At 35.3% G+C, this 72,089-nt stretch overlaps 3 protein-coding genes across 3 annotated transcripts in view; all 3 read right to left on the reverse strand.

The window, feature by feature from the left end:
* Positions 1 to 1,817, reverse strand: part of LOC129280703 (probable 3',5'-cyclic phosphodiesterase pde-5) — a 13,508-nt gene extending 11,691 nt beyond the window's left edge. Inside the window, exon 1 of the mRNA XM_054916713.2 lies at positions 1,652 to 1,817. Within this exon, the coding sequence (XP_054772688.2) occupies positions 1,652 to 1,741 (90 nt within the window). The 5' untranslated portion in view covers positions 1,742 to 1,817. The remainder of the gene's footprint in view (positions 1 to 1,651) is intronic.
* A 13,573-nt stretch (positions 1,818 to 15,390) lies between these two features.
* On the reverse strand, positions 15,391 to 52,461 carry LOC129280890 (probable 3',5'-cyclic phosphodiesterase pde-5). The gene is made up of 20 exons (XM_064112621.1): positions 52,304 to 52,461; positions 51,125 to 51,156; positions 46,399 to 46,501; positions 43,861 to 43,954; positions 41,008 to 41,040; positions 36,474 to 36,529; positions 35,164 to 35,214; positions 33,355 to 33,384; positions 31,951 to 32,009; positions 29,815 to 29,866; positions 29,091 to 29,233; positions 28,177 to 28,269; positions 26,669 to 26,737; positions 25,991 to 26,105; positions 22,690 to 22,829; positions 21,777 to 21,863; positions 19,903 to 19,935; positions 17,168 to 17,321; positions 16,769 to 16,924; positions 15,391 to 15,630 (listed from the first exon to the last, which is right to left on the reverse strand). Exons 1-20 carry the CDS (start codon positions 52,433 to 52,435, stop codon positions 15,391 to 15,393), a joined length of 1,872 nt encoding a protein of 623 aa, XP_063968691.1. The 5' UTR covers positions 52,436 to 52,461.
* A 1,813-nt stretch (positions 52,462 to 54,274) lies between these two features.
* Positions 54,275 to 54,913, reverse strand: LOC135157369 (coiled-coil domain-containing protein 1-like). Its single transcript, XM_064112622.1, has one exon. The coding sequence runs from the start codon at positions 54,911 to 54,913 to the stop codon at positions 54,275 to 54,277; it is 639 nt and encodes a 212-aa protein (XP_063968692.1).
* Between the last annotated feature and the right edge of the window lie 17,176 nt (positions 54,914 to 72,089).

Consider the following 72,089-nt stretch of genomic DNA (forward strand, 5'->3'; position numbering starts at 1 on the left):
AACTTCCCATCTGGCACACACGAGGAAAGATAACATGCACAATCCACAGCAAATGTTGATTAGATACAAAGGGGCATATGTTACATTTCATTAAATCACAGAAAGTCCTAGGCTTGTCATTTCAATTCAATGGCACAAGCAGTACACTTTCAATTAGGAATAGGCCTATTTCAAATTAACATTTTTTTTTCAAAAATACTTGGCAGTATACATGACATGATCACTATTAAATTGTTGGAATTTTCTGAAATAAACATGTTACACCTGCTGCTGAAAACCCCTTTAATTTGGGCAAGCGAAATATACCCAAAATATGTGCAAAAAAGAAAAGCAATTTAAGCGAATCCTTTTCGTTTGTGAAAAAAATAAAAATGTGGACATCTTCCCATATTTGGAATCCATGTTACCCTGACAAGAAGATACATTAACAAACATTTTCCTTTGCCATAGATATCACAACAGCCTTCCAAATCCAACTCTCCATTGTTTCTATTTTAATCAGAAACTGTAAGATAAGAGGGGGAAAAGAGACATCGAGTCTGTGCAAACACAAAACATTTTCAAAAAGTCCAGATAGTGTTTTCAAAATGTCTACAGGGAGTTCAAATGTTCCAAAACATCCTTTTTTTAGACCTGTAATGAAACCGGCAAATGCTGTCCTGTCAAATTCCTACGGGAGTTACCATAAACAGGAATAGCTCTGACATTTGTTCAAGTGTTTGAATAGGGAGTTTTTGATCTGCAATATACAGTGCGTTCAAGACCACGGTAAATTTACCAAAAATGCCCCTTAACCCTAAAAGGACTGGGTGGGGGGGCCATGATTGTCATGCCGAAAACGGCTCATTTTTATAATTTGTGTACAAAGTCTATGGGAGATGAGATTCAGAAAAGGATGATTATTTTTTGTTCTGATTGGTCTGTTTAATTTAGTTGTTAAATGGTCTGTAATAATTTCCATTGAAAAAAACAATGAAAAACAAAAGATGAAAAAACATAGAAATACATAAGAAATTCTGAAAACAAAGAAATACATAAGGAAAAAATTTGCTTCTTTGTGGAAACCTTCAAATTAGATTACAAAGATGACATTTGCAAAAAAAAAGAGAATTTGAAGTGAAATTGGTTGTTAAATATGCAAATAATGTTTTTCATGAATAAATTTGCATATTTCATTTATAATAAATAAAAAATAATTATTTTTAGAATTTTTTTAAAAACGAACTTGTACTGTAGTTTATGTGGTAAAGAATGTGCATGCCAAATGTTGGCGCGATCGCGCGAACGGCGGCCGAGAATAGGAAGAGCATTTACTTCCTAAGTATCGGAGCTTTCAAAAAATGCATATTGTTTATCCAGAGTCAAGGACAACACTGCTGTTTAGGAGTTACCAACTTGCGACAAAGACTTATTGGATGTTCTTTGTCATGTAGGGCATTTGACAATACATTTGTTTTCTGCTTTTGAACCATCCATACTTTGCAGAGCAAAAACTCCTTAATATATAAATTCTGTGACCCTGATATTTCTGGGATTAAGAAAATGTAACACACACACACAAAAACAACAAAGGAACAAACAACCAAAGAAATAAATATTAAGAAGGGGCGTGATAAGTGCAGACAGGAATGAGAGATCTACATGTAGGCACCTGCTGGTAAAATTCCTCGAAGATTTCAAGCGCAACCTTCTGCTGAAGATCAAATGGCTTGACTACCGCCACCAGGTCACATGCTGTCATGGCTATAGCACGGCACAGACGTCTACAGATATATTTAGGATAAATACTTGTTTTGTTTGCTTACTCCCCTATGGAGTATCATGCCCTAATGTATCCTTCGGCAAAGTCAGCTATAGAGGGCAGCAAACACACATTTTGCAGCCTCCTCTCTCTCTATCATGAACTCATTCTTGAGAATTTTACCCAAGGGATCGGGTGGCGGGGGGGACTCATAAATTCATGTTTCCATTGACAATGCCTAGAGGGTATATGATTTGATTTTTACATAAAAACCCTTGTTTTTTTATTCTATTTTCCTCAATTATGAGAAAGGGTGATAATGATGTTGAATAATATATTTTACTTATTAATAATGGAAAAGTGCTTAGAGAACAGTCCACTTATTATGTGCTTGTTTTTTATTCTTTTTTTGGGAAAAAAAAAATAATTTTTGCTGAATTTTGAGAAAGGATGAACATGATGCTAAATAATATATTTTATTCATTGATAATTGAAAAGTGCTTCAAGAACCATCCACTTATTATATGCTTGTTTTTCTTATTCAATATTTTGAAGAATTTTTTTTTCAATTTTTCACAGTTACGAGGAAGTATGATAATGATGCTAAATAATATATTCTATTTATTGATAATTGAAAATTGCTTCAAGAAAAGTCCACTTATTGTGCGCTTAATAAGTATTCTCTGTTATTATCAATATGATGATGTGAACAATTCTAAGAATGATGAATGAAAAAAATGGAAGATCAGCCAAAGTTTAAAAAAAAAAATGTGAGTGTGCAGTTATTTTTAAGTGTACAAATTAGACACTGCATGAAAACATGAATAAAATTGAAAATTTGCATGTCATGTGAGGTGTTAACATCTTATTGTCTGTGCATATTCATGTACATGTACACGTGGAAGTGTGGAGTTTGGTGAATGGTTAAGGCTGTACAGTATTTCACACTTGTTAACAATGTGAAACAGAATAGAAAGAATGTGGAAGGAAGAAAGAATATAGTGAATAAGAGTGGAGAAAAGGGTGAAGAGAGACAAGAGGAGAAGAAGGATGATGAGAAGGAAGACAAATAAGAATAACTATACTACTAGAAAGTTAGAAGGAGAAGAGGGAGAAGAAGAAGGAGGAGGAAGAGGAGAAGAAGGATGAGAAGGAAGCAATAGGAAGACAAATAAGAATAACTACTACTAGAAAAGTTAGGAGAAGAAGAAGAAGAAGAAAAAGGAGGAGGAAGAGGAGGAGAAGAAGAGGAAGAAGGAGGAAAACAGAAGAAGAAGAGAAGAAGAAAACAAAGAAGATGGAGAAGGAGGAGGAGAAGAATTAGGAGAAGGAGAAGAAGATGAAGAGGAAGGAGGAAGAAGAAAAGGAGAAAAGGAAGAACAAGAAGAAAAAGAAGAAGGGAAAGAAGGAGGAGGAGGAAGAGGAAAAGAATTAGGAGAAGAAGATGAAGAAGGGGAAGGAGGAAGAAGAAAGGGAAGAGGAAGAAGAACTGAAGAAGAAGTAGAAGAAGAAGGAGAAAAAGAAGGAGAGAAAGAGGAAAAAGAAGAAGAAGAAGAAAAAGAAGAAGAAGGATAAGGAGAAGAAAGAGAAGAAGGAGAAGAAGAAGAAGAAGAGGAAGAAGAAAGAGGAGAAGTAGTAATAGGAGAGAATTAGAACGAAGAAGAAGTAGAGCAGGAGGAAGAAAATAAGACAAAGAAAATGAAATACAAACAAAACAATTAAGTGATGAACCAAGATAGATAGAAAGAAATGAGACAGAAACATAATGAAAGAGATACAAAGGTAAAACGAAATGATAGTAAAAAAAAGACAAGACATAAAGAAATGAAGGGGTTAAAAATGATGAATTTGTGTATGGATGTGACGACATGGAACATGGAATTATGGGAAGGAGGGAGTGGGATATAATTTTGTGAACAATTAAACCAAACATGCAGAGAGAGAGAGTGAGCAGAATGATCAGTGTTTTAGCTCTCTTTTTTTGCTGAAGTTACAGAAGGAATAAACTAATAAAAGAGACAAAAAGACCCCAATACTATTTAAGAATAAAAGAGAAAATGCAATAGATTGAGAATACAATAATCATTAATATACACAATTACTCAAAATCATTTACTGATAAAGGAAAACAGATAAATGGTTCTAGAAAAAAAATCAATTTTTTAGATCCTATAAAGAAAATAATATAAAACGGAAAATCCCTTTCTAGATAATAGTAACTGACATTGTTAACATATTTTATGTGAATTTTAAGTTTAAGACAATTCATACAATTAAAAAAGATTGGCCTAAGTTTGAATAACTTTTTGTGAAGATCTATAACTAAAAATCATTAATGTCCTTTATGGTTACAAAACACAGGACATGAATATACTATTTTATTTTCTTCAAACGAGTTAGGTAAAAAAAAAGACATATGAGGAAAAAATTATGATTTTGTTGAAAGAAAGCATCTTTATAATAAAAGGAGAAAAGTAGAAAAGATAACATAGAATATAATTAGAAAGCACAGTTATGCACATTAATTAAACTTTTTCATTTTTATTACAAACACATTATCATGAACAAACAATAACATGTACGTGTTAATACTGAAGGAGAAAGAAAGACACTTGAATTGAATTCGTGAACATATTTAAAAGAGAGGAAATTGCATGGACAATGAATACGTATGATCCCTCATAAATATTCATATTCATGCACACAACTCAAAATCCCGGTGCACGATTATCACACCATACAACCGCATACACACACAACCTTGCCATAAATCACACACCACCAATAGTTAGAGAGTTAACAAGGATTAGTACATGTACTATGCATGATATGAATAAATGAATATTCACAATAAAGGCTGCATGATTCATAGAATTACTAAGGCTCCGCCTACCTGTTGGTAGAACTCATCGAAGATCACCTTTACTGTCTGTTGTTGAATATGCCATGGTTTCGTGTTGGCGGCTAAATCACATGCCGTCATTGACAATGCCTTGACGCATTGTCTGCATAAATTAGCAAATACATCACAATTTAAATTTGAATAAAAGAATGGGAGAGAGAGAGAGAGAGAGAGAGAATAAGGACGCTCATATGTGCAAAGCAGACAAAGCACAATACAAACACAGCGATTATATAAATCATAGATTATATTTAAAAATGCAGCCATATATTCAAAATTTGGCAAAAGAAATGCATCCCATGAAAACACAAAAATATCAAAAATAATTGTGAAATACATGCCACCAATTTACATTGCATAAACAAAATAAACATAAAAAAAATATCTCAAGGTCATCAAAAGACAATGGTATGAGGTTGTACTTAGTGAATACATAATAAAATGCATGCACATGCATTTATTTATATCAAATAGCACCAAGTTCACAACAGACGGGGGAAAAAGAATAAAAAACAAAGCGAAAGGGGAGAAAACCAAGCAATAACTGTTAGTATGCTAAATATAATCACATCAAATGCAAATCTCACTGCAAACAAGCAAAAATATCTTTCAAGATATCAAAATATATTAATATGTCAAATATGATTAAATTGTGAATGAAATAATGTTAAACATTTTAATCATGAGCGGAATATAGTATCACACCCCTTATACAAAGTTTATTTCAGGTTTTGTAGTCCTCAATTTCAGCCAATCAAAAAATCGTTAACTGAGAATATTTAAACTCGTTTGGAAATGAAAATAGTCTAAATTTGAAATATTATATATTAATAGATTTGTCTATAGCAGGGGCCGCGGAACGGTTTTCAAAGTGGGGGGGGGGGGCTGACCAAGCTAAAAATCACATGGTCATTTTTACGTTTTTGTACACGGTTTTGGAAAAAAGTGGGGGGCTGAAGCCCCCCCCCCGGTTCCGCGGCCCCTGTATAGATGTAAAGAGTTATGTCAATATGGGGTTGATAATGAATTTCTCCAGAATAATGTTTCTTGACAAAGAATTTGTTTCATACAGTATCTGAATGCATGTTATGTTATATGAAACCAATCGTTTTTTGTGAATTTTCTGAATGAAAAGAGGCAAATAATAAATGTTTATCGCATAATACAAATATCATTGTATTTGATCAATTTTAAATGAGCATTGAATGGAAGGATTTGTATATGTGCAATATTATTCTCTCCATAAATATACACCCTCTTAACAGGTGAAAATATTGTTAAAAATGAATCAATTGTATTGAAATGATTTCCATTGTACCGCATAACAAATCGAACTACAAAAATGGTATAATAAAAGCACCATCACAAAAGTAAGAGCAGCATCTTTCATACAGGAATCCTTGCAAGCATATTTTCATCACTAATCCCTATACATCCATCATACACAAATTAATAGGAGCTGCTGGAAAGTTTCTGCAAAACATGCTTACTGCCTAGTCTGCAGGCACAGACCCGTGGTTTTTGCAACTCTCATAGGCTGCGTTTATGCGACCTCAAGCCAGAATCATGATTTGAATCATGATTTGAATCATGATTCAAAACACAAACATGAATCACAATATCACAGAATCAGCGTTTAGACAACCTTCATTCCAATGCTGTTTCTCCTCAGATTCGGGCCAATCCAGTGCGCATCACTAGTGCGCAGTTTGACAGAGGAAGTTTTTCGCACGTGTTTCGGCTCTCGAAAATTCTTTTGCTTCCATCAGAATTCAGTCTATACCTCATTTTGTTTACTTCTATCATAAAGGGTCCATATGCTTCTATTCATCTTGTTAGTTTATCCAAAATGGTGTTCGGAAGTGAATTTCAGCGTAGATCCAATTTGATATTGATACTGTATACTCAACAACAACTGAGATCATTGTCTGTCCAGTTAATTCATTTACTAGAACTTGAAGTTGAAGACATGACCAAAAAATGAAAAGTAGTGGACGATGCGATGACCAACACAGAACTTGAACATGACAAGAAATGAATTCAGAGTACATAGTCATGTACATACAATGAGCATATAGAGCGCCTTGAGCTTCGCAAGAGTCAAACCGAAAGTAGCCCGACACAACAGTGAGGTCATATAATCATGATTGTAATCACGATATCGTTTATTCGAACATTTTCGTACGTGATTCTGCAGAAACGTCTTTCCAAACGCCCCTTTTTCCGTGTTTCATGTTTGTGATTCTAATCATGATTATATTCAATTTCGACTAAACGCAATCGTGATTCTGCAGAATCATGATTTGAATCATGATTCAAATCATGATTCTAGGGTAAAAAAGTGGCGGATAAACGCACCCATAGTGCACACCACAGAGTGTGAAGTAGTGAGACACTCATGTAATGTGGTCTATTCTTATATGACACAGACAGAGAGAGTTTGGAGTCTAGTCTTCACTCCAGATATGGAATAATAGGTTAAAGTGTCAACTTGAGTCTGATCTTGCAGACTACCTACTTTCCTTATAGAATTTCTGCTAAATGATGCGGCACAGACTTTTGGTCAGGTCTCTAAATTAAGATTATGGTTGCAAAATAAATGTAAATATTGTAATGTATAGAACACCAAGTAAAATATAAATTTCTGTTATTGCAAATTGGAAAAAAAAACGACCATATGGAGGAACACAAGGAGTATATGCTGCTTAAAAAAGTAAGATCATTTGAATTCAAACAACATTATTAAAGAACATTGTCAAGGATTTCCTCTGTGCAAGTTGTAAAACACTGTTGGAAGAAACTTTGTGTGTGTGTGTGTGTGGGGGGGGGGGGTTAAAGATTGGTGAAATGTTGTGGGGGAAAATAGATTAAAGTGAGAATTGATGATGAAAATCTAGGTGTTTGGATGAAAGAAAATTGGATATGGCTGTGAAATAACAATAAAACACAAAAAAGAAGTATACTTAGTTTGGTTTAGATAGTAATGTAGTTTGGCTTGTGCTTTGTTTGAATAAAAAAAACTATGAGGGAATAAGTGAGAGGGAGATTCTTTATAAAATGGTCAGCAAAGGTACATATTTTTTAGGGAGAAAAAAAAATAAAATAAAGATGATGTGAATTCAAAGGAGTTTAGAGAAATGAGAGACAGGGTGAAACAAGTGATTGGAAATATATAAAAAAATCATTGAAGGAATTGTACTGAACAATGCTTTGTAAACATCTTGCAATTTGAGAATCAGTTTATTAGTGCATGTAATAGATAGGAATGAAGAACATTTGTAGGGAAAAGCAAAACACATTATACTAGGAGTCCACCGGGCCATCGCCAGCTTGGGTCAGTTCGCGCCTAGCGGCTGTGGCGCCTAGTGTCGGCAAAAAGGTGTCTAGTGATGTGAAGTGGCTCAAAGATTTTTTGAAAGGTTCGTTGCGCCAAATTCAACTTTTGGCGCCACCACGCGCCAGTTGGGAGGCAGTTTGACCCACTGCGCGCCACTAGGCCGCTTTTTTTGCAACACTAGGCACCACCGAATGCAAGCTACCCTTGGATGGCAAAGATAATATAAAGGTAACTTTTATGCATGGATCCATGTCTAAGTGAGCCTTTAGGATTGGATAACGTTAAGAAGTGTGTATTTGATGAAAAATTGACCTTTTTTGTGACATTGAATATTTCATCAGGAAATTGTTCAATGTATGAGTGATGGACAATATATTCTAAATTTCAGGGATTTAAAAACAAATCCAAATCGGCTGTGAATAGTGAACAGAAAAAAATTATATTACTGGTAATCTTAAGGATTAAATTCTTAAACATCGAAAGATTTAAATTCAAATCTTTTAGCTTTATATCTAAATCCAGAATGTTTAAATCTAAACTTTATGTTATGTCACTATTCACAGCCAATCTGGATTTAAAATCCTTGAAATGTAGAGTGTATAAAGATTCAAGAATTCAATGAGTAGTGGAGAATGAGGATGAATTTGAGATAAAATTAATGGAAAATATGAAGAAAAGGAAAATGTCATATTTATCTGTATAGGTTCATGGTATATAAAAAATGATTGTGAAAAAAACAAAAACTCATCATAGGAATTATACATAATAGAGCACTGGTACAATGATAAAGGATTTTTGTCTTAAATTTCTAATATTTTGTTAATTTTCTAAAGCCCAACTTATAGAGTTTACTATCTATTGAATTGGCAACTAAATCTTTTATATTGGCAAGACACCCAATATTGGGTTCTTATTTTATCTTTCCTATTGTGAGCTATCAAATATGAAATATACCCCCCCCCAAAAAAAAAATTGTCACAATGATGAGCACGTATACATGTATCTAACTTAAAAAAGTGACTTTATCCTTTTCAATGCTATTACAGGAGATAAAATTTATATCCCTCATTTAAATGGCATTAAAGATTCTGAAATTCCTGATCATTTATATCCTCTGCATAAAAACAGGAAAAGCTCACTGCAAACTGATTATAATAAATAAGTAATAAATCAAACAAATCAAAAATAAAAAAGCATGCAAAAGTGTTATACAAATAAAATCACAATCAAACAAGGGCCTAAATAAAGCTTCCTTTAATGGTAATAACCAAGGAAAAAATGAATTTCCACAATGACAGGAATTTTGATTTGATAAGTATATATGATACCTAGTCACCATCAATGTTAAGTTTCAGGTTAAGTTCTATCAAATTTGTATGAAGAAATATCTCTGACCTCATGTTTTCTTTTCTTGTTAGGGGAAGGCTATTGAACCAGAATATTTTTCGAAAGCATTCAAACAAATTCTTAATATGAGATTTTATCTAGGGGCCAATGAAACAGATAAAGAGAGAAAGGCAGAGAAAGAGATAGATAAAGAGAGAAAGAGAAGGAGAGAGATTGGGGGGAGGGAAGAGAGGCAGAGAGATTTAAAAGAGAAAGAGATAGATAAAGAGAGAAATAGAGGGAGAGAGATCTAGGGGCCGATGAAACAGATAGAAAGAGAACGGCAGAGAAAGAGATAGAAACAGAGAGAGAGAGAGGGAGAGAGATGGGGGGGGGGGGGCAAGAGAGGCAGAGAGATTTAAAAGAGAAAGAAATTTACAGATCTATGGAAGGTATGATTACTAAAGTATAAAAACTACAGGAGAAATATTAGGTTGGTTATGATATGAACCTAATCCCGAAATTTATAACGAAATTGCATGCATGCGGACTTTTAAATAGTAGTTGTTAGGGTCTATTAATCAATCTAATGGGTGGGTTGCAAATCATAGAAGTGTAAAAGGTAGAGAAATCTATAAAATGTGCACACTCGTAACAGCAAACACTCATGCTTAGTCCAGAATTTCTGACTCAACTTTTTTACTGCTCCAAGAATACTTTTGTATTAACAACAAGTTTCTTGTCCTTGGGAAGATTCAATACTTGTACTATTTTGAAACATATTTTTAAAAAATGACTTAGCCAAGAACCTACATTTTAACAGAATGCATAAATTGATATTTTGAGCAAAATAATTTCCATATTGATTTTGCCCTGGAGAAATAGTTCAGTATATTGGCCAAAATAATTTCAACTGACAAGGCACAAGAGAAATCCATCAATAATAAATAATGTAAATTATTTTCACTGTTATTAGAAACTATAAATGTATCATAGCCATAGATATTTACATATGGTACCAATTTCATATCTTGAGCTTATTCAAATCTTCCCTATCCCACACATCAAAATAATGACACATGCAATTGTATCAGTATGCATTAATAAATTTGTCCCAAATCCTATGAATATATTTTCTAAAGAAAACTTGTGGAGGTAGTTTTATTATATTTTAATTACAGCAGTTGGATATGACTGGGTTAATTGCTTTTGACGATTGCATCCAGTAACTATAATTACAGGATAATACTAGGTATTTCTGAAATGGAATTTAATTCATAAAGTTGAAGATAGAAATCAGGACCCAGTGACTATTATATTAAAGCAAAGAAAAAAAATTATATGAAAAGCAAAACCACACAAAACCAAATGCAACTAAAGAGCACAATGCTATGAAAATATGATTGGTTAAAAGGTAGTGGCATTTGATGAAAATTTACAACATTGCTTTCTACTTTCCTCCGCAATGTTCCTTATAACAGTAGGCAGATAACGGATGAAAATATAGCTTCGCAAATTAAAATTTGAAATTTCTTAGATTTAAGTAACCCCAAAACACATACCATCATAAATTGAATAAGCTACTGAAATGTTGGGGGAGTGACAACTCTTCCCAAATGTTACATCCAACCTTGCAACAAAAATCAAACAATTTAAGTGTTGGATAGAACAATTTAAAGTGGCAAATGCAACATTGAAAAAGGTTGTCCTTCTTTGAGCCTTTCGACTGCTTATCCAACATTTCAGCTTTTAGTATGTTCTACAAAACGGACCCAGGAACACAAAGACTAGCAATCGCACAAACAGTTGATTTTTGACACCGGTGTGTTGGCTCAGTTGGTAGAGCGTCCGTCTCACAACCAGGAGGTCGGAGGTTCAAACCCGGGCCGCGTCAGACCAAAAGACATTAAAAGATGGGAGTTGCTGCTACCCTGTTTGGCGTTCAACGATCAAAGGGATAGAGCCTCGTTGATCTGGCGCTGCACAGCGGCTGCTGGGCCCACGATCAATTGGGCAAAGCAAATTTTCGGAGTATTTCATTTCATGTCTATTTCGAACAATAAAATATGGATTTTCATCATTTTTTTTTTATTTTTCATTTTTTTTATGACTGATTCATTGTACAAAGATGATTGAATTTTATATACCGGTAATCAAAATTAGTTCTAGGTCTCCTATGATCAATTGCTATAGTTTATGCTACGAGGGCCTAGTTATATTGTACCTCTTTGCTCAATATTTAAACTAACAGTAGATTAGATAGATTTGCAACATGAACATTTTTAAATATTTTTTTTTAGAATGAATACACTTCGGGTGAAGAGGGAAATGGACATTTTCATTCATTCTTGTTTCTTGATATTTCTCATGAAGTAAAGCTACTTTTAAACAATTCTGGAATAAAGAGTAAAGAAAAAAAGTAGAACCTAAATTCCAATTGTTATAAATGCATATGAAACATATAAATTCAGCAATTATCTTCTTTAATTGTCCCAGTAATCCAATTAAGGATATTTTCTGTTCTGTTTCCATTGAATATTTGGAAATATTGGCAACAATTTAAATTGTATGTAAGGAATTATAAATATTTTGGTTCACTGCTTACAACTGCCACTACCTTTACTTGTGGAGTCCCACGCTGGCATAAGTAAAACAGATACAAAATTAAAACAATTCAAGCAGAAATAGTGAAAACTTTGTTTAAAATTATAAAGATGATAATTTCTCCATATGCCACAGTACTCTTAAAAATGATAAAAACTACATTCCAATTCGGAGGATATTTCTGATGTTTTATTGCTGAAATGCAGTACCGGTAATCAAAATAATATAACAACATCATTTGGTTCGCTTATCTTTGACCGACTTTTGATTATATCTTTTTTTATTAAACCTTATGCCAGGGTGGGATTTCCATTTTAAAATGTGTTAAAAAGTGATAAATGTACAAGGTGGGATGGCACACAAAAAGGTGAAAAAAAATGTGACAAACCAAGCGAGTAAGAGCTTAACAGAACAATAAAAGCAATGATGGTAAATTAGTGGATAGGAAAGAGTCATGTAAGAGAGAGAGAGGGGGGGGGGGGGGAGGGAGGGGGAGAGAGAGGAGGAAAGAAAGAGTGAGTGAAGGGGAAAACAGAGAGAGTAATAAAGTAAGGGGTAGAAAGGAGAACCATGCACACAAAACAGGGAGGCAGAGAGAGAGAGAGAGAGAGAGAGATAAAAAGAAAGAGATAGGGCAGGAAAGGCTCGAGGTGTAAGATGTTCAAAGGGTGGGTCATTAACAGAAGTGCAAGATGAGTAAGCAAAGAAAATGAGGAGATATTAAAGGGTTGTGTGCAGGAAATCCAAGAAATACAACATGATTGCCATCCTTCGCAGCAAACACTTTGAATCACATCTGTAGGCATTCAACACAAACCAGTCACTGGACAATTGTCTCCACCTTCGCTTCATTTATCACTTTAATACACCATCGGTTGTCTATCACTTAATACTTCATTATCCTCAATACACCCGTCTCTACCACCTGTCATCATGACATCACCCCCTTAACATTATAGCACCCCATCAATACCCCCAGTCACCATGATATCACCCCTCCTTACCATCATAGCAATCCATCCATACCATCATTCACCATGGTATCACCCCTCCTTACCCTCATAGCACCCCATCCATACCATCAGTCACCATGGTATCACCCCTTCTTACCCTCATAGCACCCGATCCATACCACCAGTCACCATGATATCACCCCTCCTTACCCTCATAGCACCCCATCCATACCACCAGTCACCATGATATCACCCCTCCTTACCCTCATAGCACCCCATCCATACCACCAGTCACCATGATATCACCCCTCCTTACCCTCATAGCATCCCATCCATACCACAGTCACCATGATATCACCCCTCCTTATCCTCATAGCACCCGATCCATACCACCAGTCACCATGATATCACCCCTCCTTATCCTCATAGCACCCGATCCATACCACCAGTCACCATGATATCACCCCTCCTTACCCTCATAGCACCCCATCCATACCACCAGTCACCACGGTATCTCCCCACCTAGCATCCCACCCATACCACCAGTCACCATGGTATCACCCCTCCTTACCATCATCGCACCCCATCCATACCACCAGTCACCATGACATCACCCCTCCTTACCCTCATAGCACCCTATCCATACCACCAGTCACCATGACATCACCCCTCCTTACCCTCATAGCACCCTATCCATACCACCAGTCACCATGACATCACCCCTCTATAGCACCCCATCCATACCACCAGTCACCATGACATCACCCCTCCTTACCCTCATAGCACCCCATCCATTCCACCAGTCACCATGATATCACCCCTCCTTACCCTCATAGCACCCCATCCATTCCACCAGTCACCATGATATCACCCCTCCTTACCCTCATAGCACCCCATCCATACCACCAGTCACCATGGCATCTCCCCACCTAGCATCCCATCCATACCACCAGTCACCATGGTATCATCCGTCCTTACCATCATCGCACCCCATCCATACAACCAGTCACTGGATAATTGTCCCCACCTTCGCTTCATTTATCACTTTAATACACCATCGGTTGTCTTTCACTTGATACTTCATTATCCTCAATACACCCGTCTCTACCACCTGTCATCATGACATCACCCCCTTAACATTATAGCACCCCATCAATACCCCCAGTCACCATGATATCACCCCTCCTTACCATCATAGCAATCCATCCATACCATCATTCACCATGGTATCACCCCTCCTTACCCTCATAGCACCCCATCCATACCATCAGTCACCATGGTATCACCCCTTCTTACCCTCATAGCACCCGATCCATACCACCAGTCACCATGATATCACCCCTCCTTACCCTCATAGCACCCCATCCATACCACCAGTCACCATGATATCACCCCTCCTTACCCTCATAGCACCCCATCCATACCACCAGTCACCATGACATCACCCCTCCTTACCCTCATAGCATCCCATCCATACCACCAGTCACCATGACATCACCCCTCCTTACCCTCATAGCACCCCATCCATTCCACCAGTCACCATGATATCACCCCTCCTTATCCTCATAGCACCCGATCCATACCACCAGTCACCATGATATCACCCCTCCTTACCCTCATAGCACCCCATCCATACCACCAGTCACCACGGTATCTCCCCACCTAGCAACCCATCCATACCACCAGTCACCATGGTATCACCCCTCCTTACCATCATCGCACCCCATCCATACCACCAGTCACCATGACATCACCCCTCCTTACCCTCATAGCACCCTATCCATACCACCAGTCACCATGACATCACCCCTCCTTAGCCTCATAGCACCCTATCCATACCACCAGTCACCATGACATCACCCCTCCTTACCCTCATATCACCCTATCCATACCACCAGTCACCATGGCATCACCCCTCCTTACCCTCATAGCACCCCATCCATACCACCAGTCACCATGACATCACCCCTCCTTACCCTCATAGCACCCCATCCATACCAATTCATCATGATATCACCCCTCATTAACATCATAGCACCCCTAGTCATCATAACATTTTCTTTAAAAATATTTCCAAAATTTATAGTTAAACTAAAGTATACATGTTCAACACAACAGTTGGTTAAAAATGTTTGGTACATGCCCTGAGAATCCTGTACGGCATGTTTGACAGTGAATGCATTGCTGAAGGAGAAGTCCATATGATTTTTATTTACACAAATAAAAAGGAAAATAAAAATCATCTCATAGCAGAAGTGACTACCCTTTTTGTAGTGACAATTAATTACAAAATCCTCGAGGATCTAGATAAAAAAGAGCATACACATGCACTGCAGAGGCACTTCTCAGTATCAATGCAATCAGTTATTTCAATGATAATCTTTTGATATAAAGTCTGTCAAAAATAAAATATATAATTGATATCTGGGTCTTCTACAACAAGGACACCCAGAAGGATAATCGATTTAAGGCTTTAAAAAAAAATAATTATGTGTATATTTTCACTAAAATCATCTGGACTTTCCCTTTATCTGAGAATCCACGGGTTTGATTTTCCTTTAACAGATGATTTGACACCATTTCCTCTTACGTACCTGTGTTCTTGGTTGTCCCAGGAGAACTTCTTCTCTTCAACGATCTTCTTGAGTTTGGCTTTGTTTGGGAAGAAGAGAGCCAGGTCCGTAGCTAGGATGGCTTGTCTGATGTCACCCAAGACTTGCTTGTATTCTTCCGAAGACAAGTGCTTGAAGATATTGTGGCCATCATTCTGGAAACAATGGTAGGTAAAATTAAAAAAAATCATCATCATTATCATTACTGTCATCATCACCATCATCATCATTATCAATGCCATTATCATCCCCATAATCATTATCATCCCCATAATCATGATCATCATCATAATCATCATGCTCATCATCATCATCACCATCATTATCATCATGATCACTATCATCATCACCATGATCATCATCATCACCATCATCATCATCATCATTATCATCACCATGATCATTATCATGATCACTATCATCATCACCATGATCATCATTATCATCACCATCATCACCATCATCATCATCATCATCATCACCATCATGATGATGATGATCATCATCATCACTATCATGATCATCATCACAATAATCATCATCATCATCATTGTCATGAGCACTATCATGATCACCAAGATCATATCCACCATCATCACCACCATGATGATGATGATCATCATCATCACTATCATGATCATCATCACCATCATCATCATTATCAATGCCATTATCATCCCCATAATCATTATCATCCCCATAATCATGATCATCATCATAATCATCATGCTCATCATCATCATCACCATCATTATCATCATGATCACTATCATCATCACCATGATCATCATCATCACCATCATCATCATCATCATTATCATCACCATGATCATTATCATGATCACTATCATCATCACCATGATCATCATTATCATCACCATCATCACCATCATCATCATCATCATTATCAATGCCATTATCATCCCCATAATCATGATCATCCCCATAATCATGATCATCATCATAATCATCATGCTCATCATTATCATCCCCATAATCATGATCACCAAGATCATCTCCACCATCATCACTATCATTACCTCCATCACCACAATCATCAACTTGTTTGATTTTTCCATCGAAGCAATTTCCAGGATAGAGCATTTGTGGAAAACTATATGGAATCCAACAAAAGTGATTAAGCGCAAAAGAACACCAGAATACTGCATCTCCAGACTCTGACACCTGTCTGAAGTGGTCCATCAGATGGGTCTCAGTGCATCTTTTGGTTATTCATGTGAGTTAGAGAGAACCACATCTAAACTCATCAAGAATAAACCTGGAAGTTCTTACCTGGAGTATCGTGATGGTCATGTTGAAGTGATGGTGTTCCATTGTTGAGGTGGAGTAGACCGAAGCTAAAGGTGATGCAGTGTTCACCATAAAGGCATTGTTCTTGCCTCGATGATCAAGGTCATGACATAGACATGCGACAAACAGAGCCAAGGCCTGCATAAAAGGTCAAAGGCCATGTACAAAGGTCATATACGAGACATAATCATGAACAAACTTTGTTTATTATTTATTCTACTTTCTACTAAAATACATAAAGCAACAATTACATGGTTCATTACATAATGTAAATAGTAAAAGTTAAATAGTAACTATGGATAATGTGATAATCTAAGGACAAGCCCGCATAAACATACAAATACTTGACACGACTAATAAATAATAGGATCCCATTGTTACCTCTAGTGGATTGAAGACTTGGCCGTTGCCAGTCTTTATCATAGTATAGACACTGTGAGCAACTGAGAAGGCATGGGTCCAGTTATGGTAGGGCACTCTACGGTAGTTCTTCCGAACGGTTAAGATGAATCGACAGAGCTCATCGTAGTCAAACCTAAAGGATACAAACACAGAAAGCTAATGTTACTTGAGCAATTCTTCTTAAAAATTTTAGAACCTTTCTATAATCGTCCCAGATTTGGAACATTTTATGGCTCTTCAGAGAAGCAGAAAAGGATTCTGACAGTTCTAGGGTTCTTGACACCACCAGGAACCCCTAGGTTGTAACGGTTTCTTGATAAAAACCAGGGCCCTGTTGCATAAAAGTTACTATTATTGCCATCAAATCAGGGGTGGATCCAGGATTTTTTCGAAAGGGGGAGCACATTTTCCCCGAGGAAAAATTTGACAAGCAAAAAAAAAAAAAGGAGGGGGGGGGGGACACTTCTGTTTTAACGGCATTTTTACGTTAAAAATTTGAATTGTGCCTCTCAAAGGGGGGGGGGGGGCCACGGGCCGGCTGTGCAACCCCCCCCCCCCCCGTGGATCCGCCAATGCATCCAATTTAAACTACCATGGTTATAATGCTAAGCAACCAATCAGAATTGAGGATTTCAGGGAAGTTACCATTGGACGGCAAAGTTACCATAATAGTAACTTTTATGCAATGGGGCCAAGAAACGGTTCTAAAGAACTGTTCAGAAGCCTTGTCTGTTTCTTTGAAGATCTTACAAGGTGGGAAGTCTAAGAAAGATTTAAGAGTGAGGTTGCACTTAAATTTCAGTTGCATGCTGAATAAAATTCATCAGCACATTTGTCAAATCATGCTCAGAGGATGGGCGCTGCTGCATATTAATTGAGAAGCTTAAGAACTTGGCTTGATTATGATTTTATGCAAGAATTATTTATAATGATTAACCAATTGAAAATAAATTTGAATAATTTGGAAAAATTTAATACAACATTTTGTAGATAATATTGCAGGTGAGTTTCATAATGATTGCAAAATCAAAAGTTGAGGGCTATGCAGGCTCAAAATTGCCTGGGCTAGATAGGGTTTACTTACCTTAATTGGCACATGTTTGATACAAGGCCATTAGAAATCTTGAACTTTATAATTGACAAAAGTCAATCCCCTTTATAGCAAAATGATTTCGTTATGAATCAGAGGAACATAAAATAGTTGAAAACCAAATAAAAATCTAGAGAAGACAGATGTTAAAAAGTTAAGGCATTCCAAGGTGCACGGCATAAATCAAGTGAACTGCACAACATGTCCATGTGCTGATATGACGTGCAGAGAACAAGATGGAAGTAATGACAAAAAGTATATGTAAGTATGGGAGTAGTTGGGATCAGGGATGTCCATCTATCTAACTGCAGGTACATGTAATCCTAGAAAATAATAATTTCAATTGATTCTGATCGTCAATAATCAATGTTAGTTACAGCAAGGCCATCCTTTTCAAGCACTATACTAAGGTATGGTTTGTGTTAGTTGTAACTAAACCTATGAAAATAATAGCTCAGTAAAATATTCTTGATAAGGATTAAATGGATAAAATCATCAAAGATGTTAGTCACAGCACAAAATCATTTTAGCACTATTCTAGCTATGATGTATACTGTGTTAGTTTGGCTAATTATTAATGAACAATTTCAGAGACCTGATATTCTAAAGCAAAACAATTGCACAAATCCTATAAGTGAAATTACCCAAAGCTACCCAGAAGAAGTTTATGTAAAGAGAAGCCATTATAGAAACAGAATCCAAATTAATCAAATTCTAGCAATCAAATGTATGCTTTTTTTTTTTTTACCTTCCCCCAAATTAAAATAAATCTATCTATATTTACATGTATGTTAAGTTTGAGAAAAAAAATGAAAGCAGGAAACATGCATTTCCTAAGTTCTGCATAATATAAAATCCAGGTTTTATAAGTGAAATGTTAGTCTATCTTCTCACATCAAATTTGTGTCCGATACCATGTTCATACCAAAGTTCATCTTAATAGGCTTTAGATTATACATGCACTGGATGTCTTAACTGTACAAGAGTGGGAAGCTAGCCCTCTTCATAATGTGGGACACCTGACACAAACTGGTTCAGACACTGTGTGCTTCACCGGTATCCCTCAGACCAGGGCAACCAAAGTATACAGAGTAATAATGCTGTTCAAAATTTTATGCAATGTTGTTTACTATATGGACCTGTAGTTGTTTAAACAGTTTAAACATGTGTTTATAATATTAAACAACAAAGTTTACCTTTTGAGATATAATTCTCAATGAATAAGCATGGTTGTTTAAACTGTTTAAAAACTACTGTAAGATTCATTTAGTAAAAAGCATTGTATAAAATGATAAACAGTGTTTTTACAAGTATTATTACTTTGGATTGCCATCGCAGTGTGTGGGAAAGATGTGCATAGAAGCATCACAGAGCACCGGCCACTACTGAACTAGTTTGAGTCCGGCAGCCAGTTTTTAACAAAGGCCCTCAGTTTCCTTGTGGTTATTGTATTGGAAATATGCTAAAGTTAAGTAAATCCCCAAAGTTTTGTTAAATGCAAGGCTTTCAGGTCTCTGCTAAATGAATTGAAAATGATAAATTTTATCTAAAAACCACACAAACTGCAACAATGATGGATTTTCGAATCAAATAACGAAGTTCGTCTACTTCTCTGGAGGAATACCTTTGTTGATGTTCAGGATGACCTGGTGGTGGACTGTGTTCAATATGAGAACAAGAGTGACGGTGAATGAACATGATGCAAGTCAAAGTTAAGTGGAACATAAGTAGAGAGATTGAATTATGTTGGAACAAGAGTGATAATGAATGAACATGATGTAAGTCAAAAGTAAGTGAAAGGTAAGTAGAGAGATTGTATTAAGTTGGAACAAGAGTGATGGTGAATGAACATGATGCATGTCAAAGTTAAGTGGAAGATAAGTAGAGAGATTGAATTAAATGAAAATAAGAGTGACAGTAAACAAACATGATGCAAGTTAAAGTTAAGTGAAAGATAAGTAGAGAGATTGCTTGAAGTGGAAAGAAGAGTGACAGTGAATGAACATGATATAGGTCAAAGTTAAGTGGAAGCTAAGTAGAGAGATTGCTTGAAGTGGAAAGAAGAGTGACAGTGAATGAACATGATATAGGTCAAAGTTAAGTGGAAGACAAGTAGAGAGACTGTATCAAGTGGGAACAAGAGTGATGGTGAATTAACATGATGTAAGTCAAAGTTAAGTTAAAGATAAGTAGAGAAATTGTATTACGTGGGAACAAGAATGATGGTGAACGAACATACATGTAATGCAAATTTAAATTTTAGTGGAAGATAAGAAGGAAAAAGAGTAATATAGAATGATTATGAAGCAAGTTAAGATTAAGTGGAACATGTTGAAAAAGTCTTTGATAGATCAGGAGATGCATGAGGTCAAAAAAATTATGTACATCCAGAACAAAAGTGATGTTTGATGATGTGTCTGTATATATGCTTATAAGTTACAGTGTGATGAGAATTTGTTGAAATAAAGAAAGTGATGATGCAGAGGAATACACAAACATTTGAAAGTTTCATAACAACGGAAAACAGATAGAGGAATAGAAAAATGTGTAGTAGATACAGGTAGACAACTTGTGATAATGACTCTATCACTTATGAGAGAGCAACTAATACCTAAACACAAAGAAGACAAAAGAAAAGCATACCTCTAAAGAAAAAATAGAGAATGAAATAATGGAATTTACAAATTTTTCATTCACTAATAAACAGGTAACTCTCAGCTCATAAGCTTTGGAGTATAGTATTATGACAGATGTAACTCACACACTCTACTTTCTCAAGTGAAATTAAGTGAAGTAACTTCTTTTGATTTTTGTTAATTCTTAGACAATATTTCCAACGATCAGAGTCAATCTTTTTTTTGCATTTGTTAATATCCATGTTTCATAATTATGTTAAATGGTAAAACAAAGTTGACAAAATAATACAGCAAGAAAAAGGAACACTTTGAATTAAATTCCATACCATCATCTATCAGAACAAAGCCAAAGTATATAATATATCATAACTTTGAACTTATTTGGAATTATTCTTTAATCTTATGGAGTATGGAATGAAACAAACATAAATCTAACTTTTGAAAAAAAAGGGTAATGCCCAAGACCTTAGGCGTTATATGGTAGATCAAAGCCATAAGAGATAATAAGATTTCTACCAAAAGATGTGATAAAAGAATTTGTTCAGAAGCCCAAAATCGTGGTCATACATGTAGAAACATTATATACATGTACAAGAAAAAAAAAGTGGTTTAAGAGAGCAATAACACATATTGCCAAATAGGTATTGTGTGAATTCAAATTTGCAGATTTGAAATTTAAGTTCTTGAAAGGAAATATTAGAGCAGCATATTCTTTATCAACGAATCACATACTTAATGAAACAAATACATGTAAGTGACAGTGTTCTTCCGGCCATAACAACAACTTATGGCTGGTGACATGTTGAGATGACCGTAAGGGTTTCAACAACAGCAACAACAAATTGAGAGACAAGAAACTTACTTGTTGAGATCAAACATATCCTTGAACATACATAGCACATAAAGCGGCTTGGCTTCTTCTTCTAATCCCCATGGAGAGAAGTCGTATCTATGGAAAAGGAGAGAGTCAGAGAGAAAAAAGAGGTATCAAATTATGTATTTATTTGACTGAAATCTCCTTGGATGGGCTAAGTTGAATACACAAGTTTGCAAACAACCATATTTTCATTAAACTTTATTTCATGTATTTCCATTTCCAACAATAAAAAAAGTCAATTTCTGTTGTACATCTTGACATACATAAGTAAATAAGAAGCATATTTGAAACAATTACGTACAACATATGCAAGATGATTATGCAAACGTTGGTAAAGGAGGAGGCTGCTAAAAAGCCGAGCTTGTAGATTGCAGCCTTCCTTAAAAATATTCCTCTTAATTAACTAAATGAAAATACCCTAGAAGTAAATGAAAATTAGAGCATAATACCAGTTAAATAGATAGTGTAAACATGAAAAGAAAGATAAGATGAGCAAGAGAGAGATTAAAGACCTTTAGATTCTTGTCTTGGCACGCACTGACAACAAAACCAACTGATTTACAGGACAATGGAAGTCAATTTTTAGAAGCATCATAAGAAAAATACAAATGTCTACTCAAATATTAAAATCCACACTAGAACCGATTTCCAAATTTCAATATGCAACTACGTTTCTTGGCTGAAAGAAACCAGTCCTTTGAGCCCCTTTTTCACATTTTTTCAAGTGTTATATATTACGCATTTTATGAGATGGGGAACATACATGTAACTATTCTCCTACTCTTGCTATGTCAAGCATGTGCTCTGGAATAGGCATGTTCCTTAAACTTATTTTCATGTTGATAAAATTGCTTCTTACACATTTCATAAAATTGGTTTCAGAAGTAATCTGACTTACCTTGCTATGTCGGGCATAGGGTCAGGGAGAGGCATGTTCCTGAGACCTTTGAACTCGTTATCCACGCACATCGCATGGTAGCTGAGTACTTCTAGAGCGACCTTATGCTTCTGTTCTGACCGTCGGATCTTGTCATACAGCTGCAATGCCAAGTAAATTAAAATGTGGCGTTATTCTTATGCTAGTAAAAACATACAACGGTGCTGTCACCAGCTTTTTTCAAGGTAGGTGGGGGTTACTGGATGTACTGAAAGACTCCCAAGTATGTACTATAAATCTATAGTAGATGAATATAGCAACACTGACAGTAAGAACATGTCGCCCGTCTCGACCCCCCACCCCAAACCCACGGCACCACCTGCCGACGGCCGTTATCTTTTCCCTTTTGTGTTTTGGTCTGAAGGGGGTTGCCTTCACACCCTCCATCCCCCCCCCCCCCCCCCCGATGCCCCAAAACAATATTTTTCATGTACACATACATGAATGAAGCACTGTATCTTCTTCTACTTTCGTGTCAAACAGTTTCAATTACAAATAAAATGAATGTCAAATATTTGGCCAGAACTTGGCACATTGCCGAGCCTTCCTATTGGTAGCCTCTTGTCGAGGCCCTGTCGGCTGCTTTCCGAGCGAACATGGCAAAGCACGGGAGAGAGCGAAGCAGAGCGCCGCGAGACAGGGCCTCTGGACATCTGACCCGAATTTCACCGACTTTCTTTTGTTTTTTATTGTTTTTACCAATTCACCGACCAAAAACTGGTCGGTGAAAATCATCCAATGAGAGCGCGAGCTGCTATGACGTCATATTAAATATTCATGAGCTCCTCTTGAATGGCGACCCTTGAATTCTTGGCGAAGAGTGACGACGAAATATCAAAGATCACTGAATATGCCTCTAAAACGCTGAATATTGACCGATTTAAGGATTTGCAAGTCGATGAAATTAACTCTGCACTGAACGGACGAGATGTCTTTGTAAATCTACCCACAGGATATGGAAAAAATGTAATATTTCATGCGATTCTACCGGTCGATCCGGGGCGTCGATTATCGATCTCCGCTGTGCAGTGCAGTGAGGGAAGCTGGGGTGGAGTTGCTGGGAGTTGACTCGAGTCTGACCAGCGGCTGAGCAGTATCTCCCGGGAAGTTTCGGGGCGGTGATGGGTCTGTAACGGCCAGTAGTAATAGTAGTAGTAGTAGTAGTACCACTACTTGTAGCATTTTGCTGGTTATTTCCCCTTTAGTGTCCCGCAATTAGATTAATCCCCTACAGAATAGTGGACTACTATATATTATTCCCGGGGGGGCCACTTCCATTCACGAGTGGATACCATGCGCGACCATGGGGTCTCGAAAAGCACCCTAAACACGTAATTTCCATATTCTGAAAATGCACCCCTTAACAAGTATTGGCGTGTGAAACCCCACCCTTAACAAGTATTGGAAACAAAACGATACTGTTGGCAAATATTCCCTGAAATGAACCCCTAAACAAGTACAGGAATGTTTTATTGTTACGGGTCCTTCGGTCGTCGGCTTTACCTTGTTTGGTTTAGTACGACCCCACCTTCTACACCTCGCGCAAATTGGACTCTAAACACGAAGTGTTGGGGCAAAAAGGACATCCTTTATAAAACATTTTAATTTTGTTTTATCATCCCCGCAAATTCGACCCTAAACACGTAATTGTCCTAGCGAAATAGATACCCTTTTTTCATTATTTTTGTGTTTTTGACACCCTTATCACGTTACGTACGTAACGTGCCCTATCGTGAAAAAGACATCCTTTTTACGTGTTTTTTTGGTCGCGCATGGTATCCACTCGTCAATGTAAGTGGCCCCCCCCCCCCCCCCGGGATATTATTCCGAACCTTAACCCAAGATCTTAGACGAAACAGCTCTGACATTTCATTGGTTTACTCGGTGACCGGTAATATCATGACTCATGTATATTCATTAGGAAGACGTTAGCTCATGAATATATAATTCAGTTCAGATGTCAAGAGGCCCTGGCTCGCGCCAGGCCTAATTCGCTTCGCGAATTAGGAAAGCCCTCGCTTCGCTCGGGAAGCAGCCGCCAGGGCCTCGACAAGAGGCTATCCTATTGGCAGCCAGAAGATATTTTTGGTTCCATTGCTCATTGGGAGAGATGAGGCATGGTTTGTGAAAAGCCCAATCACAAAACACGCTGTCATCATCCATGTAGCCCCACTTTTTCATGTTGGATTTGCATATGCTGTTATCTATGGGCCTCTTTGGATTTACAAACACACTCATCTGCATGTACATTGTAAATCTCCTTCAACCAAAACTCTACTAGCAAGCATCTGTACTTGGGCGACCGACTGACTTAAAAATCTCAGGGGATTGCTTTCTGACCTAAAGGTTTGCAAAATCAGGGTTCCCAGCTTTTCAAGAAAACAAATTTCCCTGATGAAGTTTAAAAATTCCCTGAATTAGTTAAACCCATTCCCAGTTTCGCATGTTCTCTAAGTTGTTGTAGTTAATTACATGTACATGTCTTTTCAGTACAAAAACAATAATGTAAAAACTAATTAGTACCACCATAACCAGTCATTCAATGGATATTGTATTGTTATGCAACAAATTATAACAGTCTGACTGACTACCGCGCTTTCGACTTTTGGGCTGATCAAAATTCTCTGATTTTTCCCTCATTTGAGGCATTTTTCCCTGATTTGAGGTATCTTTTATCAAATTCCCTGACTGGAAAAAGTAAAAGAATTTTCCTTGATTTCCCTGATGTGCTGGGTACCCTGAAAATTATCACAGCATTAGCTGCAAGAGGAAAAATAATCCTTAATGACATAACACCATTCTTTTAATCCCCTAAATTTCAAATTTGCAACTAGGTTACTTCTTTGTGGTTGAGGGTCACACATAATGTTTTCATGGCAGTATATTCACATCTACCTCAGATCATGCAAGGGAGAGTTTCATGAAACACATAGTGATGTCTCTGAGCCAATCAGATGCAAGGATTTCAGTAGCTTATATCAATAGTCACTTAATATCACTGACTATATTTGTTTCATGAAACGCTCCCCCTGACTGCCAGAATTAAACATATATCCCAGTTGCGGTATCCATCACAATGTGATCATTGATTCAATTTGAATACAATTAAACGCATAAAGTTAATGGCTGAAAATAAGTGCTTTGTTTTAATAACGAAAAAAATGTGTACCTACACAGGTCTTTTCCCAAGCAATGGTACATGTGTCCATGTATGGCAATATGTGAAAAAAAAATATATAAGACAGGCTTGATTGAGACTAACCTTAGCATGATGTAACGCCAGACCACAGTAGACAGCAAACGTCTCAAACGCTTGCTCATCTGCCCGAGTGAACAGCCCGTTCTTCTTATTCACCATCTGAACAACGCCTATTACACTGTGAGTGAAAATGATCGGTTGGCACATGTTTTATGGGGTGCATTCACAATGACACAACATTTGCTCCTGCGACAATTGCTCCTGGCTTAATTTCGTCTAAGATGTAGGGTTAGAGTTAGGTTTGCAATAGGGTTTCATGTGAAGTTTAGGGTAGGGTATAATCTTAAACCCGGGGTAAGAGTTTCTCATTCGATTAGTGTGTGGAATTTAGAGCGAAGCAATTGTTGCCGTAGCAAATATCATAGAACCACATTCACACGTCTCTACTAATACCCCCTTGATTCAACACTAAACATCACTCATGGAGAAGAGCTCCCTCCAAAGACAAATCCTGTTGGAGGCAACCATGAGGAACTAGGGGAGCATTTCATGAAAAGATTTGTCACTGATTTTCATTTTCTAATTTGCTATATGCCAATCAAATGCAAGGATTCACCGCAGCTTATGAAAAATCCCTGAAAATCATTAACTTATTGTTCCATGAAATGAAAATAAAAAAGTGCCCCCATGCAGGCAAGGGGTGACGTTTAAAAATCAAAAGCATTCCTGAGATCCACTCACTTTCCTCTGATGTAGATAGGCATACACAGGATGGTCTTGGTGACGTAACCAGTTTGAAGATCGACCTCTCTATTACAGATCAAGAAGAAAACAGAAATAAGGTTTAGGGTTCTATCTTTTAAATTTACAAGTATTTGGTTTAAAAAGATAGACACATGATTTTAAGGTCCAAAGACCAAGATTGAATTTATTTTTACAATAATTAAAACATAATCGTACATGAGAATTAATAACAACCAAACGCATTCATTAGTCAAACCTCCGTTTGGAGAAAGACCGCAGTTCAGATTGCAAACTGCAGTTCTATACCCCAATTTTCGTTTGAAAATCTCAATATCATTTCCAAGCCCAGGGGGCCGTTTCATAAAGGTATTCGTAAGTTAAGAGCGACTTTAAGAACGACTGGTGATGTACCATTTGCCAATGGTGTGTACCATTTACCGCAAGACAGGATCACCAGTCACTCTTAACTTACGAACAGCTTTATGAAACACCCGCCTGATCAACCCCGCTAGGCCAGGTAATCCCTGTTGTCTCAATTTCACCTCCACAGGCCAGTAAATGAGCGTCGAGCCAAGGACGAAACGATAAACAACAGCTGTGCTATTACGTAAGACTTCTCTGCCTGTAGTAGGACCTTCGGAATTAAATTATTGTATTCGATATTTAATCACGTTTTCAAAGGCATATTGTATTCAGAAATCCAATGTTAGTCCATTTTCAATTTTGAACGAAGAAAATCGACCTCGAAATAAGGAAAGTAAGTAAATAAAATGACGGCATGCTTCGCAGGGACCGCGCTCGGGCTGTTGAGTTATCTTCGAACCGAGGTCAAGAAACAGGTGTTTTGATACTTGAATTGCTTGCTTGGGGCAGTGGGTTTATCGTTCTTGGAGAAGAGAATTGATTGAGGGAAATTGGGGTATAGTGTTCTCAAATGGAGGTTTTCATCATGATTGAACTTTGAACATGGTAAATTCCATTACATACAATAAGACAACCGTACCTGGTAATTAACGGAAAGCAGAGTAATGTTAATCAATAAGTTAAATTTTGATCACAAAAGTTATCTTATCATTGTAGAATTTGTTTATATTTCTTTAGGAAACCAAAAATATTTGGAAACTTTTCTTAAGGAAACCAAAAATATCTTAAAGATAATGTAATAGGATAGAGAAAAAATACACAGAAATTTCATATATTTCAAATTTTTAGGAAATAATAGTGATTTTTTTAGCTGAAACAATTACACCGACTTTTTGACACAAAAATTTGAAAAAATACGTAACAACCAAGCTGTCCACAATATTTTTTGTGAAAATATTCTTGTATCTTGTTATATATTAAATTGTAGAACTGACTCTTTCAATTGTAGAATTCCTCTTTCAGCTTTTTGAAGACTAAATTACTATTTTGGCTATTTACATAGACCTTTCTTGGGCAACTTCTTGTTGGTTTTGGGCTGGCTGTTTACATAAAGAACGGATATTGGACTTTGTCAATCATACCTGTTAAATCTTTCATCTTGATATGCATCAGGAATATTGAGGATGTCCCCCGTAGAAGCCACATGACCAGCAACTCCTTTTGCCATTGAGAACCTGGAAAGAAGACAATATTGAATTAAAACTGCCTAACAGACATCTATCAATAGCTACCAGGTTCAATCTATACACTTGGTTATGTATTTGGTCATTTAAATCATTCTTGGTAATCAGTTTATTCCCCCGCTTGATGGCTATTGATTTAGGTTTTAAAGTGAAGTTGACCTGAGAAATTGTTTTCTAGTTATCGTAAGAACAAACCGCCGGCTTCCGCAGAGAGGCCGTTAATGACCTTTCCTTAATTTTCTAGCCATTTTCTTTTCAGAAATGGGAAAAAACATGTCAAATGCTTTCTTCTGGTATCATTCTCGAATCTCAATATGGATCATTATGACATTATAACCCCCCCCCCCAAAAAAAAAATCAACAAAAGAATGATCTCTGACTAAGCTCGTGTTTTAATTTACTTGATCTTTTTATGATCTTCTCATCGATGGGGTTACCAAGACCATTACAGGTGTCAAAGATCCTAGCATACAGTTCATTCTTCTTGCTGTCCACTAGGAACAGTTCATTCTTCTTGCCAGCTGACTAATCTTGTGTAATTAACTTGATCTTCTTCCGGTCTTTATCTTCCATAGGGTTACAAAGACCATTACAGGTGTCAAAGATCCTAGCTTACAGTTCATTTTCCTTGCAATCAAGAAGGGTGACAGCTAATCTTGTGTAATTTACTTCATCTTCTGGTTTTCACCATCCATATGGTTACCAAGGCCATTACAGATGTCAAAGATCCTAGCTTACAGTTCATTCTTCTTATCATCAACAAGCAATGAATCTATGGTTGCTCATTAGATCAAGGATGATAAAGAACTCACCTGATCTCTTTTTGGTCTTTGTCATCCATGGGGTTACCAAGACCATTACCGATGTCAAAAATCCTCGCATACAGTTCATTCTTCTTGCTGTCCACTAGGAACAGTGACGCCCTGTCTGCATTTACTAATTTCTGAGCAAAGTTCTGTTGAGAAAATGAAAATATAAAAGTGATATGACACATAACTGTAACAGGACATCATTAGTCCACCTACATGTACATGTATTGCCTATTCATGATGGTACATGTATGCATATAACTGATTTCACAAAATATCGCTATCAATTATTTTGTCAGTTGTTATCAAATTTTGATGAAAATTTCAGCATTTTACTTGGCTTACATATATATTTAGATATCATCATTTTCAGCTTGGAGTAGCCCTTTAATGAGTTGAAACATTAGTCATAGGGATTGGATATTAAGAGCTAAAGTTGGGAGTAGAGAATCAAACAATTGTAATGGTATGATAATAAATCTTTAGAATTCAAATGGTCAAATAATGGGCTCTTCCTCATTTGAGCAAACCTTACCAGGCAAAAGGTTATTTCCAAGGGCTACATTTCACAACTTAACACCTAAATCTACAACATTGGATAAACATTAACATTGCAATGAATAGGGATTTTTCACGGCTAATTTTTTTTTTGCTTTTCAGGGCTCTTTTCAGCATTCCGGGATGAAATTTCCTCGAGCCCCAATGCAATTTTTCCCCAGAAACTTACCATGATTTTCATGATTACACTGTCCATACTGACAATATCTGTGAAGATTGATCTGTAAAATAAAACAAAAGAAAACAGTAAATCATTACAATACTGCATAGATCCCATTTCGTACATCATAAAGAAAAATGCGCCCCATCGTTTCAAGGAATGGAACACATTGAAACTCAGTCAGATCTTTCTGTGCCAACTTCTTTAAAATTTGGGAAACTTGTTGAAAGAATTGATAGGTGGGTAAATTTTGGCTGCTTATCCCCCCTGAAAAAGGCACTTGGCGCTTGCCAAGACTGCAACGCATTTTGATGCCTCATAATGATAAAATTATGCAATATTAATCTAGTGCTTAATACACAGCGCTCAATATGCACTGCATATCATAACCAAGCTTCAGCACTGCTACCCTGATCGGGAATTAAAGCATACAAGGAATTCCTTCATACATGTACCAGGTATCCCTAGATCTACACCTGGTTGAAGAGTGGAAAATGTAGACAAATGCCTTGCCAAAGGAAGGGGGTGCTTTGGTAGGATATGAACCTCAGACCTTGTGAATCAAAGTCTGGAGACCTATCCACTGAGCCACAATACCTCTACACCTCATATATAATTGACTATATATATATGAACACAAAAATGTTGTTGAGCCTTTTCAAACCATGAGCCCATTTCACAAAGAGTTACAACTGTTGTAACTTTGTCATTATGGCAATTACCAAGGTAACAGGGCTCAACAGCCAATTCCAATCAAGGATTCCATGGGAGTTACCATAATAGCAAAGTTACAACAGCTGTACATCTTTTTGTAACAGGCCCCATGTCTGAACGAGGCCTAATGTTCAGATCCAATGGCTATTTCAGCAGAATGGCACAAAGCAAGATGATTTCTAGAGGGCGCTTGTAATGGATGCGGCAAGTCTCCCCATCGGCAACGGACAAAGGTGATGCAATAGAGACGCTGATAATGGAGGGGTGTTGGATGGGTTTCTGAACGAGGTGAGGCGGAAATCGGAGCTAGAGTTTCTGGGACATCTAATGAGACAGGGTATACCGTGTGGTAAGTTGAGGTAAGATGAGGAGGGAAATTAATGTGAAAGAAACCTAGAGGGGTCAGGGGATATCCCCTTGATGGTGGTGAGGGGGGTGTGTGTGTGTGTGTGTGGTGGGTAATATTACAAAGCTCTTTCTATGGTGTCTACGTGTGGAAATGAAGAGATACTGTGTATTCTTATTATAATGGCTCGGTCAGGGTTCCTAGCTTTTCAGGAATACAAATTCCCTGATTTTTCCCTGATGAAGTTTAAAAATTCGCCTGATTATCATTTATACCCATTCCCAGTTTCGCATGTTCTCTAAGTTGTTGCAGTGAATTATATGCATTTTCAGTATAAAAATAGTAATGTAAAACTAATTAGTCCTATTACACAGGCATGCAATGGCCCCCTTCTCCCTATAAAGCTATCCACCATACCCCATAACCACCATAACCAGTCATTCAATGGATGCTATTTTGATATGCAACAAAATATAACAGAGTCTGACTGACTGCCGTGCTTTCAACTTATGGGCCGATCAAAATTCCCTGATTTTTCCCCCTGATTTGAGGTATTTTTTAATCAAATTCCCTGATTTTTCCCTGACTGGAAAAAGTAAAATAATTTTCCTGATGGGCTGGGAATCCTGCTCAGTATATCACTTTTTCCAGAGAAGACAAAGCATATCTATCATTACCCAGGCTTTTAGTTTAAGCTACCTTCCCGCACTCGGTACATTCAAGGAATTAATCATGCCAGGATCCCACTCCCCCACCTGGGTTGAGTGCAGCACCACGTATATAAATTTCCTGGTTAAGGCAAGCACGCCGTGGCTGGGATTTGAACCCACAACCTCCGTTTGAAAGATGATAGTCTGAACCATGAGACTAGATTAGGAAAACACAGCATACATGTACCAACCTCATTAGTCCTACTTTATGTTCCATTTAAATAGCGCCATCTATCTAGAAATATTCTATTCTGAATCTTAAAAATAAAAACAACAAACTTGAAAATAGAGGTAAATGTATTAACTCTTAAAACCAGAACGGAAAAACTTATTTTCTTGAAAGAGCTGGAATATCAATTTTATTTGCAGACTTACTTTGTAACAGCAAGCAGGAAATCATTCTGTTTCCGTTGTCTAATCATGTCGACATACAGCTAAACGGAAGAAAATAAAGTAACATGTATTACTATTAATTATGTTTTATCTTTTACTAATGTTTTATTTTCAAATTGATTATTCACATTTGTTATTTATCTGAATCACACTCCCTATTTGCACATTACATTCATTACAATGGAAATTTAAGCTAGTGATGCAATTTACACAAAACAAAACTAAATATTTACAACCATATTGTATAAATTGCCCCACATAATTCCTTTTTACCTCACTACTTCCAAAGAAGATATTTATTAATGCATAAAGCTAGATACATAGGACAATAAGAATTGGTAAAAACATAACTAGAGTAGAATTTTCATATTTCTACTAAACGTAGACACCCCCGCTTTAAGCAAATAGTGCAAATTTATGAATATATAATTAGCTGTGACCTTTGGATTCCAAGTTTGAACTTAACTTACATGTAAAATTATTCAATATATTTTTTTTATTATCACATTAGGGACAAACAAAAATTTCAGAAACTGCACAATCAAATTGATTTTTGGCACCCTGTTTTCAAACAATTTTTTTCATTTCATATATTGAGTATGTATATAAAAATTGCACCGAGTAAAAGAAGATGATATAAACCTCACAAAGATGCATCATTGATGAAATGTTATGGTTATATAGTTATTATACATGTACGAGATATCTAAAATTCTTCATTTAATTTTTTTTCTGAGACACACTGTATCTGGATGACAATGTATTGGGATACTCAAATTTATAATAATTATAAGATTATGAACTTGAATGCTTTAAACTAACCTCCCTATAAAATTAATAAGTTTCAGTTATACTGAAACTTTAGATAGGGAAGGTCCAACGAATAGATTGACCAAATTTGCATTATGAGATGAATTGCAATTGCAAAATAAGAAGCAAGATAACTAAGTCAACATGACAGACTGGACGTTTGGTTCTCAATCCTTCAATTTGAAGGGCATTCATTTATATCTATTCATTATTATAATTATTATTGTTGTTGTCATTGTTGTTTTTGTTATTATTACCATTATTATTATTATTATCATTATAATTATCCTTATTATTATTATTATGCTCTTATCATTGTACTATTTTTATTAATTTTACTACTACTGTTGTTATTAGCGTTGTTATCATCATCAATACCATTCTCACCAGTAGTCGTCCAATAATGCTAATGCTAATTGCTATCAAAATACAGCATATTAACACTGTATGGTACAGTGCTTATACTTTTTCAGATATATTTTTGAAGCTCTCTCCACAGAATTTAATTTATGCAACTCCAGACGGAATGAAGACATTTTTGTTAAGTACAGTAATTGCAATCATACTCTCACAAACCTTTTTGTCAAAGTCCTTGTCATTTCCAAACTGAGGTCGTTGAAGCGCATGAAGTCAGCAAGCCATACACAAACAAGTCAAATATTGCAAACACGAAGCAGTGCAGACAAAAAAAAAATAAACAAACAAAAACATGCATTGATGGGACTATTACAAATCATATCAGAAATGGTGCAATGTCTACTGTTGCAAAAACTATGTAATTAGGCAGTACATTTATGGAATATGGATAATATATAAACATCAACATAAACTACTATTTTTTGTGCTGTACATTATTTTTTCTCTTTTGGAGATGAAATTTTCTTTACAAATGAACAATTTTTGATGAATTTACTTGCAAATATGTGCATATGTCTATAATCTACTGACTAACTGATACATGTATATCAATATGCAGCACAAAGACAATGTATTTATATACGTGCATGGAATTTGATTTATCAATAAAAAATATTAACAAAAACATTATGAATAAAATAAGAACCTCTCAAACAAAATTGTTTTATATACTGCAAAGAGCATTTGCAAGTACATATATATATACAGACTAAATTCCTTAGTTTCTTGCACTAGAATTTCATGAGAAATGCAATTTTCAGGCCACTTCCTAAATAGAATGCCAAAAGAATACACTGAAAATCATAATAAAGCAAAGTCATATAAAGCAAAACACTGCGCATCAGTGGAAAATTTGACGATCAAACCTATGGTGGCTCTAAAGTAAGGTCAATCACACACATGACTTTATAATCATGAAGTTCGCAATTTTCGTTGCAAAGTTTGCAATTTCAGTTGTGAAGTTGGCAATTTCCATTGCAAAGTTTGCAATTTCTGTATTGAAGGTTTCAATTTTCTTTGCAAACTGAAATTTTATCTTCGTGAATTCACGATTAAAATTTCTGAGTTTGCATAAAAAATTGCTAACTTTGCAACTAACAATTGCTCATTTTGCAACAAAAACCACAAACTTAATGACTGAAGTTGTGTGTAATCAACCGGACTTCAGAACCATACAAATCGATTCAGTGTGTAGTATGAATACTGCAGTTTGCGTCATTAAAGACTAATGTTTCTATAATTTTCACTATTTACATGTACAATTGTATTATCCTGTTTCCCAAATTTCACAGAATACAGAACATGATGTAATGAACAAATAATTTTTATTTGCAATTCAGGAAAAATGGGGACTCTATAGTAGCTACACTTAGAGTTCTCAAATTCATGATCTGATAGCAGATATAACATTTGAGAAAAAAAATGGCTTTTAATAAACTTCAGTTTAACTTACATATGGGCAAGTGCCTAATTCAGTTAAGGTAAAGCCTACAAAAATATAGCATCTTGGCTCTTTGGAAAGTGATTTGAAAGAAAAAGGATTACAAATTTGTTGATTTTTTAAAAATGTTTAAATGAATGTTTATAAAAATATGGTAAACCTTCCGTAAGTCTCATAAATAATTGGGATTTAAATCATGGTGTTAGTAAAATAACGGCCAACATGATCCATTTTAATATTGATTTTCTAAGGACAGTAATGATTCAAAAGACAGTACAATATAAAGCTCACAATACCCCACTTGCTTCATCATTCTATATACATTGTGCACACAAAATACAAAAGCTAATTAATTTGAGAATACATGTATGCATCTACATGGAACAAAATACTCTTGTTTTGTGTGTATTTTCTGCCTTTAACACAACTCTCAACACGATAAACAATAGTGCGCTTGCTTTGAGAATGGAAGGCAAATCTACAAAAAAAAATGTTGTGGTTTGTGTTTTGATCGAATGTGTACTCACCTGAGCATAATGCACTGTTAGCGTCCCCCATAATAAATACGAGTCCGCGTGCTGAAAACCAAAATGGATGGTAAGAGGATAAAGGGAGGATGCGACTCAATGAAGTGTGAATTAAGCTGGAAAAAACGGTTACTATTAATAGTTATATGCACTATTTATGAGCCTTTACTTAAAAGGGAAAGTTCCCCTTGATGAAATACCCGTTTGTTGTTAATATATTGGTGGAGGTCATGTACGAGCAGCTGCCCCGTATGGTACGTAAAACAAAATGCAGGAATTTTATTTTTCAATGGTTCATAATGACTAAATATTTTCTTCTTTTTCAGGAGCAATAGTACAATAAAAACATCAGAAATGTCATTTCATTGATTTCTTTTTTTAAATTCAATGGATGGGAAGCTGCTTGCGTATGGTGTCTCGAATAAAATAATAATTTTTGGAAATTTTTGATGGATTTTCCTCAAGGCTTCACCAATAATTTTCAATATTTTGTTCTCCTATTTAAACAATAAACTTTTTGTCAGGGTGAACTTCCCCTTTAATGCTTCATTCACACTGACAAAACTTATTCACGACCAACCAACGATACACCATTCAAACTAATATAATATCTTTGATCAGTTTGTCATCAGTATCATTATTGTAACTGCCATAAACATGACACAAAAGCCAATTACAATTCGGTAAGACCTGAAAAATGAATAAACACTGTTTCAATATATTTAAGCTTTATGTCGTGAACAGTAGAGGAAAGGGCATTACTGAAACATTTATATATTCTCTTTGAGATGAACAATATATGTAAATTTAAATGAATATTTTTATTTGCCTGAGATAGAATTCAGTTGTGAAAATGGTTACCAAGAGTACCCTGCATAACATGATATATTGTTAATTCATTGCCCAATTTAAAAAAAAGGTGTGCACTTCGAGCAAGAAGGCGGACGGTTCCACATCTATAAGTTTTGGTCTCACCCAACAATTTTTTTTCGAGTGAGCCTTCTCTCTGTCTCTAAATTCCGTAGATTAAAAGTCAATCTAATACTAGTAGATTTTGGTCAGGTACCAATCCCAAATAGGATCAAAAGTTTCAATCCAATAAGATTGAATTCTAAATCTATTACACTGAAAACTTCAATCCAACTTTGGATTGGTCCCTGATCGCTATCTATTTCAATCTAAGGAATTTAGAGAATTTCCTCACTCCAAGGAGTGACAAATCTTCAGTCCATATTCACTCATAACTCATTCTTTTCAGAATGGAAAAAATTCACTCTTTTCAGAAGCGATTGCAAGAAATAATCACATACCATCTCATCCTCTGTTGAGAATGCTTTGGCATCAGAACGGTAAAACTCCAACACGCCTAAGAATGGATAGAAACAAGAATAGAGATTCATTATTCTCCGAGGGGAAAAAATGAGTATTAGAATGGAAGTGAGAACAAACATAGGTACATCTTGCAAACAGGACAGACAAGGTAGAGGAGATAAAATATGAAGAACTAAAATAAATAGCAGCAGTAGTAGTAGTAGTAGTAGTAGTAGTAGCAGTAGTAGTAGGAGTAATGGTACAGTGTAGTAGTACAAGTAGGAGTAGGAGTAGTAGTAGTAGTAGTAGTAGTACTAGTAGTAGTACATGTAGTAGTAATAGTAGTAGTAGTAGTAGAAAAGTATTAGTATTATTATTAATATAGTAGTAGTAGTAGTATTAGTAGTAGTAGAAGTAGTAGTAGTAGTAGTAGTAATAGTAGTAGTAGTAGTAGTAGTAGTAGTAGTAGTAGTAGTAGCAGCAGCATCAGCAGCAGTAGTAGAAATAGTAGTAGGATAGTAGTATCTGTAGCAGTAGTACGAGTAAAAGTAGTAGTATGTACAATAGTAGAAGTAGGAGTAGGATCTTTTGTCTATACCACCATCTCAGAAGCAGTATACTAGCAATAATTATTTAACAAGTGGAACGCCTCTGGCAGTCTCGCCTACATTACGCAATTTAATATAGCAGCAGTGCTAACTTTGAAAACTACTATAAAATAATCATTCACAAAAACATCATTCATATAATGACATAATACCACGTTCATTGACCATAAATGATATTTGAATGGAGACTTAAGACTGTCAACTACTATACACCCATGTCCACATTTCATTCACTCTATCCATAAACTTTCAAAGTTATGATGGCACTTCAACAATTACCCCAACATGGCCTAAGTTTATTGACCTTAACTGACCTTTGACTTGGTTTTGTGACCTGAAACTCACAGGGGATGTTCAGTGATGCTTGATTACTCTTATATCCCAAGTTTTATGAACTAGATCCATAAACTTTCAGAGTTAGGATGGTAATTCAACAAATACCTCCAACACGGCCAAAGTTCATTGACCTTTAATGACCTTTGACCATGGTCATGTGACCTGAAACTCGTACAGGATGTTCAGTGATACTTGATTACTCTTATGTCCAAGTTTTATGAACTAGATCCATAAACTTTCAGAGTTAGGATGGTAATTTAACATATACCCCCAACACGGCCAAAGTTCATCCAAGTTTCATGAACTAAATCCATAAAATTTTAAAGTTATGATGGTAATTCAACAAATACCCCCAACTTGGCCAAATTTCATTGACCCTAAATGACCTTTGACCTTGGTCATGTGACCTGAAACTCAGGCAGGATGTTCTCTAATACTTGATTAACCTTATGTCCAAGTTTCATGGACTAGATCCATAAATTTTCAAAGTTATGATAGTAATTCAACAAATACCCCCAACTTGACCAAAGTTCATTGACCCTAAATGACCTTTGACCTTGGTCACGTGACCTGAAACTCAAGCAGGATGTTCACTAATACTTGATTAACCTTATGCCCAAGTTTCATGAACAAGGTCCATATACTTTCTAAGTTATGATGTCATTTCAAAAACTTAACCTTCGGTTAAGATTTTGAAAATAATTTTCCCAACATGGTCTAAGTTCATTGACCCTAAATGACCTTTGACTTTGGTCATGTGACCTGAAACTCAGGCAGGATGTTCAGTAATACTTGATTAACCTTATGTCCAAGTTTCATGAACTAGGTCCATATACTTTCTAAGTTATGATGTCATTTCAAAAACTTAACCTTAGGTTAAGATTTGATGTTGACGCTGCCGCTGCCGTCGGAAAAGCGGCGCCTATAGTCTCGCTCTGCTATGCAGGCGAGACAAAAAGAAGTAATAGTGTGGTGGTTTTGGTAGTGACAGTTGAGGAGGAATGAAGGAACCAAGATGAAAAAGAAAAGTAAGTGGAGAAAAGAAAGCAGAAATGGGCAGTAGATATAAAGTCATGCAAAAAAAAATCCAAAACACATTAGACCCATGCAGCATTCAGACTCCTGCTGTGATAGAGGTATAAAATTATCAAGGTACTAAATAAGAAATGTATCATGGGCAACCGCTAAAAGAGATAAATAGAATGCAAAAAAACACTGCAAATGGCTATTAGTGCACAGCAATGCCAACCAACAAAAAAATCTACTTGAAAATTGATTTTTTGAACAGGAAAAACCAATATTATCAATCGTTAATTGTTCTTTTCCTGCAAGAATACAATTATTCTATTTTTCTTTATACATTCTTGATTTCTACACTGTCATCTTCAGAAATCACATGTTTCAAAAATAAATGATTGAATTTTGAAATAAATCACACTATCATAGATTTCCACTGAACCAATATTGAAATAATATAGATCTAAATCACCTCCACCCTACAAAAAAAAAGAAAAGAAAAAGATTGAAAAAGAGTTATCTGACAAATTCTTCAAGATTTATTACTCACACTCACAACAGGCATTATGCAAACGATTATCTAATTCACAATTGACACTGTAAAATCCTATGTGTTAAAACAATACCGATCTGTGCTATGCAAACACCACACCCTAAGGTGTCTGGTATACACCATGAATTTCAAATATAACACTTATATAATAATAGTTAAAAGAACCCAAGTAGAAATCATGATAACACCAATAAACATTGGTTTTCAACACCACGATGTAACATGAGCGTAAAATACTTCAATGTGATCCTCTAAAGAAAAACAACAGGAGTTTTAATATTGTTTTTGAGCAGTGTACAATGTGCTATCATACTTCTACAACTAAAAAGATGAACAAACAAATATAAGAACAGCAGAAGACTCGGCCGACCCTGTTCATACAAATAACATAGTCTGGGTTAATCCCAACTGAAAAGAACGCAGTGTTCCACAGTGTGGAACACAATGTCAAATCACCTTCACACAGTTGAATTTGAGCATTTCAACGGTGTGAATCACATAATTCACATAGTCGACCATGTGAACACGCTGTGAACAGTCACACTGTTGAGGTGTCCACAGTGTGAAAATATCTTCACACTGTTTAATTTGAGCATTTTAACAGTGTGAATCACATTATTCACATAGTCGACCATGTGAACACGCTGTGAACAGTCACACTGTTGAGGTGTCCACAGTGTGAAAATATCTTCACACGGTTGAATTTGAGCATTTCAGCAGTGTGAATCACATAATTCACATAGTCGACCATGTGAACACGCTGTGAACAGTCACACTGTTGAGGTGTCCACAGTGTGAAAATATCTTCACACAGTTGAATTCGAGCATTTCAACAGTGTGAATCACATATTCACACAGTCGACCATGTGAACACACAGTGACACTGTTAAGGTGTCCACAGTGTGAAAATATCTTCATACTGTTGAATGTTTTCACAGTACACTATGTGAACACACTGCAATCACACTGTATGACACTGTGTTCTTTCCAGCATGGTTAAGTGATCCCTCCCTCAAAGTGCATATTAAATTTGGTTTAAATCGCCAATAAGCTAACCCTTACTGTACCAACGTCACGCATGTGTATACGACACAGACTTTGCATTGTCAGTTAACCTTCACATTTAATCCACATTAACAGGTAAATGCCGTGAAAGGAATATGTCAAAACTTTAAAAAAGGGCTCTTTAAAGAGCTGTTTTTGTGTGGTTTATAATTACAAGTAGTTGGGGGCAGATGTTGGGGGGGGGGGGGGGCAACTCCCACTGAGCAGTTGACAACATCTGCGAAAATAAAGCTTTTAGAAAAAGGGGTGTTTTTAGGGGGTAGGTGTATGTAATGTGAATAGAGTCCCCAAAATGCCAAAATTGAAAAAAAGTTCCTTAAATTTAAATCAGGATAATCTAAAACGCGATAAAATTAAGATTTGAACTCCCAGCATGGGGCATTCCAAGTTAAATCTGACATCTCAGAAATACGAGAGTATAACAGGATGAAAAGAGATACGTGCTTTGAGCGAAGTTCATGTACATCACATTCAACATTATTGGACTTGGACAGCCTCGTATGGCATTCTAAAGTACTCTCATGATTCAATTTGATTTACTGTGAAGGAAAAGTCTGACATTTTACAGGTAAAATCAATGTGACTATCAATATATCACGAACACTACTTGTCATTTAATTTATAGACTTGTATGATTTCCACTATTTGCCAGAATTCAAATTATGGAGAATCATACAAACAAAAAAACATCATTAACAAACAGCATGTTTTATGGCAAGAGAACAAGTCCTGATGATATAGTTTCCCTCAGGCCCTATCAATTCAATTTACTGCGATTTGATTCAATTCATTTTGCAATATGTCTCTTAAACTCTAGCTGCTCTAGCACAATAAGGACAGCCATTCAAGAAGTAAAGACACTTTCACATTGAGGGTTAATCCGGATCTAAATCAGGCCAGGGTGTTAATATGAACAGGGTCTGTGTGAAAACAAAGGAGAGAAAAAGTGCATACCCGCCACTTGATTATGGTGCTCACATTCGGATCCTTAGGGTGCAAAAAAATAGTTTGCAAAAAGAGAATAAACCATGAAAAAAAAACATGAGAAATGATAAAGTGACCGACGAAACGACCTAGACAGTCTAAATTTCAAGGATTTCAAATAAATCCAGATGGATTTAAAGGGAATCCAGCCTTGGCCATAAAATGTTGTGTTGGGAAGGAGAAAAATCAATTAAACAGAATGGTGAAAGTTTAAAAGAAATCGGACAAGCAATAAGAAAGTTATAGCTGCTTTAAAATTGAGATCATTAATAGTATGTAGATTTCAAATTGGTAACTGGGTAAGTAAATTATGACAAGAGGCAAGGACAACTTTCCCATAGGCCATGTACTTTATTATCAGGGATTTGTGGTTTTCTCCTAAGTACCCATTACCCTGGGGCAGTAATCTAAATATAACCCAGGTAGTATATTGTTTTATGTCCTCATGAAAGAAAAATGTAATTTGAAATAAAACTTTTGGGATAAATGACATTTTAGCCATAATATGTATTGGAGTACATGGAAGAGTAGTCCTTGCCTTACATCACTATGACATCCCATATGCGGCCAACTTGAAGTCTCCATGGGTATAGTGATTACCAATATTTACAACTTTTAAAAATTTATAACTTCCTTGTTGTTTGTCCAATATTGTTCAAACTTTCACCTATCAAATTGTCAGATTTTTCTTTTTCTTATAAAAACAAGTTTTTATTTGGGTAGGATTCCCCTTTAACATGAATCCAGATCGCCTATGAATAGTAACCAGCCAAAATTTAGATTTAAATTCAAATCTTTTGAAACTCAGAAGTTAACACTTAATATTAAAAATATACCAAATTTTCAGCTGGTCACTATTTGAAGCCAATCTGGATTAATTTGAAAATCCTTGAAATTTAGAGTGTATAACGTGTGAGTACTCTTTGGGACTTTTTCAATAGCAATTTTCAAAGTGCAAATGGAAATAAACAAATACTTATATGACAAAAATGAGACATAATACCATTTTCATGAACTAATTTTTGCACAATGTTTGGAAGGTACATGTATGGGTCTACACTCTATCACAAGGAAACAAAAGAAATTGTGTATTACTAAATTGTTTACCATCAAAGTATGAACACACTCTACAAAGATTTATTTTCAAATCACTCATCTTTTTTAAAAGTGTATTTTTGTTTTTACTAACAGACGTATTGCTCACATCCAGGCCCTATAGCTCATCAATTCAACATTTATATATCTTTATTAGTGAATGGTATAGTGAATGATATAGAGGATTTCCACATAATTATCTGTCTAATCATCTTGAAGATAATCTGATTACGTGTACCCAATTACTACTGAGGATTTGATTAAAATTCATAATATGTGTATGTAACTGGATAAGTTGATTACAAAATAAGTATTAACAAGATAAGAGCACAAAATTGCAATCTAATTGTGCCACATACAGCATATTCTTATATTAATTTCTAAATCCTCTCTAACCAATGGATCGTAAAGATTATGTACAAGAATGTTGCTATTGTACAGTGTATGTACAATGTATTAATATTACTCATACTATATTGCCTATATTATGTATTTCCTGTCAGGTGTGCCGGAATTCTTAAATTTGTAAATGCTACCGAATGTCTAATCTTATCAGGACCCCCATCCAATGTAATGCTTACTTTTCATGTCTCAATGTTCTCTTTTATTTTCTTCTATTCTATGCATCTCACTTCGCTCTCTCTCTCTCTCTCTTTCATCTCATCTCATTTCTCTCTTGCACTTACTCCCTGATCCCTGTCTATTTCTCTCTCTCTTTCATTCCCCATCTTTGTTTATCACAATCTCTCTCTCTTCCTTTCCCCTCTTCTCTAATATTGTATGACAGGTATCACTTCCCTCCATCTCTTTTTCTTTTTCCATTTCCCCCTTTTCTCTATCTCCATCTCTCTTCTTACCCCCTCCCCCCTTTCTCACTTTCTCTTTCGCTCCTCTCATATTTTTTGTCTTCCCAGTTTGTCTTTTCTCTCTCTATCCTTCCAATCCCCTCTCTCTTTCCAGCTTTCTTTGCTCTATCTATAGTTCTCCCTGCCAATCTCTCTCTCTCTCCATCCTCTCTATTATCACTTTATTTTTCCTCTTCTTTCCTTGTAAAATTTACATCACATGTCCATCCTTGCTATTTTTTTTATTATCAATATCAATACACTTCTTCTACCCTAAAGTTTAAATACTTCATATCTTCTGTACTTTTCAAAATGAAAAGAAAGAAATCATGGTCAACATACAACTACACATTAATTGTTCTCAGTTACAGTGCACAATAGATGAGAGGTACATGTACATGTATGGGGAACAAAAAAAAAGAATATGATCGCACATAAAGATAATAAAATCAAATAATGGGCGGTATTCTTATAATCAAACCTAGGTTTAACCCTAGTCTAACCTCAGAATTTTAAACCACACCTTTTATGGAATGCTAGGCTTCAAAATATTCCATCCATATTTGTGGCAATAATTATGTATCAATTAATTAATTAAAATCCATATGTTTGTATTTCCTATTGTTCCCATTTCACAGCTCAAATTAATATTTTGACAAGTTTTAGCAGCAGAATACCACCCACTTGAAGTTTTGAAGCTTTGCTTTTGAATTTATTTGTATGAATTAAAGCATTGGTATATTTTTTGCATGAATGGGAAAAGGGTTCACTGTTTCTTTTTCCCTTCTAAAAAGGGCACAATGAAAGCAGCCTTACATTCTATGAATTTAACATCGATATGATACGGCACAACGTAAAGACAAAGCAATGTGATAACAAATACCTGAAAGTTCGTCTGTAAGCTCGATAACTGGAAGAGCCAATACAGCATGGGCTGTTACACTTTGTGCTGCTACACCGTGGGGATGAAGTTCATTCTAGCAAAAGCAAACACACAAACACATAAATAAAAAAAATCTTATTAGAGACAGATATCATTTCAAAAATAACTCTGAAATTCACTCAGATTAGAAACTTGTGTTGGAATGCTCCCAAAAGTATGGAGAAAGCGCATACGGTATGTTGTGTGCAGGCAAATCAAGATCTTTTATATATGTCGAGAGTTTTTTTGACGTCATTTTTTATATACAAGGGTGATGAAAAAAACATATTCCTATTACAAGTCTAATTGCTCACTAAAATGGAATGAAAATCTAACAAAGTATATAGCGTAGAAGAGCAAAAGAAACTTCACCCTCGTATTTCATCTGTGAATAAAATGCTTTTCTAGAATATTCTTTATGCCAAAGAAAGAAGTTGAGAGATCTGAATGATCCCCAGCAACCTCAACAAGATGCTACCATCATACCAATGATCAAATAAGAGCAAGGAGAAACCTTTCTTGCAAAGAGCTTTCACACAAATTTCAAGTTGTATTCAAGCAACATATACATCGGCAGGGTTCTGTATGAACACACAAGTAATTGGAATTTGACTTGCCCTAGTACATGTATATAATGCACAGTCTCCACTCACTGGGATGGCTTCCCAGCCTGGTGCTATGTCAGGCTCTCACAATGCAGATCAAAGAACATTGAGAGCGCTTATTTACGTTAGTCTGCAGGCACAGGCTCAAATTTGACACTTTAACAAACAAACCGTGTCTCGCACAGAGACTAGACTCCAAACCCTTTGTGTGTCTCTGGTAGAAGCACCCACAAAACATGAGTGAATCTAGTCTTACTACTTCAGACTTTGCATTATGCACTAAAGTAAAAACAAAAGGTCTGTGCTTGAAGACTAACTTTACACCAGGGGCCTGTTGCATAAAATTTTTTACCTGAGAAAACTCTGGTAAAAACTGAAAACTAAGGTTAGTCTGATTTCTGCCATTGACTTTAACACAGGGCGAAAACTCCGGTAAAAACAACCTGAGATTTATCAGGTAAAAAGTTTTATGCAACGGGCCCCAGGTTGGAAAATGAGACAGTGTGATTGGAAAATGAAACAGTGGGGGCGTCGTGGTCTAGTGGTTAAGACTTTTGTCTTTCAATCTGAAGGACGTTCCATTCCATTCCGTTCCATTCCAAGCCATGGCATGTTTTCCTTCAGCAAGAAATTCACCCACATTATGCTGCACTCAACCCAGGGGAGGTAAATGGGTAACGGCAGGAAATAATTCCTCAATAGGATGTGTGCACCAGAATCGGAAAAACTAGCTTAGCCATGGTAGTATAGGAGCGCCTTGAGCACCTAGCAAGGTGGATACGTGCGTTATACAAATCCTGTATTATTATTATCATTTCAAAGTCTAGCTGAAGGATGTAAGCACAGAAGCGGGTATGTTCACACCATATGAATCATGCAAAGAAGTGCACTCGTCTGAAATGACATGTCAGCTTCCACGCTAACACCGGCAAACACCATCACACGAAAGTTGATGGACTTAAAGCAGACATAAATCAAATTACATGTCACATAAATAAATATTCCCACTTCTGTATTACTCCCACGGATCCATGGGAAATGTAACCATTGTCAGTAACACTTAGATCACCCTGCATTTACCTGGGCCCTGTCTTACAATGAGTTACGATTGATTCGATCAATCGCAACTATGGACGGCCAGCAACGTCAACATCTATTATGCATGTTTTTTCAAAATATTTTCTAGCTATGATGTATATTCATGCATTCATTGTTTTCTTAAAAATTCACTGCGCTCTTCTTTGCATACAAAGGACATTGTGCAAATTTTTCGTAGAAAAAAATTATGACACTGATGGATTTCCATAGAGTTACGATTGATCGGATCAATTGTAACTCTTTGTAAGACGGGGCCCAGGACAAGCTGTAGTGAGTTCTCATACACAGCAACAATAACCGTCAACGTCAGTCCGATTGAACACATTCAGAAAAAACATAAGTCTCAAAAACATTTTGTTTTTACAACCTGATTGGGTGATGCAGACTGAATACTTAACAGATGACATGTAATCTTATCGTTATCAATATTTCTTAAAATTGTTTTACATACATGTATGATCATAATTGTTGTTCCATTATCCTCATATGTCAATCATCTATATGTCTATCATCATCATCATCATCATCATCATCATCATCATCATCATCATCATATCCATCAGCAATGTTATTATCATTAATCTATTGAATATTCATGAGGGCATGCATAATAACTGTTTAAGAAATATATATTGTAATTTTTTTTTCCTTCACTTCTTAATTTGTTATCAGATTAAATGAAATTTTCAGTATTTTGCCCATAGAATTTAACTCTTAGATATGAATATTTTCAGCCCTGACTGCGCTTTGAAATTGATTTCAGTGTTTTTTTTCATGGATAGGTGAGATGACTTACCCCTGTTGGGTCTTTTGTGTTGACCACTTGACCAGAGTAGGCCACATAGCCGCTGATCGTTTGACCCTTGGCCACCGCCCACGTCGGTCTCTGCCCAGGCTCACTAAAAAGTTTGAAAAAGGAAGAAACTTTGTGAATGGAATGAAAACGACAAACAAAATCAAACAGAGAGAGAAGAAAAAAAAAGAGAGATGCAGACAATAATCATATCAATGTGTGAAATGAGCATGGGAGGAGAAAGTGGATGGCATGAGAGAAAAGGGAAGACCAAAGATTAGATGGATAAAGATGGTGAAGAAGGAAAGCTGGGAGGTTGGTGAGAACAAGGAGGTGCTGAAGACAGATAGAAGTTATGGCACAGGAGTCAGTAAGCTTTTGTAAAAGGGAAATGCTTACTGATACAGATGATGATGATAATAATGATGATGATGGCGATGATGATGATGAGGAGGATGATAATGATGATGATTGTGATGATAATAATGATAAAAATGATGATGGCGATGATGAGGAGGAGGAGGAGGAAGAGGATAATGATGATGATTGTGATGATGATGGCATTGATGATGATGATAATGATGGCCATGATGATGAAGATGATGATGGTGATTAATGATGATTAAAGGTGAAAGGTGCCAAAACTTCCTTACCAACTTTTCTCTTATATAATTTCCAGTAATTTTTTCTTTAATGAGCAGTTTGATTTGTCTATATATATTCATATCACATTACATCGTGCTTTAGTTTGGCTCTGCCTGTTTTACACGTCTCCGCACCATGGAGTAAGATCGCATCGGAGTACATGTAGTTACAAGCTTCATCCGCCACATATTTAAACAGCTGCCCCTTAATTGTCGATCTTGACATTTTGGGTGGCCAATTTGCATTGCAGCTTGCGAGTGCACAAGCGTTAGCCCTTTGACTACTGAAAATTTCCAATTCCTGTAGGTTTTGTAAAGGGACCAATCAGTTCAAGTGGTCATCAGGTTAATATCTCTATGCAAACAAATAAGAAAATCTTATAATGCATACATAACAGATTTCAAATCACAATGAATCCTATGAATATCGTTGATGGACAAGACCCTAGACTATCTATCTACCCCATGGTTTTTAAACGGGAGGAAGTCAAGAAAATCTACAAGATGACAACATTTTTTTTCTCTCAACATAGAATAACACGACCAAGACAGACAATACTTTTTCTTCTTTCTTCTTTTAAACTTTTTTCTATTTTGTCCTTGTTCTTTCCACTACTTGAAAAAATAAAGGGGGATAGTCACCCCCTCGCATTCCATATACTGCCACTCCTAGTATACCCTACTTCAAAAATGGTTGAACAAATTGATAGATTTTGTATATAGCACCCCATATATGGAATGGTTTTATTTCATTTATAAAAAAATGTCCCTTTGAGCTTTGAAAGCTACAGTATGTACAAAATATGATTATGTCTGACAATTTCAGCCCATTCAATGCATGAGAGGGAGTTTTATATCTCAAGTAAACAAGGCCAACATACAAGCAGACCTGCCAACCTCTGGGAATGAAAAACTGTATTCTGTGATTTAAAAAAAAAGGTATTTTCCCCCCAAAAGTGTATTTCATAATAAAATGTGTGGAGCACTCGCTCATCGTGGCGCTCAAGCTGCATGCAAGCTAAAGTGCGCACTGCTCTTGCAGATGAAAAAAAAACCATTGAAACATGTGTATATCTTCACCCTGGTTTTAACAAAATGATTGAAAAAAAAAAATTACCTGAAATTACATTGATCTAATAAACATATTTGTGTACGTTTTATGAAATAGAGACATATAGAGATGATTTTTCTCAATAAATTACGATTTTGTAAAAACAAAAAAATAATTTTTTCTTTAAAAAAAAACGTATTTTTTAAAGAAAAAACGTACTGCCGTATTTTGGTTGCAAAAACGAACTAAATACGCCTAAAATGTACTGGTTGGCAGGTCTGTACAAGGATATCTTACTTTGGTAAGGCACTGATCAAAATAAATCTTGATGTAATTAGTAATATTATCTATAAAAAACACATTCTATTAAAAACCTTTACACCATAATCATTTTATGGGACACACATTCATATATCAACTATATTGGAATAGTGACAGGCACGTTTTGGGGATTAAAAAAAACCGAATGAATAGGCTTTAATGATTGATTTCCAAATAAACCATTGATTTTGAATTTCTTTCGATCATTGTTATAACAGTATTCACAAGTGATGGCAAAGTTAACAGAATAATATTCATTTTAAAGGAGCGTTCCATTTAGTTTAGATATCTCAATGAACTTGCATTTAGAATCTGACAACATTTTTCTCTTTAAGTTCATTTAATTTCATACATTTCTAAACTTCATACAAACAAAACATAACATATGTTAATAACTCTTTATTAATACCCAGAGTAGCTACTTCAAATGTAAGCTGTTCTTCAAGCGGGCCCTGCACACCTATTACAGAGCTGCCAAGTTGTATTTTGCATTTTCAGTATTCTTATCCCCCAAAATCAGTATTTTGACAAAAAAATCAGTATTTTTACTGTGTGAGATAAAGATTTTGTATTTTTCCCCAAAAAAGTGTATTTCATAATAAAATGCTTGGCGCACTCGCCCATCACGGCGCTCAAGCTGCATGCAAGCTAAAATGCGCACTGCTCTTGCAGATGAAAAAAAAAACCCATTGAAACTTGTGTATATCTCACCCTGGTTTTTACAAAATGATTGAAAAAAAAACAAGTTACCTGAAATTACATTGATCTAATAACCATATTTGTGTACGTTTTATGAATTAGAGACATATAGAGATGATTCTTCTCAATAAATTACGATTTTGTAATTTTTTTTTTACAAAAAACATATTTTTAAAAGAAAAAACGTACTGCCGTCTTTTGGTTGCAAAAACGTACTAAATATGGCTAAAACGTACTGGTTGGCAGGTCTGCTTTTACCCTTCTCCAATGTAAATCCTGAGCGCCTAGCAAGAAGGCAGAAGCTTCAATTTTTAAAGTAAAACTCGGCTGGGGATCAGAACCCATGACCTCCCATTCATGAGGCCGTCGCTCTTACCACTGAGCCAACATGTCCGGACATGCAAACAAAATGCATGAACTAAGAAAAGTAGCAAGCATGGTCTCTTCGGGTTTCTGAACCAATGTGAGATCTACACCAACCAGCTGCAAACCTCTCCACCCTTCGAACAATCTTCCATCCACACTTCCTTCAAAACTTTCAATCAAGGACTGTCCCATCAAATGTAAATGTTTCTGGATTTGTTAGCACAGCTGTTCAGAGATGCCTTAAACCACCCCTATCGGGTATAACATAAGAGTGAATAATGCTCTGTTTTATGGTACTTTCAATGTACAGTAAAAAAAAAACCCAAAATGATAATCATGATTATCTGATTGATAACAGGTCTTCATAAATAAAGGAAAAATCCCACATTTTGACACATTCTTTTAACGATTGGATATACTTTTTCATGCATTAGAATTAATTTTGCCAACCTATCGAAGGCTTCTTGCCAGGCAACCCAAAAATTATGAGTAGAGCACTCCCATTATGGTCAATTCATTTCGATAGTTGAGAGCTGGAAGTCATTGAAAATGACTTGAAATAGGTATGATCAGCAACAAAGATATTGTGACATACGAGGACTAGATGAGATTGTTGTGATAGCTCTGTAAATCAGAGAATAGCGGCTCACCGCAATCGTTCATCATCCCCATTTTGACTGATAAGGTACTTTTAGACTGACTCAAACACCAAGTATTCTCTCATCAGGAAATATACCCAGATTCTCCGATAACATAATACAAAAGCTGGTATTCAATTAGAAGTATTGATGGATTTAAAATTTTACTCAGCATTTAACTTGGCTGGGGAAAATGTCAATACTTGTATTCAAACCACTTCTAAGTATTTTACTACTATTACTACTACTACTACTACTACTACTACTACTACTACTACTACTACTACTACTACTACTACTTCTACTACTACTACTACTACTACTACTACTACTACTACTACTACTTCTCCTTCTTCTTCTCTACAAGTACAGGCCACCGTCTGGTGTATTGTCGTACTGTCCATACTTGTATTCAAACCACTTCTAAGTATTTTACTTCTTCTTTTTCTCCTTCTCCTCCTCTTCTTCTTCTTCTTCTATTGTCATACTGTTATCAACCCAGATCTAAGAAAATTTAACACTATGACGTCATAAAGTCTAAACCAAATAATGCACATGCAATAAATGTATACATATGTGCAAAGTATGTATGACTGCATGAACAGGCATCTGTAAACACTGCACACAAGCCAGACATATTGATTTCTAGGATGTGCTCAAACAGTTTATTAAAGCAGGTATTAGAGTGTAATAAACCAATTTTGACATGGTTTTAACTTCATTTTGAAGCTTAGAATAAGTTCATTATATCTCTAAGATGCATTCATGTGATTTGAAGTTATTGAATAATAATAATAATAATGTACATTTATATAGCACTTATTACAGTAGTTTCTAAGCACTTATATCTTAATGTAATACATGCATAAGGATTATGAAGAGCATAGTAAATTATATTGATTACGATGCATAATATTACATTATATTACATTACATTGCAAGACATTCAATGCAATCAGGTATAATACTTAAAGGGGATTGGTCAACTTAAATACATTCATATTACTCACCTCTTTTCATTGCCCTTGTATTCAAACAACTCCTATTATAAAAACAAATTGAAAGAAATATAAGTAATAATAATTTCTATTGAAAGATGTATATATTTAATTATATGTATACAGCAATAGAAAGTCAATTGCATTAAAGCTAAATATCAGTTGTGGTAACGATCTGAAAATGAGTTCGAACAGAATCCAATGAAATTACCACCAATGTGTTTTTTATGTATAAATAAAAAAATTATAATTAACATCATTTATATAGCGCTTATCACAAAGAATGTCTCTAAGCGCTATATGTGCCAAACAGCTTTGGAAGAAAATGCGTAATTGCTGAGAAATGAGTAAAATAAGCACAGAATTCCATCAAATGTCAGGTATTTTTCAAAGCAATATTAATAAACTGTCCCACATATGCTTTTCTGTGTTAGTGGTCATCAGAATTGTTGATTTTGAGCAAAGATTTCATGATTTTACAAAGAAAAGTTTACATTAATGTACCAGATCTAGATGTATGATAATATTTTGACAATTAACCTTCATTTTTATGACTTTACCATGAAATAATTGTTTGCTGCAACTACTGTCTATAACTTTTAAATACAACTATATTAATGCTTAGGAATGGAAATATAAACTTGACAATTGTCACTCATTTCTCGAGGTATATTTTCATACTCAAATCGGCAACATATTTGTATCTGAACTTTATCGGAATTACTCCCTTCAACTTCCTCACAATGAAAAAAACCAACCAAAGAGATTTAGGTCATCAAATTTGGCAATTAGGAAGTACACACTGCTTAGTTTACTTTTTCAAAACGTTACAAAACGCTATACAACATAACAAAAACAAATACACCAATGCGTAGAAACTTAAAATAAAACTACACGAAATGGGGAAAAATACCTGCAATAAATCAAAACAAATTATAGCGAGGTGAGGTTATCCTGGGGTAGCTTATTGCGGGTCCGAGAATTCACACTGAAGGTAACACCGCTACAGTCTCGGGACATTTCCAGTTGTGTTGTGTATAGAAGGCTTTACCGCCTTGGTCAAATCATACTCAGAGTATTAAAAGGGCTCTACCGCTTATAACACAATAGAACAATCATGTGTGGTTCTGTACTGAAGCAGGAATTCAAGTCACATTTGTGAAACAGCCCCCCAGTAAATTGTAGACTTACCGAGCCGTTTCCTGTAACTGCATAAAGAGTGTATCCATCGGCATGAATTCTTTCTTCCATACATAAAGCTAGTTCATTGATAAGACCTAATCTATGATTGTGGGTCTGAATATCGATGGCTAGATCATACATCTGCTTTCTCCTCTCCTGAAACGCTGAACTCTATGAAAAAAAAAACATGGGAAAGAACAAGAATATATTTTTAGATTTGCATCTTTTACACATCATGTATTCTTTCTTATTCATTTGAAAATGATTTTAAACTCCAAAAAACAATAAGATTTGCAAAACAATATCAAGGAGCTTTTATATTCCTCTACTGAAAGAACTAATGGAATAAAGTGATTGATAAAGCAACAATCAATCATTGGTCTATGTTCTCCTCTCCTGAAATGCTGAAGTCTATGAAAAGATAACACATAAGAAAGAACAAATATAGATTTTTAAGTCCACATCTTGTACACAACATTATCTTCTTTTTTATTTATTTGAAAATGATTTCAAACTTGAAAACGTCAAAATTAATTAGATTTACAATAAAATATCAAGGAGCTTTTTAAATTTCTCTACTGATTGGAGAAAAGGAAAAAAATAATAATAAAACAGCAATCGATCCATGCCCATATGGAACAAAGAGAGATAAATGATTCAGATAAAGTAATTGTAAATCATATGCAAATATATTTGTTATTACTATAAAGGAGATGCTTAGTTCACATCCATTACATTGCAGAATGTTTTATTTATTTTGCTTTAATAATGGTTAATTACCTTGTTGGTATAACTATCAAACCATTGTATAACAGGGCCGTGAAAAAAAAAAAAAAATTTTACTGGAGTTGCTGATATAAATTTGAACCCCCCAATAAAAAATAAAAGAAGAGAAAACAAGGTTTTTACTACAATTTAGGTCAAATTAGTCCCAAGAAAATTGAAAAGAAAAAAAAACAAAAAAACAAGGGTTTTCACTAAAAATTTGAGGTCAAATCGGTCCTGAGATTTTGAAAAGCAACAAAAAAGAAGTTTTTTATTAAAAAAATGGACATTAAATTGGTCCCAGGAAATTTGATAAGCCCCCCCCCCCCCAAAAAAAAAGGATCACTACAAAATGAGGTCATTTTGGTCACACTTTTCAATTTTTGCACATCTTCTAAAATACCTGGGGGTGCTGCCTATGGAAAATAATACATGTGGCACCCCCAAGGAAATTCACAGGGCCATGCTGTACAAAAATAGTATCAATTCTAATTAATCTGTACACTTGGTTAGAACAGAAATATCTCCTTAAACTTTACTGTTGCTTCTAGTGAGCTAACACCAAGTTAAACCAGCCCTCCAGTTCTCCCAAGTGACTAAAATCTCTATCGGTTACAAAGGCAAATATCAGAACGTACCCAACCAACATCTATACTCTGAGGTTTTCTCTACGCTTTTTAAAGTAGTTGGGAAATCAATCGTTATTGTATTTTCTCGGATGCCTAACACGGGAGCGGGAATTTCCTTCCCAATCTCTGTGTAGGCTTAATTTAATAGACATGTCAACAATTAAATCACCATAGAAACATAACACTCCTTGAAAAACCACACAAATGGCCCGTGTACATGCTGGATTTTTAGAGCAACTCTTTTGTATTTCTGCTTGATTTAATATACTTTACTGCAAAGCACTGCATCAACAATCTGATCTTAAAATAAATTGGAACTTCCTTCATTTGACTACCTTTAAGTTTAAGCCTTCTTTTTGGTTAGTTAAACAAGAAAATTGCATTGATAATGATCAGTTATATTGTTATGCCATTGCCAATGATATGTTAGTGCTTAACCTAGAACTGATCAAGTAAATTAATTTGACTGAAACTAATAAAATATCTTTTATATGAAAACATTAAGATAATCTAGAAGTCACTGTAGACTGCTATTTAAAAAAATTTTAAAGATGGCACGCTACTCACAATAACATTCACAATATCATCAACAATTGATGTCATTCACAATGTCATTAACAATGTCATACACAATGTCAAATGCAATATCATTCACAATGTCATACGCAATGTTATTCGCAATGTCATTCACAGTGTTTTTTGCAATGTCTTTCACAGTGTCATTCAGAATGTCACTTCCATCATTCACAAATTCATTTACAATGTCATTAATGTCATTCCAAATGCAATTCGCAATATTATTTGCAATATTATTCACAATGTTATTCACAATGTCATCCACAATGTTATTCACAATGTCATCCACAATGTCATTCACAATGTCATTAACAATGTTATCCACAATGTCACTCACAGTGTCATTCACAATGTCATCCACAATGTCATCCACAATGTCATTCACAATGTCATCCACAATGTCATTCACAATGTCATCAACAATGTCATTCACAATGTCATCCACAATGTCATTCACAATGTCATCAACAATGTCACTCACAATGTCATCCACAATGTCATCCACAATGTCATCAACAATGTCATTCACAATGTCATTCACAATGTCATCCACAATGTCATTCACAATGTCATCAACAATGTCATTCACAATGTCATTCACAATGTCATCAACAATGTCATTCATAATATCATTCACAATGTCATTCATAATGTCATTCATAATGTCATTCACAATACCAAAATTAAAGTGCGAATCTAAGGAAGATATGAACCCATTACTTTCAATATACATGTATGAATGCCTCACTAAAAAACGAAACTTTACTTTTTTCATACGGTTAGTAAAAAGAACAGATCCAAAACTTTGAATAAATACATGATGAATACATTCCTGAAGATACATGTATTACATCCATGGAGGCCGCTATAAAAATTAAAAAAAAGTTTATTTATATTAGTAAAAAGAAAACAAACATCTAATGAAGATCTGAACTCATTACATTCAATATGCGAATACCCCACTCATACTCCATTATAAGTTAATCTTTACGTTGTTATATGGTTTCAAAAGCAGAAACTAAGCTTTGAAATTTCATTCTAGTTGAAAAAAAAACAATGAAGCCATTACTTGGACACTGCAACGTATGAAGATGAAAAACAAGGCTATTCCATTATCAAAAACATTTTGGATAGATCTAATGAAGATTTAAACTCATACATGTAGGCCCGTATTCTGAAGTCGGGTTTAACTTAAACTTAGGTTTAAAGTTGTGATTTAAGTATGGAAAGCCAATTGTTACATAAATCACTAACATAGAGATATCACATTTCAGCTCTCTTGGCTCTCAAATCATTCATAATTGTCTAGGAAGTATAAATAGATGATTGTCTTCACTATCGATGAATCAGGAAAGAGCACAGTAAACATGAGAAACATACAACGTGATAATTTGAGACTTTTGGCTTCCCATACTTAAACCACAACTTTAAACCTGAGTTTAAGTTAAACCCGACTTCAGAATACGGGCCATTGTTTTTCATACAGCTAACAAGAACAGATAAAAAACTTTTAATAAATACATGATGAAAACATTACTTCCATGTAGAATGCTATTCATACAAAAATATGAGACAAGTTTATTTATATTATCTAAAAGAAAACGTACATGTACATCTAATGAAGATCTGAACTCATTACACTTGACATGTGAGTACCCCGCTCAAACTCTATTATAAGTAAATCTTTATATTGTTATATGGTTTATAAAGCAGACACTAAGCTTTGAAATTCATTCTAATTGAAAAAAAATAATGAAGCCATAACTTTGAAACTGCAACGTATGAAGATGAAAAACAAGGCTTTTTCATGACCAAAACATTTAGGATAGATCTAATGAAGATTTGAACTCATTAATTTTCATACAGCAAACAAGAAAAGATACGAAACTTGAAATGAATAACTGATGAATAAATTACTCCCATGTAGACTGCTATTCATAAAAATATGAGACAAGTTTATTTATATTATCAAAAAGAAATGTACACATACATCTAATGAAGATTTGAACTCATTACATTCAAAATTTGGTGAGAAGGGCGTCTGATAGACTCACACAGGAATACAATACAATAAAATATAATACAATAAAAGTAATTACAGGACAAGAGGAAATAAGTCAAGGAGGAGTGAAAAATGCAGAAGTACATAAAATGTACATGTACATATTGTGAAAGATCTTTTAACACCCTCAGCAGTCTGGAAAATGGGGCTTTTTTTAAAGAAATTCTTCTTTATGTAGAACCTACTATTTATTAACTTCAAAATTCCTAATTTTGGCAGAAGGAAAAGGAAGATGGAGTCTTGGAATGTGAGCTGATTTTCTACATGTAGATTTCTTTTTAACTCTAACTGGACTATTTTGGAAGATTAGAGAGAACCATGCCTAATGCAGTCTTTCAGCTGAGATCACCAAGACCCCATTCTCATTACAGTCCTAAAACTTGTTTACTGGAAACCAGTTTAGTGGAAACTAGTGGAATGTGCATGGGAACACTCAAGGAGATATCCAAACCAGTTGGGAAACCACCTCGTGATGTGGTTTTCAAGAATACCTTGTTACACTAGTTTTAGCATAGGTGGGGACACAATCATTCTTTGCAAAGTGAACAATTTTGGCGCGGTATACTGTGTATATCACGCCTAAGCTGCGGGTTTCAAATTCTGCGCGAAACGTTTGACATCACTGAGACCATTCCCGTAGTAACAATAATCCTATAGGTGAAGATGTTCTGAAAACCAGGGCAGGAGATGGTGATGAGAACGCTAGCAAAGCAATCTTTGCTAGCGTTTGTTTGTATATTTGCGTTTTTTGTCAATTTATACATCATTTTTCTTTTACCTTGTACTAGCATTTGCAATTCAGCCTTTGGCTGCAACAAATGTTTTTTTGATGTATCAATAAAGGCCATTATTATTATTATTATACTCTTCCAAAACTGGTATCTTAAACGGTTTAAGGGAAACCAATTCAAGAGAGTATACCGAGAACAGGGTCTGAGATCAACGTTATTAATGCCCATGAAAAACAAACAGGTTGAATAGCCATAGATCAAATTACAATCATTTATGATATTTTATGCAATGACACATGTAACAGTCTCAACACGAATCAGTCAAAATGACAGGTTTATCGGGCAAGCTGGTTGCAACTCATATTGACTATCAATATTTTCTAGTCGTATTTTACACGAACAGATTTATTTCTGACTAGAATATGCAACAGAAATGTGACTAGAAATATCAGTTGCACCCAGCTGACTACTGATCTAGTCAATTTTACTGATTTGTTTTAGGAGTGTATCATTATGGACTTGGGTTCTAACTCTAAACAATTTGCCATACACATTTCAAACTCTATCATATTTTTTATTTTTATTGAATACTTTGCAGTGTAAAGATATAGCATTAGACCTGTATTCTGAATTCATATTGAACTTAGACCACGGTATACATTAAAATCAGTTATGAAATTATGAGAAGCCAACAATGCTTCGATTTCATTTACATTGTACACTGTAAAAACTGTGGTATTAAAACTGACACCAGTTGGTGTTCATAGAGGACCACACCCTGAGGTGTTAAAATTACACCCTAGAGATTGAACACAACACCAAAGAGTGTAAATGTAACAACCAAAGGTGTTGTAATAAATGTATAGGTTTTAAACTAACACTGCCAATTTAACACTGGTGTAGAATAAATGATGTTGTCCTCTATGTACACTGGTTAACACCACAGTTTTTGCTGTGTATGCTATCTATCATTCTTTATCCATGCATAAATGGTAAAGAAAACCATGTTGGTAACTATTCCCATACAACTGTTGGAACTACATAATAAGCCAATACATTCACCTGCATTCTGAGACTTGTGTTGACATTTGGCTACCCATAATTAAACCACAGACAACCTCTGATCAGAGTTTATCTTAAACATGAGTTCAGGATACGGGCTTATGATTACGAAGAAAAGGATAAATAATTGAGCTCTTGAGTGCTATACACAAGGTTACCACTGATGAAACATGCACATCAAAGGATTAATTAGATTGAATTACTTCGTCCTTCCTGACACCAATTTGGAGTACTGAAGATGAGAGAAGTAATGTACATGTATACTGAAGGTTGGCTTGGGATGGAAGCAACAATGGCCCATGTGGAGCATTGTGGCCCAGTGGATTACTCTCTGGACTTTGAAACAGAGGGTCATGGGTTCGAATCCCAGTCATGGCGTAATTTCCTTTTTTTTAAAAGAAATTTATCCACATTGTGCTGCACTCAACCCAGGTGAGGTGAATGGGTCGCCGGTAGGATTTATCCCTTGAACGTGTTAGCGCCTATTGAGATGGCGGCTCAGCTACAGCCTGGGTAGTAATATGATACCAAGTATCAAATTGCAGAAACTTTGAGTATATGCACATTGTAACTGCGCTTTATAAATGGACATATTACTATTATTATCATTATTATGATGTTTAATTAACATTAATTTCTATTCTCAAACCAATGTTTACAAAGGCGACATTCTCAGAAATTAGTTTAACAAACCCAAAATAAAGACAGTGATTTTCCATTTATGCTCGAGCATCTGATCAGAGTATAGTGCTACAGCCTAAATGATGATATGCAGCGCTTAGAAACATTGAATTAATAATCACATTTTTCATCTTCTGTCTACTTTACTTTACCCATCATGTGTTGTTGAACTTGGTTATACTCGTGTTTACATTTGTTGTATAATCATGATTTCCCTTTTTTTTCTTTGTTCATGCTGTAAATAATGCTGTAAATAACAAAATGCAAAGTAACAATTAAATGTGTTAAATAAATACAATTGCAGTGTTCTCATCATTATTATTATCATTGAAGAATGGCATTGCCAGAGCTGCCAAGTTGTATTTTGCATTTTCAGTATTCCTATCCCCCAAAATCAGTATTTTGACAAAAAAATCAGTATTTTTACCGTGTGAGATAAATATTTTGTGTTTTTCCCCAAAAAAGTGTATTTCATTATAAAATGCTTGGCACACTCGCCCATCACGGCGCTCAAGCTGCATGCAAGCTAAAATGTGCACTGCTCTTGCAGATGAAAAAAAAAAACATTGAAACTTGTGTATATCTCACCCTGGTTTTTACAAAATGATTGAAAAAAAAAAAGTTACCTGAAATTACATGGTTCTAATAACCATATTTGTGTACGTTTTATGAAATAGAGATATACACTGTATAGAGATGATTTTTCTCAATAAATTTCGATTTTGTAAAAAAAAAAAAAAAAAAAAAGTATTTTCAAGGAAAAACGCACTGCCGTATTTTGGTTGCAAAAACGTACTAAATACGGAAAAATCGTACTACTTGGCAGCTCTGCATTGCATCCGCTGCCCATACATTGCCTTTTTTCTAATCTCTATTCGTCTCAACAACAAGAAAAGTATTCTTAAAAGATGCTGTGTAATCTAGTTGCTCAATCAGGGCATCTCCAATTAAAGCCTCGGTCATCCACAAAATGTGTGACACAATTAAGAACGAAATCCAATCCAACAGACTTTCTAATCTCTACCCAAGCTCGTCAGCCGCATCAACGCCGAAGCAATCTAACAGGAAATTGGGAGAGGAAACCAAACGATGCGCGGGTCAAGCGAGGGCCGGACGCTGCCTCAAAACGTGCAGGTGGTGCGACGTCTGGTGACAATAGCAGAGAGGAGATGAATAGTACATTGATATTTAGAGTGAAAGAGGGGCTTGCCTAACATGGCAGGAAGTCTCATCTCGTCCCTCTGGTATCAGTTTCTCACTTCCATTCTAGTCAAGCAGCCAATGATATCAAAGTATAAATGAAAGAGCCTCCATGTGTCTGGCAGATAATGCTGTATAAAATACATGACTACCAAATTCAATATTTATCACTTCTGTTTCATAGGCTAAATATAAATATACACTACATAAGCCCCCCCCCTTCACCAACAATTACTGTACATTATGTATAAGTAAAAATTTGTTTCTTGTTTATATCCTATGAAAGAGAATAACTTTTTTTTTAAATCAAGAAAATAAGTGTAGAATTGGATTTCAGCACAATCAGTGAGTTAAAAAGATATATAGTATAAAAAGTAGGCTCTGAAAAAAAAACAAGCATTAGAAGGTGCAATCATCAGCCACACATAGAAATACAATTGGTGGTAGTATTGTTGTTAATCCCTTGTTAATATCACAATTCCTACTTGAAAAGGTCGCAGTATCATAATTACATTTGTGTCCATTGAATTTACTCAATACAAAAAAGCCCTTATAGAGTTTATTATATTATCTACATAAGGCATTTCAGTGTTGTTTCCAAAGTACAACTTTTGGTCTGTACGATTAGTTGATGTAATATTGGAAGATGCAGAAAAATCTGATGGATTTCTATAAACTATGTACCAAACCTGCTGTGTTGAATCGTTCTATAGTACATGGTCTAATAAATAAGGAAATTTCTAATTATTTTGTATTGTTTTTATTCATGAAGTACCAGAAATATGCAACTCATTAGGGCCAATACTGCACTCATCTACGATTTGTGCAATATTTCCTAACTCATGCAATATTTCTGGCATATGACCCATCCAATATGAATAACATTAGTTCATTCTACATTTGATATAAATTTTTATGATGAAATTTATGTAGCACTTTTGAAACTGAAAGCTGGAGAGCAATAATAATAATAATAATAATAATAATACAAAAATTGGTTAAAATTGAAAGCATTGATTCAATAGCCTTCTGATACAGAAGACACAGGGGAGACAAGTTGATATAAAAACCAAGAAAGAAGCTCCACAATTTTCATCGACGGTACATTGCAATCCATTATGTAGTCTGGTGGGGATTTGTAAAGTGATACACTAATGTCCTATTTTTATTTTCCTTATAAACCTTGTCCCATCCTTCTTGTCATTTAATAATCTTCTGAAAGGTTCGGGATATCCTTGGATACCGGCTCTGATAGAATAAAAGACAAGAAATTAACCTGTTTCTTGGCTGGATACTGCAGATTGAATGTTACATGCAAAGTTGAATATTAACAGGTACCCAAATTATGGCAGTGAGTTTATCAAATGAAAGTTTTCAATTAGGAGTTGACCAAAAAAAGTTTTCAGGCTATTTTTTTTGTAAAAATGATCAGCGAAATACATGCTTACTGTGACCTTTTTGTAATTTTCTAAAAAGGGTTGACAATATGTAAATAAAGGGATTTCCAAATTTCTACTGGTAAATGAAGATGTACAGCAATTGAAAATATTTATTCTGCTTTGTTATGTATGCCAAAATGTCAGGCTCTTAATTGTCATGTACAGTGTATGCAGTGCATATATCATGCTTTTTTAGGCATTGAAAAACATTATCTTGAGTCCTGAACTATATAAACAGTCAGTCGCTGATTCTTTAGAATTAAACAATATAAATCATACATTATTCTTCTTCTTCCCCAGAAGTACAGGCCACCGTCTGGTTTATTTTCATACTGTTTCGCACGTGTACGTAAACTGTCTCGATAAAAAGAGTTTTACAATGAACTTTGTGCAGCAAAAAAGACATCCATGAAAATTTACCGGAGCCGGATCTTGCACGAGTAGCTCACTTTTGAAGCTTGGCAGAGAGGTACAGCATCCCCACTCAAAATACAAACTATTTATCCAATACTCTTCACAATATCCATACCACAAAATATGGCCACAAATAATATAGAAAATTGGTTTAAGCGTCAAAAGCCCCGTTCACACGTAGGTTCTTAGTCCGAGTAAAATTCTATCATGCATGGATTAAAATTCCAAAGATCACTTGGAAGCGCCATGGCGTAGCGGTTCTGATTCTCGCCTTGTAATCAGAGGGTCGTGTGTTCGAATCCCACCATGGCCTAGCGTCCTTTGGCAAGGCGTCAATTTGCCACTCTCCACCCAGGTGTTAAATGGGTACCCGGTAGGATGGGAAAGCCTATCTAGTATGCCTAGCAATCGAGTCTTGGAACTCTCGTCGGAATATCTGCATACATTGTATGCGGGCATGCAAGGATCCGATGACCGTAATAATCTATCTGTAAGCGCATAGAGACGTTGTTCTGATACATGTGTTAAGCACGATATAAGTGCGGATTAATGCTATTATTATATTCATTTTATCACAACCCAGTTGTAGGATATTTTGGTTGGAGCAAGGGTCTGAGGAAGCCCTGTCGCAGGACAGGTTGGAGGAAATTCAGAGTAACTCTGTCAAGACAGGCACTACTCCAATGTTTCCTCCAACTGGGCTTCCTCCGACCTTTCCTTTGACCTGAACAGCCTCGCTGGGGCATAAGATGAATATTCGTGGAATTTTAATCCATGTATAACATTTTACTCCCACTAGGAACCCACGTCTGAACGAGGCTAAAGCATTCAAATGAAATAAAAGGATGTTATTGGATAAACTCTATGCCCTCATTCTTCATGGAAACTAGGGTCACCTTTACATTTGTAAAGATTCCAATTTATAATCTGATCTGACATATATGACATCTTTGTCGAAACTGGGTGTTCAGAATTCAAGTTTACATTGTAAGAATAAAGATATAGGTCAAAATAAGCTTATCTCTAATTCTGATTATCGTTGTTTGCTCTGGTGAAAAATCAATTTAAATTGTAGATCTTCCAAAACTTTATTGATGCACACGCTAGCAAAGTTAAAATAAAATGTCAAATTTCATTTTATGTCATTTCATTTCGAAATATTAGGAACACTTATTTGCATATATATATTGTGTATCATTAACTACCTGTCTATCTATTACATATAAATTCATATCACAATAAAAACAGAGGATTGATCTTACCAAATGGACTTACAACTTAATGGAGAACATCTTACATGTGATATCAGACTTATATTCATTTATCTATTTATTCATTTACTTATTCATTGATTCATTTATTTACCTATTTATTCATTCATTCATTTCTTTATTTGTTCGATTATTCGTTCTTTCTTTCTTTTATTCATTCATTCATCATTCATTCATTCATTCATTCATTCATTCATTCAGTCAGTCAGTCAGTTCAGTATTTAAAGGCAAATCATTTTCTGCTTCTGAAAAAATGACTTTGAATACAACACAGTTCAGTGTCGGGTATCTCATTTAAAGCAAACACAAATCAGCAACCTTGTATAGCAACACCTCAAGTCCTCAACTACTCAAATCTGGTCACATTTATACCCATAATGCAACATACTAAGCAGTGTGGTCTTGTAATAAAGGCCCACTTGAATGATAACACACCAATAAATTTACAAGTTTTCAATTCATACTGCAATATAAGACATTTTCCTCTTTACACACTTGAGTTTCTCTATACAAATCAAATGATAGGCTGATTTTTTCTAATTCCAGACAAGCTGTTTAAATACTACCACACGGTCAATGAGAGACCACATAATTGTGTTGGTCAGTTCACTCAATGTTTAAATCTCACAAAGATACTGTTTTCAATGAAAGACTAGCCTAGCTTGTTTCCTTTTTTCCTTCTCCCCCCCCCCCCCTCTCTAATGAATCTTACCATTTCAAATATAAATTCATGGCACAGAAAATCATATTATTATCACTAAATGGGGGTAACAAATGAAGAACACGCTTTCATATTTTACAGATATTTCTAAAAAGTTCCTTTTTATTGTCTCTTCCTTTATTTGAAATAGAAAAAATGAATTGTCTGCAAACATCTGCACTCCAAAATCGAATTGATCTATTTACGAAGGACAATTTAGTGCCTCATGTCCATATAATTGGAGAATCAAAGCGCAGAGGAATAGTATGATATGAAAGATGGGAATCTTTATTTTAAGATTTAGGTCCTTTTCACCTATCCATCAATCAACCGATCATTATGAGATTATGATCTACATCTATCTATCTATCTATCTACATAGGCCTATCTATATATCTCTATCACTACTTTTTATCTATCTATCTATCTATCTATTTTCACTTTAAACTGCAGGGATCTAAAATAAATCCAGATTGACTATAGTTAGGGGCCAATCAATTTCTGGATTTAGTGTGAATCCTAAATATCTATTTTTTAATCTTGAGGTGTTTGAATTTAAGTCCTTTGAGACTGAAAAATGAATCTTTGTGATTGAAACTAAATCCAGAATTCAATGGTCCATAACTACAGTCCATCTGGATTCATTTCAAATACTGCAATGTAAAGTGTATCTTTAATTTCTTTAAATTGATCAATCTCTCCACCAAATATAATATAGCTGTCTATCCACTGTCCTTGTTTATCTGGCCACATTTGGACTGTTGCACATCCTCACATATGAAATGGCCACTTATGAGAATATAAGTAATAATTATAATAATGATAATAATAATAATATGCAACATTTATATAGTGTTCAATACAAATGTTTCTAAGCGCTGCATGCTATTACCCTGGCTTTAGTATGGCTACCCTGATCAGACACTTGAGCATTCAAGGAATTCTTTCCTACCGGATACCTATTTACTTCACCTGGGTGGAGAGTGGCAAATATAGATTAACGCGTCACTTGAGGAAACGAGTGCTGTGGTGGGATTTGAACCCCAGACTTTGTGGTTCAAAGAGACTAATCCAATGAGCCACGACACCTCTATAACGTAGCAAGACACAATTTTAATGGAAATTTATAGGGCAGATTACAGGTCAATTGTTGTAGAACGTCTATTTTCAGGGGTGGTGGGCAATTCTAGGTTAATAATTTACAATAATATTGTTTTGTAGAAGATGAAAATAAAATGAAATTTTAATTAAAAATTACCAGCTTTGTCTGTGCATCTAAAGGGTTAAACTGGCTAGAAAATGCAGTCGGACTGTAAATACTAAATAAGATGCATGCAACTATCATTCTGTTCCTCTCTCTATCTATCAATCTAACGATTTTTTTAAAATTTCTGTAGGTGAGTTTGCAAGAAGCAGAAACACTAATGCCGTTTTCACACTGAAGGCGAAGTTCATTTACTCCGGATTGAATCCGGATTGAGTTGATACGCTTGTACTACGGACAGACATTCCAATCAGAACAAATATATCTGATCAGATCTGAGCAGATTAATCCACTTTGGAAATTGTATAATCACGTGCAGCAGTCGAGTGGATATGAAGGTGCTGATATCATAATAAAAAAAGGAAAAGTGATGATATGTTTCTAAAATCGGTTATCAGTTTCAATAAGAAATAAACAAATTTGAGGGATAAATTGATGGCTTTATTTGGAAACAGAGTCAAAGGACTGAATCGCTGATGAGAAATAAATTGACTGGTGGATTTCCAAAAAAAAGAGCTAAAGGGAAAACAAAAATGATCAGATAAGTCTTGAATGATGAAAGCTTTTAGGTCATACATTTTGCAAAAGTTCAAGGTCATGTAAATACATCAAATTTCACTTAGAGCAAATAGAAGGACTATATCTTTATGTAGATAATTGAAAATGGGACTATTTATCTGTAAAGCGCTTAGAGACGTCGTTCCGATGTATTAAGCGCTATATTAAAGCCGATTATTAAAAATCCAGTCGAACGAGCAGATATTTTCTAGCCCCAGTGTATTGCATGTTAATACCTAAGAAGGGGAAGTTCACCCTTACAAGAAGTTTATAGTAAGAAAAAGCAGTAAAAATACTAAAAAGTAATGAATGGTGAAGGTTTGAGGGAAATCCACCAAAAACTAATTAATAGAATTTTAAGTTTTTGATGTGTGACGTCATATGCGAGCCGCTTCCCCACAACAGAATCGACATGATCAATGAAATGTTATTTTCTCAAAACATTGAAAGTGGTTTTATAGCACTTTGGCCCGTATTCTGAAGTCAAGTTTAACTTAGAACATGGTCTAAGTTTGTGCTAAAATTATGGGAAGCCAAACGTTTCAAAATTTTGTTAACAGTGAATGCTTGTCATGTTAACTGTGCTCTTCACTAATTATTTAATGGTGAAGACAATTGTCATACTTATCCTTCCCAGGCAGTTACTAATGTTTTGGGAGTCAAATGAGCTGATACATTGAACCTCTACTGTTAGAGATTTATGTAACAACTGGCTATCCATAGTTAAACCACAACTTAAAACCAGAGTTTAAATTAAACCTGACTTCAGAATATGGGCCATTGAGTATATCAACAAATCATATCACCCTTACTCCTGACAGAAAATATATTTTAGTCATCATGAACATTCAAATATTTAAATCTATGCATTTTACATATTATGGGGTGGATCGTAAAGTGACGTCACAAATCAAATATTTCAAATTATAATAACTTTTTTTTAAATCTTCGATGGATTTGCCTCAAACGTTCACCAATATTTTTAATTAATTTTCCTGGCACTTCACAACAAACTTTTCTTCAGGGAGAATATCCCCTTTATAGTTTACAGTCAATTATGGTTTCCGATGTAGTGATAGTATAAATAAAGATTTTCTCTTTAATATTCAAGACTGATTTTTTTGTAAAAATTATTCATAAATGATTGAACACTATTTACACAGTAGGTAAACGAGTGATTGACTATAAAACCTACTACAGAATCAAGTTGTATTCTAATGCATAAAGGGTGAACCTGTAACAAATCTATACCATAGAAGTAAAATTTCACAAGTCTTTATTCCATGTATGAAAAATTGATCCATATTGTGAGGTAAATGCGTTCTTGGCAGAAATTATTTCCTTGAAACATTGAGCTCATTACAGCAGACCTGCTAAAGCCAGGGTAATTATGCTGCATTATATTAAAGCGCTTAGAGATTTCTGATGAAGAAGTGTTAATTGCTGTATTAAGGTAGAAGCATGTACAATTATCTATTTTTAGTATTTCTCGGAGTGCTTCTTCTTCTTCCAGAGTAAGTGCTGCTTCAAGGTGATGAAGATAAACGCTCTGGTTGTGTGTGTATGTGTGGAACTTTTCACTTTTAATACTATTTCATATAAAAGTCTCTTTTTCCTTGCAGTGCAGGTGCATATATATGTGTAAATGAAACAAAATTCTTGTTTTTAGTGTTTACTTGAAATCTCGAAATCTGAGCTGAAATACCATCACACTGAAGTTCACCAACACAGACAAGCAAATGTGGGCCAATGTATTATTCTTGCTTAGAAAAAGACCAAATATCTGAATGGATTGTCATCCTTATATAGCTTATTTCTCATCGATTACACATTTTTTTCCTAAATTATTTCACAAATACTTTTTCCATGAAATTGGACATTGTGTAATCATTACCACAACTGGCATATTATCTTGATGGATTTGGATAAATGTTAAATCTGAAAGGGTACATGTTAGTTGGCATTTCGACTGTGACGCTAGCATTAAGTGCGTAAGAGTGACATAGGACGAACGTATAAATTGCTGTTCATGAACGGTCAGCCCAGGTGGTTGAGGGGAGAAATAATCGCTGTATCAATCGCCCCTTTCCACCTGCCGCAAACATGGTAGCTATGGCAACAGACACTGATTACCATCCTGTATATATCCGATTCTGCCCCCTTTTAGCTAGCTGGAGTGTGATTAGGAGTGCATGCCAGGGGTAGTATTTCCAGGATTAATTAAAGGTAAAAGAAAGTAAATGCAGCAAACAATTATTTCACCAGAAAGTCTTTAAAATCAAGGTTAATTGTCAACATATTGTTAAATATCAAGATTTGGTACAGTGAAATAAATTCATCTTTGTCAAATCATGAAATCTTAGTTGAAAACTGATATTTCTGATGATCACTCACACAAAAAGCAATACGTGGGACAGCGTATTAATGTTGCTTGGAAAACCTGACATTTTATGGAATTCCATGCTTATTTCAATAATTTCTCAGCAATTACAGTTTTTTTTCGGAGCCATTTGGCACATATTTTTTATTCATACATACAAACACTTGGGTGGTCATTTTATTGGATTCTGTTCGAACTCATTTTAAGATCATTACCACAACTGGTATTTATCTTTAACTATTGAAAGCAAAAAGAAATGGCAAAAGTATTTAAAAAAACATAATTCCGAATTTCACAAGCACTGTGCTGTTTCAGCACCACATGTAGTGCCTAAATTGAAGGCCTATGTGGTCTAGTGGTTCTGACTCTCGCCTTTCAAACAGAGGGTCGTGGGTTCGAATCCTAGCCATGTCATGTTTCTCTTCAGCAAGAAATTTATCCACACTGTGCTGCACTCGACCCAGGTAGGTAAATGGGTACCGGCAGGAAGTAATTCCTAAAAAAGCTGTGCGCACCAGAATCGGCAGACTAGCTTATATAGCCGGGGTAATATAGGAGCGCCTTGAGCACCTAGCTATGCAAATCCTATATTATATTATCATTATTATTATTTCTTGTTTTCTCTGATTGGGGTATCATATATCACAAGGCAGATTTGAAACATTTTACGGATATACTATCTACCAAATAAATGCTATGGTATCCTTTCTTTAACAAATAATTACTCACCTATGAGTGCAGTAGGTATCGTATAAGCAGCATCAATTCATTCTAAAGCTTCACAACGCTGTTTCATTCAGTAATCATACAATTCATTAATGATTTTCAAGAGGCCATAAAACATTGGCAATTTTCTATTTAATTTTTGGAGGGACACCCTGTATCTAAAGTTACAGGCTAAGGCCTACATGTAAATGCCTCTCTAGAAGAATAAATGTTCAATAAACATTTAAAAGGTTGGAGCGACAACCTTTTCTAAATGTTGCATTTAACACTCAAAATGGTTTGACCAGACCTGCCAACCTTTTACAACCAAAAAAGGTATTCTTATAAGGGAAAAAAAAATATTTTTTGACAAAAAAGAGTATTTTAATTAATTTATCTCAACGTAACAATCGCCAGCCTGTTGTAGTGAGATCAGTGAAAAAACATGTGAAATATGACTCTACTTGATAACTTGATAATTCACCCTTTTAAACATGTGCTCGTAGGCAATAATTTACTTTTTCTCTTCATGCATGAAGTTACTGGCCGAACAGTGATTTTTACCGGTCTGGGACTGTCGGACCGACACTAGTGTCACGTGCTGTGTATAATACATACTCCATGATCAGAAAAAAAAAAACAAGTAACAAATCATACAAAAAAGTATTGGTGTATTTATAGCAAAAAAAGAGGAACAAATTGGTGTATTTATAGCAAAAAAGAGGAACAAATACTGTAAAAAGGGAACGACTGGCCTGTCTGTTTGACCCAACACCCAAAATATTGGATTCAGTTTTAAGCAAGGTTGAATATAACATATGGAAAAGGATGCCACTCCTCCACCATTTCAAGCGTTTTAACAAACCTATCATCTTCAAGATGATCATCAAGGACTACGTTCCATGACATTCGCTCTGGCAGCTACATGTATTGCAAGCTAAGCTATAAATTCCGTACACTAAGTGAAATGACTAACTTTGACACTCAATTTAACACTTTATCCTACCCTAAGCCTATCCCTAAATCTTACATAAAACCCTAATGCAACCCAAGCCCTACATTTTCGACAAAAAAAAGCCAAGAGCAATTGCCGCAGGAGAAAATTTCACGTCACTATGCTATCAGGAATATCATGCTCATTTCACTCTCTTCTTTTTGCACCAGTGAATGTGTATAGCAACGCTGCACAATTGCAATAATTGGTTTTCTCCTTCTCTGCCATCCATACCTGATAGACTCGACCGCTTGATATATTACAATGACAATTATCATCACTATACTTTCCAGCGATTGATGATTTAGAGAAGGTATTAAAAAGAATGGCCATTAGTTTCCCTTCAAATGCATTCATAAGCCGAGAGGGTGACTAAATTATTTAAATGATAGAATTAGAAAGTGAACAAATGAGAATTCTGACAAACAAGACCAGACCTGCCAACCTCTGGGAATGAAAAAATTGTATTCTCTGATAAAAAGAGACTGTATTTTCCCCCGAAAAACTGTATTTCATAGTAAAATGCGCACTGCTATGAAGATAGCAGACCTGCCAACATTTGAAAATAAAAAAAGGAGTCCCAATTGCAGCGCTCAAGCTGCATGCAAGCTAAAATGCGCACTGTTCCTGCAGATGTAAAAAAAAAAAACATTGAAACATGTGTATATCTCACCCTGGTTTCAACAAAATGATTGAAAAAAACAACAACAATTCTAAAATTACATTCATCCAATAACCATATTTGTGTAAGTTTTGTGAAATAGAGACTTTATAGAGATGATTTAAAAAAAAAAAAAAAAATAACGATTAATTTTTTTTTTTTTTTTTTAAATCGCATTTTTTAAAGAAAAAACTTACTGTCGTATTTTGGTTGCAAAAACGTACCAAATACATGAAAAAACGTACAGGTTGGCAGATATGCAGGAGGGTGTTTCACAACAATTAAAATATAACTTAAATATGATTCAATATGACTTATGAGTCACGCTTAAATTCTGTTGGAATTTTACAACTGATATATCAATTTTACCTGCAGTATTAATCAGATTGCACTCCTTCAATATTGCAAGAAACAGATCACCTCCTATCCACAATTTTGCAATTAAATGCAATATGTATGATTGATTTAGGGACTGACAATTGACTTGCAATATTAAAATCAAAAGTTTCTTGCAACACCCCAATAGTCAGTCTTGAATCTTAGCGAAACAACACCCCCCAACCTGGAGGTGATCCATGCACACCACCCCTTCAAATTTCCCGTGGGGGGAGGGACTCATTGGCTTGTGCTTTTCTTATAAGTCTACCTTTTCATATGACCTCATATGTACGCTAGCATCACAAACATGAATCATGTTTCCAAACACTAACCATGGTAACTGCAGAATCAGGGATTAATTGACCCTCTCTCCGGTGAAGCAAGAAAAATGAGCCTTCTTTGTGGCTATAGGAAGCTGTGAAAGACCCAATCAGTACACGTGTACCACGTAGTGCACGAGATCATCAACATCCATGAACGTACATGTAAAGATCGAGGCCACGCAGGAAACGTGTTACAGCAAATTGATGAGCAATGCGATGAGAACCAAATATCCAGAAATGAAAAGTTAATGAAGTTCAAAGAGAGGAGGAGTTTCATGTCTGTGAATGATATTTTTCATGTTGTATAACGTCATGCCTTTCATTATCTGGTGCATGCCGAAATAATCCGCACAAAACCAAAATAGTAAAATATGATATCAGCAGTTCACAGCAGAGAGTGCTTTTCATTGGAGGTCCAGTTCTAGTATCATAATCTAATTTAGATATGAAATGGTTAGAAGCATTCCTAAAATGCTTATCATACACCTGGGCCCCGTCTTACAGAGAGTTACGATTGATCCAATCAATCGTAACTCTATGGAAATCCATCAGTGTCATAATTTTTTCCTATAGGAGATTGGCACAATGTCCTTTGTAAACAAAGAGAAGCACAGTGAATTGTCAAGAAAACAATGAATGCATGAATATACATCATAGTTAGAAAACATTTTTGGGCAAACATGCATAATACAGGTTGACGTTGCTGGCCGTCCATAGTTTTGATTGCTCGGATCAATCGTAACTCTTTGTAAGACGGGGCCCAGAATAGATCTACTTATTTAGAACAAATTTTAGACTAGCTTGAAATTATATTAATATCATTTCCACATAATTTCCTGGTGTAGATAACATAGGAAACAACGTCCATACTATAAACCAGCACTTCTCATCCTGTGGGCCGCGAAGCTCTCTCAGGAGGGTCACTAGAAACTCCAGAGAAAAAAAAATTGGGGGATCAAAACTATTCCAGGTATATTTCACAGACCTGTCAGAACATGTTAT

The sequence above is a fragment of the Lytechinus pictus genome, chromosome 17 (assembly GCF_037042905.1).
Source record: "Lytechinus pictus isolate F3 Inbred chromosome 17, Lp3.0, whole genome shotgun sequence".
Lineage (NCBI taxonomy): Eukaryota > Metazoa > Echinodermata > Echinoidea > Temnopleuroida > Toxopneustidae > Lytechinus > Lytechinus pictus.

Coding starts and splice junctions, on each gene's coding strand:
- LOC135157369 (XM_064112622.1), bottom strand. CDS start 54,913: ATGAATGACATTGTGAATGATATTATGAATGACATTGTTGATGACATT.
- LOC129280890 (XM_064112621.1), bottom strand. CDS start 52,435: ATGTATGATCTAGCCATCGATATTCAGACCCACAATCATAGATTAGGT. Junction 35,215..36,473: donor TCTCAACAGAGGATGAGATG/GTATGTGATTAT, acceptor TTTGGTTTTCAG/CACGCGGACTCGTATTTATT. Junction 32,010..33,354: donor ACAAGGACTTTGACAAAAAG/GTTTGTGAGAGT, acceptor TCTTCCGTTTAG/CTGTATGTCGACATGATTAG.